Source organism: Thermobia domestica, chromosome 14 (assembly GCF_964235325.1).
Source record: "Thermobia domestica chromosome 14, izTheDome1.hap1.1, whole genome shotgun sequence".
In the NCBI taxonomy this organism is placed as follows: domain Eukaryota; kingdom Metazoa; phylum Arthropoda; class Insecta; order Zygentoma; family Lepismatidae; genus Thermobia; species Thermobia domestica.
In genome coordinates this window covers 62,259,872-62,331,960 of record NC_137467.1, presented here as the reverse complement: position 1 = coordinate 62,331,960, position 72,089 = coordinate 62,259,872, and the positions used below count along the sequence as shown (strand labels likewise).

Here is a 72,089-nt window from a genome sequence, read left to right as displayed (position 1 = left end):
GCCCAGTTTGACAGTGTTACCAACCAACTGTAAAAATGAGAACTGTAAAGCAAGTTTCGTACTATTCGACGTTTATGCACCAAGATTGGTTGAAACATCACACGACATTATAGCAAAAATACGTTGAGTATGACCGTATTTCAACCATTCTAAATTGTCAGTGTTGCTAACCAAATGTAAACATCACAATGTTGCAAATGGGGTACGTGCCATTGAACGAATATAGAATAAATGTGACACAAAAGCATCGGGCAATGGAAAACAGTGTGAGTGTGCCCAAGCACAACAATTTGACAGTGTTGTCAACCATTCAAAAATATATTTTCTCGAAAGGTTGCCTGATCATTGCATGCATAGAGACAAAACTTGGCATAAACATCATTTGACACAAAGCAAACATTCTGTGGTTGTTGTCATTCCTCAAGCACCCCAGTCTGTCAGTATTGCTAAATTTTCAAAATGGGAGTTCTTCAAATAGTAGTATACTACCTTTGTGATATTTGTATATTATCTAATGGTATGAATGGTATTTCGTGTGATGTTTCTGCCAATCTTGGTGCATAAACGTCTCATCGTACGAAAGCTGCTTTACATCTCATGTTTACAGTTGGTAGGTAACACTTACAAACTGGGGTCCTTGGAGGAGGAATACGTCCACAGTATATTTTTTCCTAGTGATGAATGATGTTTATGCCACGTTTCATGGATATACATCCAGTGGTACAGAAACCATCTGCCACATTGTATTTACAATTGGTTGGCAACACTGACCAAATGGGTATGTTGGGTGGAAAGCGATATTATCAAACCCTTGCCCGAGTTACGTTCCAGCAATGAGCCAAAAAGTAACATGATGGACTTAGTTGCTTACGCGTGATGGATCGTAACATTCATTTTTACTTATGTCGAATATGCAATACATAGGGTCACAAACACAAACTGGCGCCTTATAGGGTCAGGTTATGGGTTTGCCCGTGATTTGAAAACGGTTTCGTACTTCTCTTGGCAAGGGCTTTCAGACGATACATAGGTTTTCTCCAGGTACTTGGTCCCGGAATGGAATCATCCCTAGTTAGTAACTAGTCTGGGACCTACTCAAATATTCATGTTTCGGAATCCTGTGGTACTTCCACAGTTTTTATAGAGATAGTTGGTGAGTACTTCAAATTTTATTCCCGTAGCCAAACTCCCTATATAAAAAATGCTGTGTGATTGAGCACCTTTATCTCCTTTACCTTACCTATTTTAAAAAATATATATATATCCTTTTTTATTAATTGCATTCACACGGAAAGGAGATTTGAGTCGAAGTCTCATGTTTCTACATTTATGAACGTGGTCTAAATTTTCACTGAATTGCTTTCATTTCATTTTAAATGTAACCATACTATTGCCCCCTACCCTTCAGTACGTGGAATTTTCGAAAACGCTTAAATACGTGTTTCCCTTTTTAAATTAAGAGTTTATATAATTAGTTTCACAACTTCAACTTAAGCAAAATCTGAATCAGAATAATTGGAAATATTAATATTATATAAATTGCCATCCCTAGAAGCGGAATTTTTCCACACAGAATTACGTATTTAATTTTTAATTAAAGTTTTACGTAGCGATTTTCACACCTCTAGCTTTAGCAATTTTTTCACAATGGGCACTTTCTAAATAATAAGAGGGAAAATTGTTATATATATATATATATATATATATATATATATATATATATACTAGAATAAGATAATGGTTCTTGTCTTAGAATATTACTATTTTTATTAGTGTCAGTGTGGTAGTACAGTGATAGAGTGTGACCTATGATTCGATTCCCCTGTAGGGTATGCTATCTGCAATGCAATAAACCGTATATGCTTCTTCTTCCTAACGAGGCTGGGCGATAAGCCCCTGCAACTCCGTCATAAATAAGGACGTAATTATTTTACAAACTACTTGGTAAACCTTCGCTAATATAATGCTACTATTCTGATATTCACGAAGCTTTGCAGCCTTTGTAAACAATGCAGACTGCAGTGCAGAAATGTTGCCAACTAATTAAACAAATTTGACTATTTCCTTATCTCTAATGAAAGGTCAAACAATGCTCTGAAATACTATAAAGAACTTAATATATTCATTAAGAACAGCTGATACACTTGATTTCTCTTTTTCTTAACCCATTTTCATGAAATGACACAACTGTTTCACAACGATTCTTTGTGAAAAACTGAAAAATAACTAACAATTGATTCTTCCATAAGCAAGTAGTACACAACGAACTCAATATATTAGGGTAATCAATGTATTGCTAAGGCATAGTAAGAATATTTAGGATCCGACTCAAAGTATGTACCTATATGGGATCGAAATCTTGAACCAAAATCAAAATTATAAGAGAAAACTTACAACAAATGAAAAATATGCGAAGTGCGCGCCACAATTTAAAGATGTCGCCCAAGGAAGCCAGCAGGTTACCTGCAGCTCCGTGTTATTCTGTTAACCACAAACAAGGCAAACCCGTAAGTGCGGAAGAACAGCAAATATTTTATTAAACGATATCAACGTTGTTTAATTCACTTGAAGCAAATCAATTCCTTAAGTAACTAATTTTCATGTTCTCATAGAATAGTATTATACATTATTTATTTATTTACTTCGTAGCACTGAAGTTACTATTTGTATGTTCCCATGCTATAGGCCTACACTGTAATGGGGCGTTTACACTTGGTCGATTTAGTCGCACGACTAAATCGATTTAGTCACACGACTAAATCGACTCGCTGCATTTGCCACTAAATCGAAGCAACTAGGCCGAATCAGATCGATGGATGTGTTCAATTATTTCAACCACAGAAAATAGAACGTCTTTTAATTCAGTTGCCAGTCGATTAGTCGCTTTCGATCAACAAGCGATTAAGTTGAATTCCCGTTTACACGGTCGATTAAGTTGAAAGTGACGTCAATTCAACTGAATCGAACGCAAATCGACTAAGTGTAAACGCCCCATAAGAAAGCACATCAACTAAAGAGGGAAACGTAGCATCTGTTTTCATGGATATGCGTAATGGTTTAGGTAATAGATTAAATTTAAATAATATTCCATAATGATAAATATGCTTGCTGTTACATACCTGCGCTCTCTCTTAATCGTTCAGTTGATAATTTGACATGACTCATTACAGTTTCATCTGTAATTACAATTTGGAGAAAAATAACAATGTTCAGTTGCTCTTAAAGGAGGGGAGGATTATAAAGTATTGGGTATTTTCAAGGATGTTATAAATAGAGGATCTGCCCATATGTATCTTCATCTTATTAAATCGGTGAAGCCAAAAAGCAACCGAGCATCGGCACGTCTGATTGGTTACTCTCGTTTCTGCCATCGTCTGATTGACTACTTTCGTTTCCGCCATGATTGTTGGTTCAAAACATTGCGATCCTATTGGGCGGAGTGGGCAGAGTAGGGGTGGCGAAACTGTGACGTATGTCTTCAAGATTTTGTTGTAAGGGCAGATCCTCTATTTTATAAGATTTTATAAGAAAATAACGTATAATATTCAGTCTACAGAGCAATTGTTACTTAAAGAGTGGGATACATTATTTCGAGAATTGAGATAAGACGGGAAATGTTTACGATACTTTTCGCTTCGTCTCGATTCTCATCTCCAAAGCGAAACGATAATTTGAGTTACCCTTATCCTGTCTCGAATGTAAAATGTTGATTCTCATGTTATTTTGTTTGTTTTAGAAACGAGATGAGAAATTCCTCTTCTCATGGGCAACATTAAACAAAAGCGAAATATATTTGCCTAATGTCACGTTTCTGCTTGTAATGGTATAACCTGAGTGATGATAAGTTTCTAATTTTTAATCTTCTACTAGATAATTATTATTATTATTACTCTTATCATTCCTGAAGATTTGATATTTCAAGTTTTGAAACATCCGAGTATGTATTCAAATATCTGAATATAATAAAACGTCTGTCATCGCCGATCAATCGCCATTAAAATTCCTAAAGTAAAAAAATGCCAGACGTGGATTCGATCCAAGAACCTCCAGATTACTATACTAAACGCGACCTTATCTTGATAGCCGAGATACGCAGCTCCAATTCGAGCCACTCCGCGCACGTTACATAGTTCTTAATGTTACACACGAAAAACATTACTTAGGAGATCAATTCAAAGAGCTAATTGAATGTAAATATATGAAAATGCCAATACAGGAACAATATTTAAAATAAAAGATACTAGATTCATTAGTAACGGGTTATGAAAATGACGTCACGATTCAGAACTGGAAAGAGAGAAGGAAAGAAAGGAGTGAAAATGCGGCATCTAAGATGCGAGTCTCCTGTAAGTGTTGCAAAATTATAAACTTGAAAAATCTTATATCAAAAACAGAAGACCGCTACAATTAGTTGATTGATCAATGTTGGAAATCGTCCACAGTGGATAGAAAATGGCTTAATATTTTTATATATAAATTAAGTAGAGTAACTACCCGTAAGAAACTTTTCTGCTGCTGGTAAATGAAACAAAGCAAAGAATGGGAGTCACGTGTAATGTCTGCAATTGTTCTGCAGATGGTAACTCTACTCTGCTAAATATCGTCTGCGCGCGTGCGTTAGTGTGAGTACGTGGGTGTAGTGAAACTGAAACAATGGAGAGTGTTGAGCGCGAAATTGAAAATATGAATGAATCCGAATCACCTTCTCGGTATTATCGCAAACACGAGAAAGGGAAACCTCTTCAAAGTCAAGCAAAGCAAATTGTCATCAATGTGTATGCTCGACTAAGAGAAAAATATGCAGACAAAACAGTTGAGGAAATTGTTGATATGACAGCGTACTTCACTGGTGTTAGTGCCGCAGCAATATTTCGCGTGAAACGTGAGTTCAACAGCGCAGGAGAATTTACAACTCCGGGCAAAAAGCGGCCAAATCGAAGTGATCGTGGGGAAAGTAAGTGCAGAAAATTAGAAAATTTTGGGAGGGGTAGTGTGCGGAAGAAAATTCATGATTTTTATAGAAGAAACGAAGTACCAACGGTAGAAAAAATTACTCGTGCTATTGTTGAAGATGAAGAGTTGCCTATTGTAAGTAATACTACAACCCGAAACGTAATAAAGGAAATTGGTTTTAAATATGGTCGTATAAAACACTCATCATCCATGATCGATAGGGAAGACATAATTAATTGGCGACATAGATATCTTCGCGAAATTAGGCGGTACAGGGAGGAGGGTATACATATTTATTATTTGGATGAAACTTGGATCAACGAGGGGCATACAGTATCTTATGTTTGGACAGACACCACTATAAAAAGTAGTAAACAGGCGATTCTAGAAGGATTAAAAACTGGATTTAAACCACCGTCGGGAAGAGGAGGAAGGTTGTTTGTTGTGCACATTGGAAGTGAAGAGGGATTTGTGACTGGTGCAGAATTAATATTTAGAGCGAAAAGGGACATGGGGATTATCATCAAGAGATGAACAGTAGTAGATTCGAGGCTTGGTTTGCATCTGTTCTTCCAAAACTACGCCCAAATAGTGTAATTGTAATGGACAACGCACCATATCACACTGTTTTCGTTGAAAAGATTCCAAATTTAAAATCAAAAAAAGAGGAATTACACAATGGTTGGACGCCAAGAAAGCAGAGACAATATCTGAAGAAGAAAGGCAACTCCTAACATATACTCCCCAAATGCTGAAATGCGATCTCCTGGACATTGTGAAAAAAGTTAAACATAAATATATACAATATAAAGTGGATAAAATGGCTTGTGAGGCGGGGCACAAAATTCTACGATTGCCACCAAGACATTGCGAGTTAAACCCTATCGAGAGTGTCTGGAGTGAAGTGAAAAGATATGTAGCCGATAAAAATAGCACGTTCAAAATGCCGGATGTTGAAAATGTACAGACAGAGGGACTTCATAAAGTAACAGCAGAAAGGTGGAAATCCTATGTGTCGCATGCCATCGCAGAAGAGGAAAAATTGTGGAGAATGGATGGACTGACAGATGATATAGAACCTGTGATCATCCAAACTGGAAGTGACTCCGATTCCGATGATATGGATGGAATTGAAGAACTCCAGTAAATCGTAAGTTATCTGACATTCTCTCTGTAGTTAATAGGGAACCGGGACAGTGATTCTGCCAGACCCCCCCCCCCCGCTCCTTGTAGGGTGTGTCATCCCAAAATTCTCAAAAAACAATTGTCCCAACTTAAGTTTGTGTGCTCAAAAAGACATAGAAATCGTGCAAAACTATTTACACTCCCAAACTGAAAATCCGGGCTGAATCCCTGACTCGGGAGAAATTTTAACAACGTAACGTAGCGCTCGTTTTGCCGGGTCGCTGCTGCTTTACTCATTGCTAAGGTAGGAGTTGCGGTGCTTTGTTAAAAAAAATAAAGTGTTTTTAATTTAGTGTGTGGGAGGGTAGCTTGCTCGTGTGTTTCTGTTTACGATTGACCTTTTGCAGGTAGACATATGAGTATAACTTCATTTCTTATCCTTTCTTACCTTAATCAATGAAAACGAATAAGCAAAATAGTGTTCATGCTCTCGGGTTTTAATTGTGAGGATTCCAAATAAATCACGTGCAAATTTAAAATACATTTATTCCTCTTGTCGTGTCTTCATGAATTATTAAAAACAAATAGGCCAAGACACATTCTTTTTAGCGGCAGGAAATGAACAATAAACCACCGCTCCCTGTATATCAGCTGAGACCCAGAGCAGCAACAGTCAAAACAATTGGCGATTGAGAACCAACCAGACGATGCAAACCAAAACACACACACACACACGCAAAAGCTTCCCTGTGTAAAGGTTCGCGCGCCAACAATGTAGTAATGCGCTTGTGATCCGGCTGTCAAGTTAACATTGCGTTTAGTATAGTCAAGCGCTTTGACCACTGAACAACGATCACTACGCTGTAAGTGATTCGTCTTTAATGTGGCTACGTTAGGTTTCTTTGCCTCCGCTTGAAAAGATGTATGTTATTTTTCTTCGTTTCAAAGTCTTTCGTATTTCTTTTATGATTATATAAGTTAATAATCTTCGACAAAGTTTATATTAATAACATGAGTTGTTCTTAAAGCTTTGGTTCACACGTTTGTTTCTTCACACGAAACCACAGATATGACAGATTTAATTCTCGTACTCTGCATATGTTTCAAAGCAGTCTCCATTACCTGGTAAAAGACTTATGTCCGCCACGATACAATGAATACAGCATCCAGCTCGTATGTGAAGTTATCAAAAAACTCTTGAAGTTATTTCGTAGGACATGTATTATTATTACATGTGCACACAGATAATTGCGCTTAATATAGTATATAATATGTAGTTTCTTAATTGAGATAATATTATATAATGTGTTATATTCTTTATGAACTTGCGTGTCTGTAAGTTGATAATAGTAGCGCATTCGCCCTGAAATCCACGTGTTCTTAGTTATTTTGAAGAAGAGTGGCAAACAAAAAGAAGCCAATCAGACAGACGAAAATTGCAACAAGAAAGGGATTGCTTTTGTAAAAAATCAAAAATTTTGTGTAACACACTACGCATAAAACAGAACTGACATGAAAACGACAAAAATCGGAAAAACCTTTTAGTTCAAAAAACTGCGGCAAGATAGTGAAACTGCAAAACTTCACCAACTAACATCAATTTACATCCAAATTCCTACAGAATACGGCACAAAGAAACACTTCTATCGCTGGGACTACCGAAGTTTCACAAAATTACCACAATTGCTAAGTCAGTCTGCTGAATCATATGTGGCGGAAAATTGTACACTATTAGAGGATAATTCACCATATTTGGATCGTACTGCTATACAACAGTATGTAGCAAACATCCTGTTTAACGAGGAGCAGTGCGTATTTTGCCAGAAATAGAGCTAAAATGAGATCACGAAAAAACGGAAAGGATATTTCATGGGAAACTCTAGTGCCATGCGTCACTAGAACAGCTGAATGTGCCATTAAAGGAACACCTATTCGATAGGAAGATGAGTCACTACTGTTACAGATTCAAGAAGTGGATCTCATAGCAGTTAAAACGAGGTACCACAACTTGTAGCACATCAGTAAGTGTTATGGTTATTCAAACAGATTTACTGTTACTGCATGGTGTTCTTAATCAGTACCAACAGATGTAAGTTCCCTCGTGGCCACCTACGGCGGGAATGCCACAATCCAAGAGCTCAGATTTACCTCATCTCTCATGCGGTTTATATTTACCGTTTTTGCTGGAAGTGATACGGAAATCCTCGGAAATTATCCCACTAAAAGAGGGAGAACGCAGACGAATCTTTTAAGACTGATGGCTGGAGATCATCACCGCCTTCGACGACACAATCATACATTGTTCTTTCTAATTCAAATATTTGTGAATATGATGAGTGGCCCGTACAGTTGAGCAGAGCTATTAATTATGTACTCCTTGTGAGATATCTGACTGTTATACTTAGGTGCGTCAGTTTTGTCATCGACCATGTTACACCTGAAACAGCTGAACAAACATCTTGCGTTAAACATTTGGCGATACGAGTTTCCCGAAGACTTGAGCCTGTATTACTTGCAACTAAAAGGATAGATATAAACTAAAATGGAAGATGAGGTTAGCCTAAACTCCTGCAGCAATTTTACCGTGGACAGCCACGAAAGACCTGACGCTTGTCGATGGTGATTAATGAAAGCTTGCAGTATCAATAAAGCTGTTTCAGGAACCAAAACACTTACTGACATACCTGCACAGAGTGCACCTTCAACGAATTTATCTTTAGGTATGTTTCTTCCATGAACAATTTCAGTTCGACGATGTGCTACAAGTTGTGGTACCTCGTTTTAACTGCTATGAGATCCACTTCTTGAATCTGTAACAGTAGTGACTCATCTTCCTATCGAATAGGTGTTCCTTTAATGGCACATTCAGCTGTTCTAGTGACGCATGGCACTAGAGTTTCCCATGAAATATCCTTTCCGTTTTTTCGTGATCTCATTTTAGCTCTATTTCTGGCAAAATACGCACTGCTCCTCGTTAAACAGGATATCTGCTACATACTGTTGTATAGCAGTATGCTCCAAATATGGTGAATTATCCTCTAAGAGTGTACAATTTTCCGCCACATATGATTCAGCAGACTGTCTTAGGAATTGTGGTAATTTTGTGAAACTTCGGTAGTCCCAGCGATAGAAGTGTTTGTGTCGTATTCAATGGCAGATTAAGTTTTGTCGGCGCCCTAGGCACAAACATAATGTGTGCCCTTTTCAAAGGAAAAATAGTATTTGCAGTATTTTAAGGCTAATATAAAATTAGTGAACATACTGAAATAAAAAGCGAAGGATAAAAATCAATAATAAAGGTAATAGGCCTAGTATAAACAATTCATTTTATATATGTGCTATACCCAAAATTATGTAATGTATTGAGAAATTAAATTCATCACTCACCAGTCATAAACGAAGCTGCTTCCGCCTCACTTTTGACGCTGCAAACTCGTGTGTAAGTTCTTCAAAGTTGATGTGTCCATCATTCAAGAAGTCTGCTCCGATGTGGATAATAGATAACTCGTTCAGTCTTTTATTATACATGTGTGCCGGTGCTGTGCCAACAGTTGTAGCTCAGAATACGTAATAAATAAATGCAACCAAATGGGGATGGAACTGATGCACAACACGGCACTTAACTGTAAAATTATGGTTGAATTTAAATAAAATTCAAATGTTTCTAATTTTGAAAAATGACTAGTAGGGAAAAGATGAGAGAGAGAGAAATGTTATGATTAAGAGATAAGGGACGAGCACTAGCCTGATAGATCCAACGAAGCTGGCGTCGTCCTAGTCATCTGGAACGATGAATGTTTTCCCCTGGAAGAGCCTGGATAAGCTGGAGACAGTCAACATCTGGATCTTTATCCTGTTGATCTGCAAGGGGCGTCAATAATGCGTCTTTACGATGATGTCCTCCTACACCTTCATTCTACTAGTCCTCTGAAGCTTAATGAGTCTGCGGTGATAAACCAACAGAATGGTACTCTTGACTATGGAGCTGGTAATTCTCCAACGGTGCGATCCGCTTCTCTCGTCGATCCTGCACCTCTCCTAATCGTGTGTCGAATACCCCTTGTTGTCCTGTTCCTCTTGGTTTTGTGTCGCTTTGGAGTTCAATGAATCGGGAAGTATCAGGCTGTGCTTGAAGGTATGCGGAAAGGCAATGAGGAAACTAGTCGTGTTTATTAACAAATATGCGTTTACAAAAGCTGTCTGAGAATGTACAATCTTGATCAAAGTTTCCTTCCGATGAATTTTCAAAAGTTCATGATTTTGTAGTTGATAATGCAATTTAATAAAATAATACAAATTAGCGTATTAAATTCACAGTTGCTTCTAATACACAGTCACTTCACACATGGTTGAACGGAGATAAGGTCCTTTTAGAGTCGAAAATAAACGTTCAGCTGAACACATTGTTACAGCAGTACACAAAAATATTCTTAATGCAAACTCCACATTTGGAGACAAACACTGTAACTTTTCTTTCCATATAAACCAGTGGCGGCCGGTGGATTGTGGTTTCGGGTGTTGCAGTACGATCGATAAGAGACAGAACATATAAAGTTGACTCATTGACTAATCAGCATAACTTTAGATGCAAATGCTATGTGACATGTTAAATTAAATAAAATTCTGTTTTTAAAAAATAAAAAATGCAGAACATTTTATCCGATTAATCACCTTAATTAATTAGTAAGTTCATTATCATCTCCTTGATTGAAGCAAATCTGTATAATACAGACATGAGGCGAAACAACGCTTACCAATGTGATATGGTCTGGAAAGGAAACCTCAAAACTCGCCAAATGAAGGATCAGCATGTAATAGAAGCCAAAAATCAAAGAACATCAAAACAAACAGCAGTTCTACACACAGAAATGTTAACTGGGAGGGGTCCAAAGTATTTGAGGGAGGTCCAATACGTCTACATAATATGGAACCTGTCTTATTCTGCATCCGAAAAGACGATAAGTAACTCTTACTTACTGTCACCTACGCCCCTGAGCATTGCTAACTAGTCCCAAATTCAATGTGGCGTTCCCCATCATACAGTTTTATATGGAAATTATCAAGAGTATAAAATATATTTATTTTATAAAAGAAATATGTTTAAACTAAAATACTATCCACAGAGGGGGGAGCAATTCTACACACTGACTTATTAATATTTGATTCACAAATTACTGTAGAAGAAGCCTTCGTTATCAATATAATTTAAGAATTAACTTATAAATGCGGGTCTACTTTCATTTGTTTTCTCCTCTACTAGATATTTTCTTTCTAATTTTGTAATTCTGCAATCACTTTTTTTAATTGTCATTATATTGATTTGCTTCAGTATGGTCCCGTAATTTAAAAATATAAATGCATAAAAACAAATTCCATTTGTTAATTGTTAGTGAAAGAAAATTCAGAAATCTTATTTAGTCCGAAAAACCTTCTCGTTCACTGCAAATTGTGCTGTGTTGCAGAAGCACTGCAACGACCAGTCCCTTTAACTTCTGAGATAGGGGAAAGGAGACTTAACATTTGCTCCAATTGCCGCGCTGAAGGAATCTGGTCGTTGTATGCTCGCTGCAACACAATATAAATTAGAGACTCTGTGACGAATTATTTTTCGCTTTTTAAAACGGATTAACGGAACAGACAGTTACAGAAGTAAAAAAAAAATATGCTATTTAAAGTGTATATATGCGAGTATTAAAAAGTAATTTTCTGTTCTTTACTACTATTGATAATAATATTTTTTCTTGAAATACTTTGGTCGTTGCGCAACGCTGCAACGATAACATTAGCCGCCACTGATATAAACGCTAACATTTCTGCTGGTGAGTCACAGATTCCTCTGGTTTTCAGAAGTCCCACAAAATGCAAACATTCATTTGGAAATGTTGATTCTAGATCAGTTCTATATGTAGCCTGAAGGTTGGCTAAGCGTTCAGAAATGACACAAGAAGAACTTTGCAAAAACTTACTAAAAGCCATGAAGTTGTCAGACATTATTTTATAGCTTTCCTTTTTTCAAATTAATTCAACGTGCAATTTATCAAGAATAGGAAGAAACACCTCTCCTTTAATTTTTTCTCTTAATATTAGAACAATTTCATTGTCTCTTACTTCATTGGCTGGAATGGTACGTTTTCTAAACCTTTTATAACTACACTCAGGCCCGTGCTGGGATACTAATGAGGGCGGTGGACAAGTCTACTAAAAGGGCACCCATACAAACGGGAATATATATATATATCCATCCTATGTACAGACTTTGAAAGAAATTATGAGTGCCATTTTATGTAAAAATCACCACCAAATTTGTTTTAGTATTAACAAATAGTTAATTTGTGAAAACCTCTAATCGAAATCGTCTTTACTAGAGAAAAACTTTTTAGTTTCTGTAACAACATCTCTGTCAAATAAAAAGAAGCTAAATATATCAACAACTTAATGTAGCTCTATTGACTGTGGACACTGGAGGTTGAGTGACGCGTTTACAAAAGCTTTCCATTGATTTCTGTCCTCAGCCAACTGGACTCAGTTTCTACTTTACCTAGGTATATTCCAATCTCTGCGAGAACCATTTTAATGTTGTCCTCCCATCTGCGACTCTTTCCCCTTAAGGTCGTTTTCCTATTTGCATTTTCAGTTAGAACTTTGAAAACGTTTCTAATATCTTCCATTCTAGCTACTTGACCTGCCCATTTGAGCCTATTAGACTTGATGACCCTAACAATGTTTGGTAAACGTAAAAATTATGCACTTCCTCGTTATGAAGTTTCCGCCATTCCTCATTCCCGTTCCTCTTGGATCATGTGGTTCGGATTCCCCGTTAATCAGTAGGTCCAGGTGTCATATAGCCTCGCTGCTGAACGGGACGTTAAACTCAAAATCAACTCCACTCAACCCATTCCTCTTGGAGTCCGAATCTTGTTTTCAAATATTTTCAGCTGCGAATTCCCCTCAGAGTCAGTGACCATGTTTCGCAACCTTGCAACACAACGGGCATTATTATCGTTTTATATTTTAAGCTGCAAATTCCTCAACAGAATTCGCGACAACATAAGATTTTTAACTGAATAATAACACGAAATCCCTGCTTTCAGTTGACGTCAAATTTCTTAGTGATTATGGTTTGGGTTAATAACGATTAGATATTTGAAACTATCCACTTTGTCAAAAGTAAATATTATCTGGTATTTTAACGCATCCATAAAATGCAGTATTACTATCCCGACAAACTTCCATTGTATTTAGTTTTCTCTGCATTTATTTCTAAGCCCATATCCCTGCAAGCATTAATTAAACTTTCTGCATTCCTTTTTATTGTTCTATCATCCCTTATTAAATTTACATAATCAGCATACGCCATAACCTGGTAAATACAATTCAGCTCTAGGATCTGATTGCTGTCTTTGATTTTCCTTATAGTGCTCTCAAAACAAAGTTAAATAATGGCGACAACGCATCTCCTTGTTTAAGGCCATTCTCAACGTGAAAGCTCGTGAACGAGAATTTCTCTATTCGAAGCTTACTTTGGATTCATTTAAAAGTAGCTTAATTAATCCAACTTTTTCTGCATTCCAAATTGTGTAAGGATGTTGTTCAATGTCTCCCTTCTACCTGAGTCTAAAATCAATAATTGGTGTGTCAGGATATTGTATTCCTATTTCTTTTCAAGTATTAGTCGAATGGTAAATATCTGGTTGATAGTTGATTGATTTTACCTAAATCCGCTCTGATAATCTCCAATAATTTCATCTGCGTATGAAGGCAATCTTTCTAATAGAATGTTTAAGAGGATTTATTGGGTGTTGACGGAAGAGAAATGCCTCAATAATTATAACAATCAGTTTTGTTGCTTTTCTTCTGAACTGGAACAATGATTGATTCTTTTCACTCTTGTGGTAAATCCTCCTTGTTCCAGATAAGGAGAATGTGTTTGTGTATCTTGCTGTACAATTTTTCCCCTCCAGCTAAAATTAAGTCAGCCAGAATTTCGTCTACACCCGGAGAGGTGTGTTTCTTTAGTTTTCTAATAGCGATTTCTATTTCTGTGTGGTTAGGTTCTAGAATATATGGTTATGCTGTGTGTATTTCCCTTTCTCCACGAACATCAGTTTTTGGCTATATGTTAAGTAAATAGTCAAAGAAATCTTTCCATCTATTTAAGATGCTATCCTTATCAGTGAGAAATGTACCGTTGGCTTTCTTTAATATATAAATACGAGGTTGATATGCTTTCTTAAAGTCGTTGATCCCCTTATACATGTCCCAATTGTTTTGTTTTTATTATTATCTTCAAATTAATTAATTTTAGCATTCAAAAATCGCGTTCCTTTGTTCTAAAAATTTTGGAAGTTTTCCGCCAGATGACAATGAAATTTTATGTAGTTATTTCGTTCCAATTTTTTCTAAACCAACACTGTTTCTTTTATTTTCTCTTCTCTGCTAAGTTAGTGCATTCATGGTTGAACCAAGGTTTGTTCCTACGTATCTCTGCGTGCCCCAAGTTTTCTTTTGCTGAAATTTTAATGTTATCTCTAATTTCAACCACATGAACACCAGTGCACTCCGAACCTTCTAAAATCGAGAATCTATTTGGCACTTTAATCTGGCTCCCCTCTCGCCTGACTCTCCTCAAATTTCTTTAAATTAAACCGCTCCGTTTTCAAATATTGAATATTTCCTTTATTTAACGATAGTCTCTCTATCTTATTATAGATGCTACAAGGTCGTAATCAGTATCACAATCAGCTCCTCTGAACGATCGAACATTAGTTGTGCTAGACTGTTTTCTTCTGTATACTAAATCGTGATCAGTTTGATTATGTGCTTTTCCATCTGCTGAAATCCAAGTATATTTATGAATGTCACGATGTGGGAATTTTGCAATCTTCACGATAAGGTTTGGATGTTGCAAAGTTCACGAGTCTAATGCCGTTGTCACAACCTTTCTTATGCAGACATTTATTCCCTATAATCGGTTTGAAAATACCCTCTCGTCCTACTTTCGCATTGAAACGACCTAACAGAATTTTCATATGGTATTGCGGGAGATGATCAAATACGCGTTCTATTTTTTCGTAAAAAAAACTGCCCATTTTATCATCATCCTTATTTTATGTTGGGGCATATGCATTTAAAACAAAATATTACACCACCGACCCTTAAGAGAAGTAAAAGAAAATCTATCATTAACAGATTCAATCCATGTAATTGTTAATATAATTCGTTTATGAACGGATAACCCTGTTCCTAGTTGGTAATGTTTAATTCATTCCCCTTAAAATAACGTAAAATTTCCCGACTTGACTTCTCCATTTCCTTCTCATCTAACTTCCTGATATCCCACTAGGTCCATCGTCTATTTCTAAACTCATTCCTTACAAATTTTAACGCCGCTGCCCTATGTTCCAAATCTAATGTCGATTTTACTTTACTGAGTTCGTGCCAAGTGGTCAATTCTAATCCGACAATTCTGCGAATATATCTGAACGTCGTTTTTTTTTTTTTTTTTTTCAGGATAAGGTTGCTCGCCCCGCACCAAATCCCCAAGCTGGAGGTTCACTCCTTGTCGTCTGTCCGCGACTGCTTATTCAGTATATTTGCAGCTAACCTCTATGTCTAGAGGTCTTATCCTCGATCCACAACCTGAGGACTCACCATGCTGTGGTGACAGGAAGACCACATTTCACAGAAATTAATATAGCTCTATCTTAGAAATACAATAGGTACTGGTTATCCGAACACTGCTTTAAACATACAGGAATAATCAATATGCTCGGGTATATGGTTTGTGAAAGCTTCGATGCCGTAAGAGACTAGTGTCAATGTAGTATTTCACGAATGCATCGTACGTTTGACTATCCGAACTATTATAGATGTATCACATTGTTTCGCTTTATAGCTACATAACTTTATAGTTATTTTTGTAAGTGATTATACTCTTTACCTGATTTCCACCAATAACAACTGTATGAAGTTATATAACACAAAACTGGTATCCAGAAGGATAAATTAAAAAATATGTATATAATGTGATAATGCGCAGGCACCTTTTGTAAAGGGCGCCTTGTATCCTTTAAAGACTCTTTATTGACAGCCACTATTTGAATTTATTATACAAACCTGGTATACAGAACAACTAAAACCACTTATCAATAATGTGATGTTTCGTAGGGCGCCTTATGTAATGGGCGCACTGTATCTTTCACGGGTTCTTTACCAATAGTAACCGTATGCATGTATTGTACAGGACTGTAGCATATAGAAGAGTGAATAAAATCGTCCATCTTTGATATGGTCTTGCAAGGGCGTCTAATGTAAAGGGTGCACTGTGCCTTTCACGGGTTCTTTACTAATAAAACTGGAATAATTTATTACTAAAAACTTGTATCTTTATTTATACTGTGATGTTTCGGAGGGCGCACCGGGACACGTCCCGGTGTCCCGGTGGGCCAGCACGAGCCTGCAATACAGGGAACAAAACCTCACGCAACAGTTGCCACCGCTCTGCACAAACACATATCACCCTCTACAAACCACTGCTATACACAAACTATTCTTATGGAAATCGCTCGTCTCTTGTTTCAGAGTTGCTAAATTTATTTTCTAAAATGTTATTTCTCTTTCTTTGTAGAAAGGAACCAGTATCCAACGCTACAGAGTAGCTACGTTTGTTGCAGAATAGAACCCGAGTCAGTATATCAGGTACCTTTCTGCACTAATGTACAATTTTCTGTGTGGGAGACCGGAGTTCGACTCCCATTAGGAGCTCATATAGTTCAGATCCCATGCTAAGTTGTAGGTCTGCGTCTCATATAGCCTCGCTGCTGAAGGGGGCGCTAAACTCAAAATCAGATCAAAATACAATTTCCACTGTGGATTTTCTTCGATAGAATTCCTCGATAGAATTCGCGACGACAAGAGATTTTGAACTGAATAATAACACGAATTCCCTGCTTTTAGTCGACATTTAATTTCTTCGTGAATATGATTTTCCTCTGTTAATATTGATCCCAGATATTTAAAAGTATCCATTTTATCAAAAGTTTTATTAAATACTTTAACTCTTTCATAATTTTTATCGTATTACGGTACTGACGCACTTCCATGTATTTAGTTTTATCTGCATTTATTTCTAAACCCAAGTTACTGCAAGCGTTTACTGAAACTTCTGCATTTCTTTCTATTGTTCTCCTATCATCCCCTATTAAATTTACATCATCAGCGTACGCATAACCTGGTAAACACCGTTCAGCTCTAGGCCCTGGTTGATATATTTGATTTTCCTTATGGTGTATTCCAGGGCTAACTTAAATAATAATTCTGACAACGTATCTCCTTGTTTCAGGCCATTATCGACGTGAAAGCTCGTGGACAAAAATTTTCCTTTCCGAACTTTAATTTGGGATTCATTTAAACATATCTTAATTAATCTATTTAGCTTTCTCGGTATTCCAAATTCTGTAAAGATGTTGTACAATGTTTCTCACCTAACCGAGTCGTAAGCCTTTCTAAAATCAATAAATAGTTGATGTACCGGGGTATTGTATTTCCACTTCTTTTCGAGTATTTGGCGAATGTTAAATATTTGGTCAATAGTTGATCGATTTCGTCTAAATCCGCACTGATAATCTCCAATTATTTCGTCTACGTATGGGGTCAATCTGTTCATTTGTTCTTCCTTACAGCCTTCTGTTCAGTATTCGGAGCAGATTTTATCTTCGTGAGATATGAGACTAATAGTTCTATAATCCTCACATCTTTTTGGGTTCGATTTCTTAGGCATCGGTATCATGATCATCTTCAGGAAATATTTTGGCCACTCTCCTGTTTCATATATTTCATTGCACAGTCGAGACAATTCATTCTTGCCTTTGTTTCCCATTTTCTTAGTGAATTCGATTGCTATATTATTTATTCCGGTTGCCTTTCTATTCCTAAGCTTGGATATAACTTTCTCAAACTCATCCCGAAAATTACTAAACCCTTTATTATCTTCGCCTACTTCATTTTCCACTTCAACATCCAGAGGAAAATATTACATGGAAATTCGGTGTGACCGTAAATACTGTAAGTTATGAACGCAACAAATTGGATACTCTCAAATAGGACCAGGCAGGTAGCCAGCCCCAAAATGTAGGGGGTCCGATTGAAGTTAGGGAGGGGCGATCCAACCATATTATACATCATCACCATATTATAGTTCATTTGCAAGCCTAACGAGAAAATTTTAGGGGGACCGGCTCGCCCTAGACCCCCCTGGATACGGGCTTGTCTAGCGCCAACATCGGAAACTACATCCACGAAGAAATTAAGTGTCAAAAAACTGTAGAAATTAGAGTTATTATTCAATCCAAACTCTTTGCTTTTACGAATTCTGTCGAATACTCGTAATTTAAAGCTTAAAAGATATAAAACTATAATTATGTCTGATTTGCTGTATGGATACGAAACATGATTGCTTAGTTTGAGGAAAGAACGCAAACTGAAAGTATTCGAAAATAAATTATTGAGATGAATATTCAAACTTAAGAGTGACAGAAATTATGAAATGTAGGCCGTGTCCAAAAGTGCAAAGTGTACACTTCGACCTACACACTTGAAGTATACAAATGGAGTGCACAATAGGAAGTGTACACTTCGTCAAATTGACTTTTGATCCGCACTTTTTTCCAGCGCCTCATCGTGGTAGAATATAGAACATTTATATAAGAAAAGAAAGGAGAATTTCAAATGTGAAAAAAATGAAATAATGCTTTTTTTTTTTTAGATGATTGACTTTCCAGTTATAAAAAAGATAAATATATCGTACATATTGACAATATGGGACAACATGCATGCCAACAGCTTCAGTTTTGCCGTACCTTTACATATTTGTCATTTCAAATCTCTCACGCACATATTAATATGAGTGGAGCGTAAAGACAATAACTATATATATATATATATATATATATATATATATATATATATATATATATATATATATATATATATATATGTTGTTATGTGCACAATAAACTGGTAACAGTATAAAAACCACTAAACTATTGTCGATGTTCTATTTTATCTGACATATTTGAGAGAGGGTATATTTATTAATACACAGGGAGGAGAGTAGCACTGGTGTTTAGGGTGCTGATAACGATGTTGCGGTTGTCACTTAATTTCTTAGTCCCTAAAAGTAGCTTAGGAAATTCATTGCAAGCGAGAGCAAGCAACTTGAAAGAGTGTTAGAACACCAAAAGTACTGAGGGGAGAGCTATTTACAATAATTTGGTGCAAAACTACTTTTGGAAATACATAATGTATCAGATCTTAGAGAGTTCATATTGTGTAAAATTGCTTCCTGTTCGGAAGATTACACAACAATGACACTGCAATTGTGTTAGCTTTACTGTATTGTTTCAATTACTGACACTGATAGTCAGGCATACTGATTGGACTATTTCTAACATATTGAGCTTATAATTAGGTTCCTTATGTGTTACTCTTTCTTTGTGAATCTATAGATTTTACACGTAAATCTTTGAAACAGTGTCTCCATAATCTTAATCTGCACTAAAAATCACCATATTCTTAATCTGATTACAAAGATAACAAGGAAAGAAGTGGTACAGTTCAACAACACGAGAACCAAAATTTACAGGAAAAAGCTATTACCGGTATGTCACTATGAAATACCAATATATAAGGGTCACATATACTCAAGGTGGATAAACCTAATTAAAGTAATGTGGTAAAAATACTACTCAGGTACTTATGTAAGATTATTATCTTATAAGCCTACTTAAATGGAATAACGTCCATTGTATACATTCCGATATTTGCATGCACTTCACTACGCTTTCGGCACCCTGTATCTCTCTTGATATACACCCGCATGCTTCCCATTGCCAAAACGGTTACTCAGTTACGAAACAAATTCGCCCGTCCAAGTATGAACTTAGAAAGCTACTAACAAGTAACACTTCCCAAGTGTAACACTCCAATTTTGATAAAATTTAGCAGGTAGATACTACACATAAAATACACGAATACGTGTATTTTTATTTTCTGCGGAAAAACGGTTTTAGGGGGCAAAAGCCCCCATCCAAAATTTTGAAAGTTGAGGTCCGACCAGAAGAAGTGATCCAAAGTGAATGAAATTGTGCACAGATATAAAACTTGCTTTCCGAAAGAATATTCACACACAAAGATATACTATATACGTAAATTTCAACAATTTTTTGTTTAACTGTTTTCAGTATATTACCTGACCAGCGAACGAGTGCGGGCGGCCGGTTTTGAAACTAAAATGCAAGCAGCAGTGTTTCTAACCGGATTACTTGTAATCAATCTATCATAGTTCTTTTTGTCCTGAAACCACTTCACGCATATACTCAAGTCAGGGGCAGATCCATGGGGCGGGGCGATTGCCCCTCCCCCAGAATGGGATATTTTTTTTATTTTTAAAATAAAACCTAAGAATTTTCACCTTTGTATTATAAATGTAAAATAAAACCTAAAATAGGTAGGCCTTACTTTTTTGTTTTACGTTGCAGAAGTCAAATAAAGCAATAAATTGCAAGAAAGTACTTACATTGGCGTTCTTGCTCAAAAAAATGTCCACCTTTGGAATTGCAGGTGGCCATTTCTGTTCTAGAAATTGCAGACAATAGCTACTTCTCCTTTTCTAAAGTTGCTTTACTTTTTTTTTTTTTTTTTTTTTTGCGCAATACACTCTTACCTTGATTTAACTTCGAAACATTCAGCCAAATCCGCCCCTGGCTCAAGTTAAGACAAACAGTTTCAAAAGTTATTGAAGTTATTTGCAAGTTATTTGCAGAGCATCTTAAGTAACAAGCCAAAAAAAAAAAAACTACAACAAAAATACACCCTCCGTATTAACTTGTGAACAAACTAGCGAGCAGCGTTTTACAGGGTGCTCCTGTTTTATAATGACACCGAATAAAACGTAATCAATTTTTATACAATCTGCTTAATACACGGTAGTAGCTCACTGAATTGTCAATTGTGCTATGTTGTTCTTAAATTGGTAATTTCCATTCATATATCACTATTCACAATACATCTGCATTACTGTAGGAATGGTTCACTACAACCATTTAACTTACGGCGTTCTTTACTAAGCGGAAAGAGATTAGGCTATGCATAACATCCAAACTGCAACTTTTAAAAACCGTTGGATACACTGCAGAGTGAAACTCTCCGCTCCCCTGTCCCGCTGCGCTTGCCAAGAAACTGATGTGAACACAACAGCAGCGCCATCCTCCCAAAACTGCTCTGCTATCCTGGTCAGGTAATACAAAAAATTATTAAACATATTTTATTTTTATTTTTTTCCTGTTTTAGTTTATATTATACCTAATTAAAAATATCGTAATCATTGTTGGTAAAACTAGATTTTCGATTCTTGTGTCCACTGTTGTAGTTACTAAGAGCTGGAAAATTTAGTGCGGTGACAATAGGCAATCTAGTTATACGTATGAGAGAAACGCTCTGAATTTTATGATGGCTGACTACTTTAAGACTTCCTTTATTGCTCTCTACTCAAAGCAGATTAGATTTCCGTTCATCGATAACCCTAGAAATACCATCAGCTGTGACAGGCGCTGCACAGAGTACCAAAGCAAGGATGCGAATGGAAATATAATATATACTTATAAGTATGATGAAGAGGTGGTTACTCGTGTTTTTATATACACCTTGCGTGCTTACTCAATTACATGGTTCTGTGTTAATGACATGTGTGTAAAATGCATGTTGCCATATGTCAGTATCCGCACTGATTTACGATCCTTTGTAATCCCTTGTGATTTACGAGCCTTCCATTGAGTATGTTCCAGAAGATGCTTCCTGCGATCCAAATGCTACTGGAGATGACGAGAGCGAACGGGCCATGTTACTATGCGGCGGTGAAGAACTCGATTTCGTCAACAACATGCCTGAGCATCTAATACATTGCAGCAATTCAGTTACAACAATAGCTTCAGATGATGATAAAAGCGATGTCTCAGACAATGATGCGCTAAGTGACATCCCAGAATCAGAGCTCGATGGAATCATATTCAATTCCTCTCCTGAGAAACAGTGGTTAGATGACATCCCAGAATCAGAAATTGATGCAGTGATACGCAATTCCTTTCCTGAAACTTCAGAACATCCAAGGAAGAAAAGATCGTGGTGGCGGCGCCTACTGTGTTGCTTCACAGGAAATCGATGAACATTAAGAGGCTCTTCAAACAACTACTGAAGCCCTTGCAACTGGGTTGAACTTCAGCTTTTTACACCTTTGTGCTGTCACTGTTTGATGTTTCTTTTTTTTAAAAAAAAACCCTGATTGTGACTAGATGCTTTAACGCACTTTACTCTTATGGAAAACAAAACAAAAGAAAATTTTTAATGTAGCTTCCGTGCTTTGGCACAAATTTTCTTTAAGAGAAGAGAAGAAATCTTGGAAACATTTTGATATATACTGATGATTATTTAATCACAAAAGGAAAAGAAAGCATAAAGAATGATGAACGAGAAAAGTTTCCAACTACGAAGTGGGAGTTATTAGTTTCTTCTGTTTGAAATTATTAAAAAAAAAAAAAAAAAACAATTGAATCTGGTTACTAGGAAATGGATCGAATTTCTTCATGAATATATATATGGTCTACCACATGTGGGAATGTTGTATATTGTATGTTTTCTTGTACTTTGTTTTATTGTACTCTAATTGTGAAGAAACGTTGTTTCTGATTATTTAATGTATTGATGGTTTAATGTAGTACGGATATTTTGTGATACGTCATCACCTGTAAACCCATGTGACTGCCCATATTGAATAGTAGTGAAGCAAGGGAACTTTTGTTTGGAAAAAATGCTTATATTTCGAAGTAATACTAGGACCTAGAGAAGAGGACAAAAAAAGCGGAGAAGAACCTGATATTGTTATGGAGTGTTGATAACTGGATAAAAATTTTCTGGAAATGTTCATTTATCTTTCAAGAATGTTTTGGAAAAGTATTGGATCGAGTTATTCTGTTAGTAGTATTTGGAATATTATTTAGATGAAGAATGAAGAAAGCAAGAAAGAAAAAGAAAGGAAAAAGGAAAAGAAAGAAAGAAAATCAATCGTTACTCTTAACCCCATACTATATTAAATGGAACATCTGCGATAAATTTGTCATAATTTTTGGTGTAAAAAAAAAAATAAACAAAACCGTTGCTAAAATTGGCTTATTATTTATAATGCTTTTGAAACGGTAGACAAGGGCCATGTAAACTTACATGGTAATACTATAAGTTGTTGATAGTTGAAGCTGGATGGCCGTGAATTTATTGGGAATACTGAATCCATCCAGTGACGCAGAACCAGGTCAAGAATATGGTGCTGACATCCTATAAACTGAGGCTCATCGAAACCCATTTGTTTAAAATGTCTCTGGAGTATAACAACAACACTTTTGTTCCCTATATTCAATGCTGTGATGTCAGAAATGATCATTTTAATACTCCTCCATGCATTATATTCATCCAACAAGGCTTTCAGTAAGATATAGATGTTCTCGGCGGATCTGCTTTCACAAACCAAAACTCCAAGGCGAAGACTTCTTTCTCAATTCTGCACTTGATAATCTTTTCTTCCTATTCTTGTCCCATCAAAATGCAAGCAGAATTCCTGTTCACCGAAAATTTCTTTAAGCCGGTTCTTCATTGTTTGAGCTTCCTTGATCACTCGACGCAAAATCCGCGATTGTGGAGGGGGGGTACATTTATATCTTCCTCAGCCAAGTTCTGAAGAACTTTCGCTGCTTTTCTTGTACCTTGGTAGACAGAGACAGTTTTGACACGAGTTTGGCTGCAGAATTTGTTGCTTGATACTTACGTTTCATAGGGGGAGGCTCTTCTGAAAATTCAGTGTCACTGCTGACCTTACCTTCTTCAGTATCACTGATACCCATATGTTGCACTTGGCTTGTACACTCACCAATCGAGCTACTTCGCCTTTTTGAAAGATGGATCGTTGATATAGAGGCAACTTTCTCTGTAGTGTATCCGACTCGGCCTCCAGATTCAAATTGTTTTCTATACAATTCTTTGTCTTCACTGCAAAGCCAGTTTGTTTTTTCTTTTGTAATATCGAAGACACTAGTGAGAGATTTTTCAAATACCTCATTCCTCCTTTTTCTATATTTTACGAACAACTGAATCAGCTTGGCAACTTTTGCTGAAATTTGCTGCATAGTAAGCAAAGGAAAATTCAGCTTCTCCCAAAGTCTACACAGTTCTTAAGAGATTATTTTTATACTATCCGACTGCCCTTTCAGTTCATCGTACAACCCCAAATATCTACCGACTATGTCTCTGTTTGTAAGCATTTTACACATTTCATTCATGTCCGTTTTCATTTCTCGTATGCTGGGACAGCGTTTTCTACATGTTATTAAATTCTGTGTCCACTTTTTCCCAGCTGATTCAACTGCAGATTTTGATATTTTGGTTTTGAATGGCATTTCTCAATATGAAAATAGAAGAGATCGCAATTAGAAAGACAATTGAGGGAAGCACTGTTGCAAATACGTATAAAAGCAAAGAATACTAAAGTTTTGTCACCGGCAAATCAAACTACTAGGCTCGTAACACCAATAAAACTGATTTGCAAAAGCGTTTAATGTGCATAGCATAAAATAAAATTTCGAAAATAACTTGTATCTATATTGCTTACTGATAACATACAACAAAACACAATGTGTTATTTACATAGGAATCTTAGAATTTCTGCGTGCCTGATGGGTTGATGTGCAGACAAAGATCTCTACATTTTGATTGTAAATATACGATAAATAGATTACATTACCACAATTCATATTATACCAATGTCTATTAAACCTTTCCTAGATGCCAGACTTCTTTTCATTATCATGTTTTGCGAATCAAAAATTCTCATCATATACCGTTTTTTTCTCTTACCTCGCATATGACAATAGATTAGATGCGGGACGTTTTTCCAACCCCAAACGAAAATAACACCAGAGAAGTAACGTATAGGCAAAAGTTCATTAAATACATCAGGAAAATTAAAATTTTGTAAAAAGTTAGAAAGTCATATCCCTAATCTGCAGTATATCATTCCAAAAAGTGATCATGAAAGCTGTTTCCAGCCTGTTTAGTTGATTCAAGAGAGAGATAAGGCTTCATTTCGAACTAGAGGTTTCTCAACAGGATCATTGCTTACATGAGAATGGTCTGAATTACACTATTCCAGTTTTCATATATGAATGAACAAGCCTTCTCTCGTGCTGACCAACGTGTCTGTGATAATGATTTTAGTGTTTTCGTTCTCGGATACATGAAAGAAGCAAGAAAGTTCCAGCGTTTTGTTGAACTGGAAAAAAATTGTAAATATTTTGAAGCATAATGAAAAAACATCTTTCCCTACAACTGCTTGCTGCATTACTTCCGACCAAATTCAAGGAATGAGCTGCGCAGTGCACGTGATACGCTTTAGAATTTATTCCTTTAATTCGAACCTGTAAACTTGTATATGCTCCCGACATATTCCTGGCATTACGAATGACCTCTGCAGTTAGTAAGGTCAATGGAATGTCTGTTCAAAATATCTATTACAGCTTCGGCTAGATTTTCAGACTTGTGACCTGGTTTTAACAGAAACAAAAGAAACATTTCAACAGGTTTACCCTCTTCATTCACATATCTTAACACAAAAGCTAACTTATCATTTTGCGAAATATCTGGAGTGGAATCAACTATTATGGAGAAATGTATTTACTTTATGTCATTAATAATTTATTTTCTCATTCTATCAGCAAGCAGTTCAATAACTTCATCACAGATTATAGAAGACAAGTAGCTTGTATGACCTTTCCCTGGATTTCCATACCGTTCAATGTGTTCCGTAAGATATGGATCAAACTCGGCAATAAGCTCTAAAGACATCATGTATTGCCCGTTGCGCAGAGAGTTGAATTTTTCTTCGTACGCATGAAGGGAAGCACGCGACTTGTGAACTTCTTTACGACAGAATAAAATCTTCTTAAGACACTGACCCAGTAGGTATGTTCTGTCTGAGTACGTGATTGAAAATGGTTCTTCAAGGTCCCAGCAGATTTCTGCTTTGTTAAGAGTGCCAACTCTCAGTTTTGTGTTCTTCAGAATTTTCGTGTGATGTTAGAATATTTGAAAAGTTTTTCCAGTCTGAAATGTTGTGAATTGCGATCTTTGTCTTACCTTTGAAAATCAACATGATGCACAATAAACGGCATCAGTGCTACACGAATATACCAAATAATTCCGCAAAATGGATTCGCCATTTACAAGTTTACGGAGAAAAAAGCAGTCTTATTTAAAAATCTTGTCTTAGCTGCTATGAATCTTTGCGATTTTTCAGTATTCTGATTAATTCCACGTTTTAGAAGATTGTCAATTGTAGACCCATTCAGACACCACTTGGCAGGATCGTCACTAACGAAATTTGCACTCTCATTGGCACAAACACTAACTCCTACGAAGTGATTAGACACTACTTTAAATGCACTTTCTTCCTCCACTAAACCCACAATATTGTCAAAATTTTTCGTTTCACAAACTTCACCCGATGTAACCGCTTCCACTTCAGTTACTGAACTGCTTTCGGAAATCATTTGTTTGTTTCGCCTAAAAAAAATGTATCCACTGTACCAAGCTTTTCCTGTAAGGTTGCTTCTCTTTCACGCTTTTTGTTTTCAAGTTTATGATAAGAAAACCTACTTAATTTTGTTCGCTTGATGCAGCTGGATAAAAAAAAAAAAAAAAAAAAAACATACCAAATCGTAAACGCACTAGCAACCAACTGAATGCACCAGAAAATACAGTACTATTTGCTGCTGTTAGGGTAAAAGCAAGTTGAACATAAAACGGGGCACATAAACATTTTATTATTCGCGTTCTTTGTAGTATTGTCACTACATTGACACAATGTCGTACTCGTACTTCCATGAAAATCAATTATTATGAACCCTGTGAAGACTATAAAATACATATTACCTCTGTTACCATTTGAAGGATCAAGACGAAATTTTCAGTTTAAGTTGAACATAAAACAAAACAGATAAATACATTTTATTATTCACCTAGTTTGCAGTGTTGCCACATAATAACTAAACGAATCGCGAGGAGAGACAGTTTGTAGAGACATTTTCTTAAATATCCCTCAATTAATTTTCCTTTATACACATAAATGTCTCGTTCATTACGTAAACTGAAAGGATACAATCTCAATAATCGACCGAGTTATAACTTGTTCTAGTGTTGCACTAACGGTCTGATCTACGGTCATTTAGAGAGTTCCCATTGATGTCTGAAAATTTACATGGATGCTAAAAGGTTAAAGGCCCCAGAACTCAGGTGTTGCACTTACAGTGGCTTACAAAATTGATTGTACACTTGACGCTGTGAGACAAATGAATATTAATAACCTTTTTTACATAGTTTATATTACAAGAAACTGAAATATATTATGTGAAGGGATCTTATGAACAAAATACATTTATTTCATTCCTTTACACAAAATCAGACTTTGAACGTGAAAAAAAAAAAAACACTCTCATACACTAACCTAAGAGTCACAAAATTATTCGTACACTTTGTCCATTAACAAAAGTTGTAACGCTCAGTAGCGAGTTGCAAATTCGTTTCTTCTTATCATCTCGGCTAGTCTGTTTAGCATTGATTGTACCAACTACTTTGTAACATTAGGGGTAATCTTGACCCACTCTTATTTCAGGAACGTCTTCAGTTCTGTCAGATTATTCGATTGGCGCTGCTGCACATTCTTCTCTAATTCCCACCATAGACTTTCTATGGGATTGAGATCTGGTGATTGAGGAGGAGTTGCAAGACTCTTTGGTGTGTTGTACAATAGCCATGAGCGCACAATATAAGCGGTATTCTTGGAGTCGTTGTCCTGCTGAAATCTGTAGAACTGTCCAAGTCCTAAGTTTTCTGCACTAGACTTCAAGTTCGTCTTCAATATGTTGAGATATGCAACTTTATCCATTGTTCCCTCAATAAAGTGTAGATTTCCTACGCCAGAAGCTGCCATGCAACCCCAAACCATGACTGATCCTCCTCCATGTTTCATTGTTGGTCTAGTGTGTTTCTTCTTAAATTCTGTATTAGGTTTGTGCCCATCGGACCCATACAGGTTAAATTTGCTCTCGTCACTAAATATTTCGCTATTCCAAAAAGTCTTCGGAGCATTACTTGTGTTCCAGAGCAAATTGAAGCCCTTTGCGTTGATTAGTCTTGTTAATATAGGGCTCCTTCCTAGCAACTCGGCCATTGAATACACCTTTTCTTAAAGTTCTTCTCACTGTTTCTGTGGAAAGGGGTCTCCCAATGGATGATGCTACTTCTGTTGTCAGTTTGGGTATACTTTGACGAGGATCCTTTTTTACTTTTAAAATGATTCTTCATTCGTCTCTTTCACTCAGCATACGTTTTCTTCCTCGACCAACTTTATTTCTTATCCAACCTTGTACTTGAATCTATTGACAACTGCCTGGATGATTGAATGTGTTCTCCCCGTTACTTTTGTTGTAGTTCTTAAAGATTTGCCCTCCATGGCTAGTTTAATAATTAATTTACATTCAGAGTGTGTAGTTTCACTTTTTGGTGCCACTGTACTGCACTTTGTTCGTGTTGCACTCACCTCAAATATGTAGAAGGACGTGGATGACCTACTAGTACAATGACTCACTCCAGCTTTGTATGTTTCCACCCCTTCCCCTTCAGCACGAGCTAAATGTTAAGTGTACGATCAATTTTGTGACTGTCCTTTGTACATGGATCTCGAAAATCCACCAACAACTGTAGACACGGAGGACAAGAAGGTGCGATACTCATACAAATGGGTCTCATCATAGGCGCCGACTTGAAGAAAATATTGGGGGGTCCAAGCAATGAATAAATATATCATCATCGTATTCAACTGTTTTCAATTAACTGCTTGATGAAGGCCCCCTCCCCCCAAATCTCCATCCGCTACTCCGCTGTAAAATTCACACTGCATTGATCTTCACTTGTCAGGTCAGTGTTGCCAGAGTGTTGGTTAAAGCTTCAGTGCTCTATTCAACACCAGTCTGAAAACCGCCTTTTCTATCGAATAAGAAGGCTGTAGGGATGGCCACGAGCGACTTCGAGCGAGTTTTCTTTGAAATTCGACTCGACTCGAAACAGGCATATTTAAGCTCGACTCAAGAACTCGGCTCGAAAAATTTCCTCCAACTCGACTCGAATTCAGGTCGAGTTTCGAGTCGAGTCGAGCCAGAACGAGCCAAATGGAGCTAAATTTTATGTAGTTTTAAGTACTCTCTTCAACTATCCTACATAGACAGTGTAATTATTATCAATGATACTACTGTTACTACAACATTATTATTATTATTATTATTATTATTATTATTATTATTATTATTATTATTATTATTATTATTATTATTATTATTATTATTATTATTATATCAACACCGTGTATAAACATGAAAGATAGGTGGTTTCTATCTGAATAATAAAAACTAATTGACTGCCGACCTCGGTAGTCGTGAAGTCTAGGAAACATGGCCATCGTTCACGAGATTCTGGATTTGAGTTCCGGAGAAGCAAGGATTTGGCTAAGGCCAAATATTGTTAAAAGTTATAGGGCGCTGGCCAAACATGTTCAAAACTGCTCGGCTCGGGCTTACAGCGTTTGCACACGTCCCCGGCAATGCCGGATCCGGTTCCGACAATGCCGGCGATGGAGTCGGCGGCAATGTAATCAAATGGTAGCTGGCACACGCTTTCCGACCCGGCAAAAAAGCCGGTGGAAGTCCCGGCTCCGGCAAATGCAGCCGGACTAGCCGCCGACATGTCGATGCCGGCTCCGGCTCCGGTTTTGTCGGCGGCAATGTTTTATTATGCGTAGATGCACACGCAGCCGGTAAAGACGGAGCCGGCTTGTTGATAGGTTTCTTCAATCTAGCTACAGTGAGTGAGTAGCAAGGCGTTGTGTATTCTTGTTTCTTTTCTTGTATTTGGATTTTTTGTTTATTTCAGGTTTTTTGTTATTTTCTTTTTTTCACATCATATGAATATATAATGGAGAATGAAATAATCAAAACGGCTGTGGGGTACCACAAATATAGTGGCTTGCTATTTACATAAATTCTCAGGAAGGGAAATTCGGATCTTGTTTGAATTATCCAACTACGGCAACGCGGAAAGTGAGTTTCACACATGTATGTATGTATATTAATTTGTTATCTTCTACAGCTGAAACTTACTTAAACGATTTAAACAAAGGGGTCGTTGAATTCGTTTTGATAGAGAATATGTCTTAGCATATATGAAGTCATAATTTTAAAAAAATCAACATGGCGGAAATGAACAAAATGAAGATACGAAGAAATTATGAATCTAGGATAGTTGTCCAGTGCTTATCCTGTTAATTATGCAACCCAGTATGTATGGTATAAATATCCATCCTAATCGTAGAAGTAGGCATTCCCAAGCACAACAAAGGTTGTAAATAAAATTAAAGTAAATAAAAACTACAACACAACTACAGAAAGAAATGAAAATGTACAAACAGAACAAGAAAATTTCTATTTTTGTGGTTGCATACTGTTTTACCTTATAGATCATAATAAAAATATGTACTCTGGCTTGTCTGGTATTTGTTCCATAGAACGATTGTGTACTGAGTGAATAGGCAGCCGCAATGTTGCCTTTCCAGAACTTATTATTATTATTATTATTATTATTATTATTATTATTATTATTATTATTATTATTTTAAATAGCTTGATCTCAGCCTGTTTCAATTTTGAGAAATTTAAATAGATGTAAAAATTATGGCAACAAAAGTAAAAAAAAAAAAAGAGAGAGAGAAACCAAAAGAAGGCCATATACCTCGTGCGCACACATCCACACACACAAAGAGCAAATAACCTTGTTTTTTTTTTTTTTTTTAATCTTCTGTTTAGTCTCCCCCGAGGGGAAAATATAGAAAAATAATAGTTTGCAAGACTCCTTCCATCAATCATTGATAGGGATTAGGTTTCTCCTAAGCATTTTCCTTCTGTGTGGATCGTCTTTCTTGGCTCCTGCAAGATCATAGAACGTAATTTGGAAGGGAAGGGGGGTGTTTGTAGAAAGAGGGAAAGGAATGCATAAAGAAGAATATCTTGTATAACAGTATGATTTGATTTAATCAACACAACAGGCTACAGCCGAAATTGCCTACGTTTTTGTTTTACAAGATGCAAGATGCATTGCAAAACGTTATCTATGAATGTTATATCGGACATACTACATATGTAGGCCTATCTAGAACAAAATCTCCCCTGGAAAAATCCTCCTATGCTGAAGAAAATTACAATTTTTTAGTTCCGTTTCCTCCGTTCGATTCCAGGAATGTAGGCCTACTCAATTCGTCTATCTGTATGCAACTATGCAAGCCCACAGGGGATCAAGGACAGAAGTAGGTCAATTTGACAGGGGGTGAATTAAACTGACAGGGGGTTTATCATTTATATGAAACTATTCTGGAGTGCCATACGTACGTACTTTCTGCGTGAGTGTCGCTATATGTTACTTATTTCCGCTTGAAGTAGCTTTTTGATTTAGTGGATTGTTTTCTGCAGTGCACTGAAGTCTTGCTTCAGTGACAATTCACTTCATCGTCCATCGAGTGACAATGACTAAAGTGTTTCAGTACAATGGTTTGAATTTCATTGAATTAGTGGAAATGAGACCTTGTCTATGGGACAAGACTACAGACTCATATAAAGACAAGGTCGAAAAGCAGGAAGCCTGGAAAGAAGTATATACAAACCTTGCACAAGACTTCGACACTATGGACAAAAAGAAACGAGAAGCGACAGGTATGTATAGGATAATATGAAACAATAGTGACTCAAACGCTTTCTGTTTACTTACAGTTGACACATAAAATGTAGATTATATGTAAATGAAAATAAAATGTACAGTACAATCGAAGACATAAAAATGGGCCACTTCGATGTTCGGGGTAAGGACAATTTACCAGCTGTCAATTTGCCACCAAAATTCGACAAAGCGGACAATTTGTCACCAGTTTTCGCAAATTCTTGACAATTTGACACTATTGGATTGTGGGTTTAAGTATAGGGTTACTACCTATTGTAACTTGTCAAAATTATTAATTTAGCCATGTTTTTCTGCGAATGCTTTTGATTAGGAGTATATACGGACCAATTTACAATATACCTTTGTGTACTAAAGAAAATATATTTGGGGATTTAGACGTTAATGCTCCTACGTCACTTGATTGACGTAATACAATTAACCTTGTTCTTTGCATTGAGCTATTTCTCAGATATTGAACGACCCTTCCATTTATTCAAGTCAGTCTGTAATATTACACGGCTCTTGCAAAAAAAAAAACAAAAAAAAAATTGAACAGCACTGAATATGATTACTAATTCGTTGTACTAAGAAATCGAACATTTGTTTAGACATGCGAAAGTAATTAATTAAAAAATTTTGAATCATATGTACGCAGCTTTTCATATAATGTATAAAACGGACTCATGTTCTCTCCTTCACGTTCAAACTCAAACTACCTTTCGGCACCGGCATTACCGGGATGTGTGTGCAAAGCAGCGCCGGGACCGACATTGCCGGAGCCGGCTCCGGTTTTGCCGGCTGCGTGTGCAAAGCAGCCCCGGTTCCGGTTCCGGCATTGTCGGTGCCGGATCCGGCATTGCCGGGGACGTGTGCAAATGCTCTTAGGGTTGTCGGCCTGGGTGAGCCGATCTAAGCCGATGGCTCACCCAAACCGAGACGAACAGAGCTGATAGCTCAGTTGGGGTGAATCGATGGCTCATCCCAACCATGCCGGCTCAAGCATTTCGCTCCGTTGAATTGAACCGAGCAAGTTTACATCGGTACCCAGGTTGAGCTTCTGTTTGGGCTCAAAAATTCGACCGTGCAGGTCTCAGCCTTGATGGTAAGAAGTAAAGTATATACTTAAATTGGTGCTAACGACATTTGAAGCGTCGTTATAAAATCCTTTGTCGTCTCGTTATCGAGACGAAACGAGATACAAGCAGTCTCCTCTCGTGAACAATACTAAAAGTATTCCACTTTATCGCTTACATTTCTCATGGCTTTCGCTTTCCAGTCTAATCATGCCATGATTTTAAAACGAGTTAAAACGAGCTGAACGAACGAGCCATTTATCAAACTCGATTCAACTTGAAATTCGACCCAAAAAACAGCGACTCGGTTCGGAACTCGACTGGAGAAAATTACGTTTGACTCGACTCGTACCCATTCCTAGAAGGCTATTCCTAACGTTGAATTAAAGGAATGACGAAGTTTACAACAGAAATTATTGCTCCTCTTTGTTAATTCTTCCTCGGCCGGATTATATTGGAGGGGCAAGGACCCCACCTCTAAATATTGGGGGGACCAAAAGTGTCCTGCCCCCCCAAAGTCGGCGCCTATGGGTCTCATAAATATCAATTCCGCCTCAATAACTGCAAACATGTAGACTTTATGACGAGTAATGAATTTACGCATTAATTTTTAGAAATTAGTAGGGTGTACGATCAATTTTGTGAGTCACTGTATATGTTGACCAACAGCTATTTTTTGATTCTAAGGACACTAAGGAACATTTCTAATATAATGGATACTGTTCTGCAGAAGGGGAGATATCACCCCTTTGGTATTTGGTCTACATGTTTTCCAGTGTTACCATTGTATTTATGTAGAAAAAATGTCCCTGTAGTTAAAAGTAGGGTGGTTTATATTATTAATAACTCGTGTTACTACTAAAATAACTTTAAGATAATTATAGCTTAATACATTTATTTGACTAAGCTTGTTACTTTCGAAAAAAGTTATTAAATTTAAAATGTATTATTAGATTACTTTTATTTCAAGAGGTTTAAGCATTTACATTCTAAAAAAATAAGCGTGAAAGGCAAGAAGTAAAATACTGCTTATTTTGACAGTATAGTGAATTTAGTTCACTAGTTCATGGTCACGCGGTAAAAATATGTAGAAAACGCCCACTAAAACGTAAAACATAATCAAGAACTATAATTTATTTAAAAAATGGATTGACAGTGTAACACAATAACTGTTTAAATATTTTGAATGATATTTATTTCATAATCGTACAGACTGATGATGTAGTGCGAGTTATGTTCCAACTCGGATTTAATTGCGTAACACACTCGAAGAAATTGTGTTTGCAGTCTTGTGTTATTTGGAGTAATTTTAAAACATTTCCTTTGCAACATCATTAATTTGCACTTCTCAGCGTTGATGAACCAAGTATTATCACTGAATATATAATGTGATTTAACAAGTGTAATGGCATTTTGAAAATGGCTTGTTTCAATAATAATAGGCATGAGACAACTGTTGATATACCGGAAGTGCTACCGGTAGAGAATTATATGTCCTACCGAATAATTGTCAAAATTGCTGATGTCTCTTGGTATGTGTTTCACAGATACAGTGACTTTGTTGAGCTTCATGATAAACTAGTTTCAGAGCATAGTGTACCTAAAGATATTCTACCACCAAAGAAGGTTATAGGTAATAAGGATCCTGCATTTCTTGAGAAGCGGAGGAGTGATCTTTGTCAGTATTTGAGGACGGTGTTGAATTTTCTTCAGATGGCGATGCCACTGGAATTGGCAATGTTTTTAGACTTTCATCGATTCGATACACAATTTCTTATTCAACACATGGCTATTCAGTTTTATGAGCAAGCAGATAACTTACTGGAGTTGTCAAGGAGTTTTACGTTTAACCCATTGCAGGTCAGTAGTAGGTCTTGAAAGAATGAGAGTGTACCGCAGTTTCATTACACATTTAAATTCGTGTCTATGAGCGCCGAAAAGGTGTAGTATTTTGCAACATACTATTGTCCCATCTTTACTGGTAATGCATGCTTGGTGCTGTTGTCAACAAGAGCGAAAATCACGCAGTAGTGTTGCGTTCGTAGGGACCAGGCGCGTTAGCGAAGGTTGATCTATACACAAAATAAGATCTATTCATTTTATCATTTTCTAATATACCTCTTCTCACTGATGAGAGTAGTGATTTTCTCCGTCTGTAAAAGGATAACAACTCAGCGGGCAATGTAATATTGACTCTGGTACATGATAAGAATAAAGACCTTCGTACCACAGAGTAGGTTTTGTAATTTCAAGCTGAAAAACTTTTTTATTATTATTTATGAGGAACTACGTTGTTTATCATAAAGTGTTTCTTAAGGATTCCTCTGTGCACATTCACTTGAAGACGACTTTACTGTGTTGCGCGTAAATACTGCGTCCGGAAATATGCCCTAAAAACTACAGTATTAAAAAAAAATGCTGAAAAGCACGAATCATGTTTAACCAATTAAAAGCGGGAATGCAGCAGGAGGGCCTAGCGGTAGCGACAGGGGCTTCCGTAAGGGACAGGGTGTGTCAGCAATGGCGCGTAAACTAAGATGCAGAAACAAGCTTAGGTACCTTATCTGTCGACAACTTTGAGTCATCTAAAAGAAAATAGGGGTTAACTTTACAATGCCCACTCCAACTGGTGTATTCAGTCAGAAACGAGAAAGTACACCCTAAGTTTATGAAAATGGATCAAAACTTCCCTAACCCTAAGCTAACCCGTTACTATCCCTATTTTACTTGCTATACCTTTTAAAGTTGCCCTACTTGACGGTGCGCTGCGGACAAGGGTACCGATCCTGCCCCTCCCCCCCCAAGCTCATGTGGATTCCGCTATTGTATTTATGAATATACAATATTTGGCATAATTTGAATGCAATTTGTCTTAAAATCCTCATATATATGTATATATACCTTCTGCACCTGAAAGTCCCCCCCCCCTCAAATTTACGGAGAAATCGGCGCTCTTAGCAGTGGAGCCTGTATTGCACAGTTTACCCAAAAATAGCTTTCACTGCAAACTGAGCCAAGACATTTCAAACCGCCAATACGATGTTCACATTTGAATACGTACCTGCTCCTCCCTCTCTTTATTTTCAATTCCTTCCTACATTTGCCACACTTTCTGCTCAATTTCAATAATCATGCCGCTCCACATAACGTAATACTTTACTTTTTCGTCGCCAACACAGGTTGTTATACAATCAATCGGAGTGTCACATTCGTTGTATGCGTGCTAGGAATGAATTTCCTCACTACATCGTAATGGCTAACGTTAACATGCCACTACTATGGTAAAAGTGAAGAAAGTTGATGTTTTTGTTGGTTGTTTTTGATGCTGTAAGCGGCACTGTATGTGGAGGTAGAAGAACTATTTCGCGGAGAGGTACATTTCTTATGATATAGTAGCGCGAAAGGCATGGCGTTGGGGAAGAAGGAAAAGCATTTCGAAGGATATTTAGCGGAGTATTTATGTAAGAAGAGGAAACTCTAGGAAATTGTTGTACAGGATTTTCTTCTTGAAATTGGAAAAAGTTTACAAGCCTCAGTTTTGAAGGTGACTTCTAACTGAACGGGAATGTATGTCTGCACAGTGTACAGATGCTGTAATGTATGTTAGCGAGTGAAGCGTTGCAAGTATGAGACCATGACAGGTGCTATTGAAATTTTTATGATCGCCAAAACCCACATGTTTTGACTAACCTTGCTTACGCGTATACCCACCGTCGCTGACACGCCTGCTTTCTTCGGACGCACCCCTTGCTCCGCTCAGGCACCTCCTGCTAGCTCCTTCCCTGACTCGGTTAGGTAGCATTCGTGTTATTGTAGTAGCCACCTACAAAGGTTGGTTTGTGTTCTTGCACTGTGGCTTTTATGTCCCTAACGTAACTTAATGTAATCCAACAAAATATAACCGAATGCAGTACGTTTTGGTGCTTTTCTTAGTTTTCAAACTGGTCCGGCGATACGGCACTAAAGCCCACGTTTCTACTGGGTAGGATAAAGGAGACGGTATGATGAGAAATGAATGAAATGGTGGAATGAAGAAAGTGGGAGGAAACTTGAGAATCCCGAGAAAACCCACACACAGTGTTTGTCCACCACAAAGCCCAGTTGGCGCGACCTGGGATCGAATCAGGGACCCCACGCACCAGAGGTGAACGCTCTACCACTGAGCCACCGCAACCCCTTTTCAAAATAGTACCAGCTTGTAACACTTTAAAAGGAAAAATAACTACATTACACTCTTATTAGCATGAATTGGTAAGATTCTAGAACACTGGTCCGCATCTGTATTGAATTGTAACAAAGAGATAAACCAACCTGGCTTTAACACGTCTTCACTCGTTCTCGCTTGCTGGGCATTACTGTTATTTCAGTATTGAACTTTTATAAAAATATAATCTCGTTAGTTCCGAAGTGGGCCATGTCTAAATTATTCATGCTCTACTGTCCCTTCCGCCCGGTGACAGGCGTTTCTACTTGGCAACCTAGTCGACTACCCTTGGACCCAAAAAATAGAATATCTTTTAACTTACTTGCAAGTCGACTCGTTACTTTCGACTAGCAGGCGATTTGGAAGTTCTGGCATACGGAAGACAGTTGAAAATTTCGTCAGTTCAACTGAATCGACCACAGATTGACTGATGACGCATTTTTGTGGCTAAACAATGCATTAGTTTCAACTGTAGGAATAAGTAGTCATAATAGCAAATGTTGCAAGAAAGAAATTTTCGTTTATGCATATACTCGATTCATCTAACAGGCTGCAGTGGTCCAGTCGTAGAGCGTTCACCTCTGGTGCCTGGGGTCCTTGGTTCGATCACAGCTCGCGCCAAATGGACTTCTTGTTAGACAGACATCGTGTGCGTGGGTTTTCTCGGGTTTCTCCCGTTTCCTTTCACTTTTTCATCCCACCACTGCGTACATTTCTCATCATCAGCGTCTCCTTTACTTTGGCCGGCATAATCGTGGGACCTAAAACTGAAAGATTTCATTTGGACTTCTCTAACGCGTCTTCTCTCTATCCATACATCCTATGTTATCATTTGGGTGCTTGTGCTTCGTCATGCCTTGATGCAGATTAGATGCAATACTGTCTTGTAGTGACTACGTAGCAGAAGTTAGTGGAATTTTTCCCACAATTACATCGAGCATGCTTTATTTGTAATTAACATGGTTGTTAAAATTTTCCCAAACCCAAAATTTCTTAGATAATTACCACTGTAAAAAAGAAAAAAAAAGTTCAAAATTTGTTTGAAATAACAACGTTAATTCGATTATAATTACTTTCTTCAGTCGTGTTTCTTAGTACATGCCTAGTTTCAGAATTGGCTTAAAATATGTATTTGCCACATCCCATGTGAAATTTATTTATTTATTTATGACTTCTTTTACGTGGCGAAGTTGTCTCAGCAGCCTTCTCCGAGCACTTAACCACATACATATATTCTTTTTTTTTTTTTTTTTTTTTTTTTTTAAAAAAAAGCACCAATACATAGAAAATATTAACAAGTACAAAAGAAAAGTATTGAACCACATAAAAAGAATATACTACTTAATAAAAAAAAAAAAAAAAAAGTTAAAGACTTAATTGGTTGTGTGTTCATATATGGATTATTAATAATCTGGTAAAACGAAGATGCCTCATGTGCTATAGTCGAGACGTTCTATTGGTCCCCAACCGGCTTCCTTTGAACTCGAGCGGAAAATTTGCCCTAACCGCCCTCGTAAATAACACTCCAAATAAGCCATAAACGGCACGTGTTCGGTGTCGAAGTAATACGTTGTTGCCATCGCTAAATTTTTATTATTGATGGATACATTATATAATAATAATAATAATAATAATAATAAAACACAACAATCATCAAAGGAATTCAGTATAATAGTATGGACATGGGCGGTCAAGGACGGATTTCTGGGAGCGGCAAATAAAGATTGTATTTTTTTCTCATCAGGCTTTTGCGGCACTGCCTTGCGGGGGGGCGAGGACAGGGGCGAACTACTTAACATGTTTGGTTCGTAAAGCGTTATCGTTATGGAAGTTACATAATATTAACAATATGCTATATTTAAGAGTAATATAAGCCCATATCATGAAACTAATGATTGATTTCTTTTTTCTCTTCATTACAACATATCCAAATTGAATTCAAATTAAATGAAATATTTCAGTTTAACGTCCCACAAGCTAAAGGAGACGGAAGGAGGAGGATGCAATGAAAACAAAAGTAACGAAAAAACTAGATAAATCTGTCTTTCTGCGAAGACTACTGAAGAATCAGTAAGCAAGAGGGTGAAAATTGCAACCTCGCTTTCTTTTTCAGCAGGTCAACTGGCAGGCCACCCTCAACTGGAAAGACATGTTCAATTATCCCTCCCATGTAACAAAGAAACACGCGGTTTCCTTCAATTGTGTTCCGCTTCCTTTGTAGCCGCCTGGGGATGGTTCGAGCGATTTTACTATACCAGTATCCTTACCTTTACTTAAGAGAAGGGAATTTACAGAATTTTTAAATTTGGCAACTGTGGAAATGTGTACAGGATGGATTGATTTAAATCACTTGATTTTTTAAATAAAAATCGTTGATTTAAATCAAATTCCGAAATAATGTAAAGTGAAAATAGTAAAGTTCCGTTTCTGTTCTATTATTTCGATTATGGAAGATGATAATCATAATACAATGAGACTCAAATGTAGAGTATGTACAGCATAGTATGAAAACAAATGTCATACAGAGGATGATTAGGGAAAATCCCGTTCTGAACGGGTAACAGGGCAATCCTGTTTTCTTCTCTTTGTAACGTAGGGTTTATATTGTTAATCGTTAACTGTTCCAACGGGGAAATCACCATCGACATTTAAGACGAAAATTCTTTTATGTGCGCGTCTACATATTTGTTCCCAGATAATAGTACGTATTTAGAAGTGTCCTATTTTCCAGTCCTATTATTCACTGTTATCCTATCTGGGTGGGTATAATTTGCTTTACAAATATTTAAATTTAATGGAAGATTGCAACTTGGTACGCTAAATATATTCGATTTGTTACACGTAATTTACATTATCTTAGATCAGTTACATTTTTTAGTTTTAATGGCCTTATGCAAAGACGTTTTGACGTACGTTTAGCGCGTCATACTAAAGGCCTGATTACTGCAGGAAACATATGTTAGTCGAACTCTTTAGTACGGTACTAATCTCGCGTCAGAACGACTCTGCGTAAGGCCCAATGAGTTTTATCTATTATTAATTTTGTTTTAACGATAGCATAGTTCTAATGGAGTTACTATTCTTTCTGAAGTACACAAACTGTCTCATATACTAACTAATGGCTTACGGAACCCGAAGGTTCAATGCCGCGCTCACAAAAGCTCTCCACTGACTTCTATCCTTAGCCAACTGGATCCAGTTTCTACTTTGTAGTCCTATCTTTGCGAGATCCATGTTAATATTGTCCTCCTATCTGCGCCTAGGTCTTCCTAATGGTTGTTTTCCGATTGGTCTCCCAGTCAAGACTTAGAAAGCATTTCTACTTTCTTTCATTCTAGCTACATGACCTGCCCACCTAAGCCTCCTAGACTTGATGACCCTAACAATGTCTCATATACATCCTGTTGAAATTGTGTGAAGATAAATTACGGTACAAAGTGATAGAAAAGGTCCACGTGTCTTGATATTTAGCATAGTTTCTTTTTGTGTGTGTGTTTGTTTTTCATACAGCACATAATCTTCCAATTTTCATTCGTTTCAGTATTGGTTTGATGTATTAGATTCATTTTCTACAAAGCTAAGAAACTAGTTGACTTCGCATCTTTTTTGTTGGTTGACATTTTACATTGCGTTTAGAAAACGCGAATAAGAACAAAATCATGACAATTTTTTTAAATTTTTTTTTTTCAGTTGACATACTAACTATATAATGGAATTAATATTTTTTAATTAAATAAAAAATTTGAGGTTTTTTACACTACCAGGATTATGCACAGTAGGCTAAATAGACTGATGATTAATGAAACAATGAGAATTTGAAGGAAACGGAATAATTCCGAGGAAACCCACGAACGCTATGTTTTTCTCCACAGTCACATGGCCTGGGATCGAGCCTGGACCTCCCACATCAAAGGTGATCGCTTTACCACTAGACCACCATGCCCGCAATATTTTATTAAGAATTCAGCTATTCAATGAACCTTGAATCCTTTTGAAAACTATTAATGCTTACTGCTTAACTTACTGCTTAGCCTTCCTTGCTGGTCTGTCATTATTACGTACGTGTTTGCAGCACGTTGCCTCCCGATTTGATCCCCGATGACGGATCATAAAGAATTAAACACATTAAGGTGGTTTAGATTCAACTTTAAACTGTAGGTCCGCGTGTCATAGCCTTGGCAGTGAAAAGGAATGATAAATTTCAACAACTAATCAGCCTTAATACGCTTGGTTTTACCTTTGCCTTACTGTAATCTTTCGCCAGTCTATGTACAGACGTTTGTAAACATACATACGGGATGATCTTGAAGCTTTGCTGGCGTCTACTATTAATCCAATATTCTCGGGATTGCTGCCAGAGTAGGTGTTGCTGTGCTGAGCTTTCGTTACCATACAGCGGCAATGGTTTTATAGCTCTGAAGATGTTGCCGCTGTATGGTAACGAAAGCTCAGCACAGCAACACCTACTCTGGCAGCAATCCCGAGAATATTGGATTAATACATACGGGATGTTCGGAAACAGCACTAAGTAACTTTGGGAAATGAATTCTTACATCATCATCATTGTGTTAGTATTGGCAGGTCACTTGCCGCAACTGGGAAGTTTCCATGCTCCACAGTCTCCTCTTTACGTACGATTTTTCTATATTGATATCGTCCATCAGTTGTAGCCTCCTTTGCCCCTCTCCTCTTTCCTGTCCACTCTAGGACGCCCTTCATGATACAGTTCCTTCTTAGTCAATAGGCCAACCAGTTTCTCTTCCTCTTCTCAATAAGATCTAAAATTGTTCTTTTCTCCCCTACAATTTCTAATATCCTCTCATTCGTTTTCCGCTCGAACCAGCTATTTCGCTCCATTCTTCTCCACACCCACATTTCGAAAGCTTCCAGTCGTTTTTCATCATTTCTGCGTAATGTCCATGTTTCTACCACATACAGTACAACACTCCACACAAAGCATTTTATGAGTTTATTTTTTCTCAACTTTTTATTCAAGGTCCCACAGAACAAATTTTTCTTTCTCCTTTCGCTATTCCTATCCTTGCTTTTATTTTACGTTTATACTTCATATCACTAATAATACTACCCGGGCTATCGAGAACTATTACTTGTTCTATTTTCTCCTTTGTATTTCTATATTGGATACCGACCGGTTAGTTCCAATCACTGTGGTTATATATATATATATAAACATTTATTATCAACCCATATTCTTCACAGCCCTTTCTCAAGTTTTCCATCATCTTACTGATTTTCTTTTCAGATTCCTCCACAAGTGTCATATCATCTGCAAACCGTATGTATCTAATCATCGTACCCTCTACTGAAATGCTGTATTGATTATGTAGGCTCTTTTTCATTATCTCTTCTAGATAGATATCAAATAATGTTGGCGAGAGACAGCATTCCTGTCGAACTTCTGTTCCAATCACACTCTCTTCTGTTATTTCCTCCCCTATTCTAACACTTACGTGTTGGTTCATACGTAAGTTTGTTATGAGTATTCGATCTTTCCATTCCAATCCAGCCTTCTTTAGAACTCCGAACAACAATTCCAAATTCATGCGGTCAAAAGACTTTTCTAGATTATTAAATATAAGATAGGCCCTACAATAAATATAAGATAGATACATATAACGAAGAATAGAGATTTAAGCACAGGGAGAACCTAAATGTCCAGCTGTAAGTTACAATATCAGGTATATTGTAATATATGCTAATGTAATGACGACGATATCTTTTTTATATTTATTTCATTACGGTTTTTTTTTTTTTTTTTAACGGAATTAATCCCTACTTTCACGAGACGTTTGTTCTTTGTTTTCCCCTATGTATGAGTTTTAGTGCTAGACTACTATAAAGGAAAAGGGAGGGAAAAATAAACATGACCAGAAACTGAAACCAGTGTTCCTAGTAGTAGTTGTTGTTGTTGTTAATTCTTGTTTAAGATTCTGCCTTTTTAAATTTCCTCCGGTGTACAGGCAAGCAAATTTCAATATATGAATCAAATCAATACGAAGATAACATGATACGTCACTTTTTGGCCATATTCAGTTTTTCGCTCCGGTAATTGGTCACACTGAGATGTGCATGCTGAAAGGAATTGATAATTACTTAATTAAGAGTTCGTATTTAACAGTATATATAATATAAACGTATTCATTTATATGACGTCGCCATCTTTGCAAAAGCATCAGTGTATCTATTACAACTCTGTGTAAATCCAAAAAAAATTTTGTTACTAGTTTCACTTACACCCGTAGTAATTTTCAAGAGATTTCAACAGGATTTGTCCCTGTCAGTGTAGTAAGGAAGATGTCCTTCGCATTATTATTTACTTAATAAGGCAACCAACTTTTTTTATACTCTTATATTTACCGTGTAAAACTTTCCAGTGACTTCCTTTCCCTTTATCGGTCATAATATACGGAGAGAAAGAAAGAAAAAAGTAATAATGCCAAATTGAAGCTCATGTTTCCCTGGTCAAAGTTAAATGCACAGATTTCATAATTTCTTCATACGGAAACAGAATATAAATTGCGTCTGGAAAGCACTCACATAACTAAGTTCTCTAAAACGGCATAAAATTATAAGTATACAACTGAGGAGAAAAAGAGAAATAAGTAAATAAATAAATAAAACGATAAGCATTCTTTAATCAGTAAGCAGTCACATTTGGAAACGTTCACAGGGTAAAATATACAGTAATACTGAAGTGAATTTTATTGTCTTTATCATTGTTTACATATTAATTCTTTTGTTTCGTCATTAATCCCATTGTTCATCCAAATTTCCTTTATCAAAGTTTATTTTCAAACCCTTCATTCTAATGTAAAGTATTATTCAAATACGGATCTTCCTACTTTGCAAGAGGGACAAATATCTGAAATACGTTTTTTGTCTTTAAGCTTATTCATTTCTGTTTTTCTATTTTTGTTGAGATTAACCTGGATTTTTATGGTCTCATTTGACTGATTTTCTCTTCAATGTTCTTTATTTGTGAAAATGTGCCTCTGGCGTGGGAGACCCGGGTTCGATTCCCGGCTGGAGTTCAGGTGGTTCGGATTCCACGTTAATGAGTAGGTCTACGTCTTATATAGCTTTGTTGCTGAAAAGGGACGTTAAACTCCAAATGATCTCATTTATTTGTAAAAATGCATTTGGCATTACATATTAATTTAATAGTATTTAAATTTTATTGATATTTGCAAATATTAAAATTATGTGTCGCAGAATTGCCCAAAGTAATTATCATTTAAGTAGAGTAGAACAAGAAGTATGTAGAAAAAGTTAAAACTGCAGTTGATTTCGTAGACAATGGAAGAATACTTCCCCATCTAACTGAATGGTGGAGGTAATGAACACTCTCTATAAGTGTTTAGAATTACACAAATGCTTAGATAGTCGTGGTATCGGTCAACAGTTTTCTTTAGCGTCCCAAATGTGTTTGTTTGTCGTTGTTTCCGTATTTTCTTTTCCTCGAGCCGATATATGTTAGATTACAATCACATCTAATATCGTATATACCGGAATTCACTAATTCGTCCACGTAGATTTCATCTGTTAGTGGGGGGCCGCGGTGGCTCAGTGGTAGAGCGTTCACCTCTGGTGCTAGGGGTCCCGGGTTCGATCCCAGCCCCCGCCAAGTGAACTTTGTGGTGGACAAACACCGTGTGCGTGGGTTTTCTCGGGGTTCTCCCGTTTCCTCCCACTTTCTTCATTCCACCATTTCATTCATTACTCATCATCACCGTCTCCTTTAGCCTAACCGGCATAACCGTGGGACGTAAAACTCAAAGATTTCATTTTCATTTCATCTGTTAGTGATTTCATTAAGTTCTTAGATGATATTTAATTGCGACCTTGAATCCATATTTAAGTTTTCTTGTTTAGACCTCAAAAATAGACTTTACTATATGGAAAACGAAATTAGTGTTATAGCTTCATTTTTACTAATAATGTTGTTGAGTGCTTTCTCTCTTTCATATATATATATCTGTCTATTATTTGCGAATGTTTCAATTTTGAGCTCTCCATTCGATAGAGCATCAAAAACTATCTCAGAAAGTTAATGGAATTTTTCGCGTCACTCTTGCCGTTTCCGAGATATTGGCCACGGAATATCCGATAATCCGATTTCGGAAGGTTTAAGGAGCCATATCTCGGAAACCATAAGTTATAGAGAGATTATATTGGTGTTGATGAAGCTTACTGCACCAGAGAGATCAGGTCAAGAATTGTCATAGCCAAAGAAGCATTCAGTAAAAAAAAGATCACTTTTAACTAGCAGGCTTAATATTTTACTAGGAAAGAAGTTGGTCAAGGGCCATATATGAAGTATTGGACTGTATGGTTCAGAGACTTTGGTATTACGAAAGTTAAAGAAGAAATATTTAAAAAGCTTTGAAATGTGGTGTTCTAATGGAGAAGATAAAATGGACAGAGAGAGTAACAAATGAAGATGTTTTGAAACGGGTAGGAGAGAAGAGGACGGTTTTAGCCAACATCATTCATAGGAAGGGCAATGGGATTGAACACATCTTGCGAAGAGATTGTCTTCTTCATACTAATATAGAAGGGAGAACAAAATGGAGTTAAAGCGAGGAGTAGGAACGACGATCAATGATTCGAAAAATAAAAAGGGGCGGCGGTGGCTCAGTGGTAGAGCGTTCGCCTCTGGTGCTTGGGGTCCCGGGTTCGATCCCAGCCCCCGCCAAGTGAACTTTGTGGTGGACAAACACCCTGTGCGTGGGTTTTGTCGAGGTTCTCCCGTTTTCTCCCACTTTCTTCATTCCACCATTTCATTCATTACTCATCATCACCGTCTCCTTTAGCCTAACCGGCATATGCGTGGGACCTAAAACTTAAAGATTTCATTTCATTTCATTTCGAAAAATAAAAAACTAAAAAGAAAAGTAGTAGAGGAAGCTGAAGATCGAGAAGTGTGGAAATAACATTTCCGGGCCAAAAAAGAACATGAGAAAAATATTATTAATCCTAGGATCTGCTAGAAGATAGAAAAGTTAATACATACATACAGTTCTATTTAATGACTTAGTGTTGGAAAGTTTCGTTATATCTCAGTTGGACATATTTTGTTTTTATATTTTTATTTTTATTATTTTTATTTTTAAATCAGCATGCGAGAACGGTTCATCTAGCTGTACTGCAGAATAGCCTGTACATTAAGGATCTCCTTCGTGGCTAAGTGGTTAATGTACGCGCCTTTGGCGTGGGAGACCCGGGTTTGATTCCCGGTGGGAGCTCATGTGGTTCGGATTCCATGTTAATCAGTAGGTCCCGTCTCGTATAGCCTCGCTGCTGAAGGGGACATTAAACTCAAAATCAACTCAACTTAGTCTGTACGTTAATGTAATTAATTTTTGGATTACAATTAAATATAACAATACCTTGTAACACAGGAAGAATAAAAAGGAATATTCTGGTAAGATTACTAGTCACCCCCCCCCCACCCCTTCCCCCGCCTTAAAAAGGAACGAGGTTCGTTTATTCGTTTACTTTTTTCTAAACATGCGCAAAAGGTTCATTATTGTCTCGTTTGTCATGCAGTATCCACCCGTCCTAAAGTATTGTTTTTGTCCGGTTTCATACATATCGATAATTTGATCATCTCGTCAATTCTTTATTTCAGAACCGGATCCACTGTCTGAGTTCACCGATTGCGCTGAGTGAATCTGTTCTTTGATTCCGTCAAACTTAAAATCTGGTTCCTTATATGGATTCTATCTTGTTCCACAACTTCCTTCACTAGTATGTACAAATTTACAGTACAAATCATAAACGCCTAAGTAAATTGGCTTCTTATACAGTATTTTATATGAAGTGCATAAACCTATCCCTTCATTGAGAAAATGGGTCTCGAAAGTCTCAATATGTAGATAATTGATTATTGGATAGTAAGTTAAAGTTCACATTTTACGATGCGCGTTAGTGAATAAAAGAATGTATGTATTCATAAATCTGTGTGTAGGTTTCTCATAGGGACAATAATTTCGACCACTTGATTATTCCCATCAGCAGGTGCTTTCTGGCTGCTGGTTAGGATCCAAAATGACAACTTGAAAATAGCTGTCCTTGCCTGTGTAATATTCGGAATGAGACTTGTCCTTACCTGTGTAATTTCTCTTAAAAAATTCTTCACAGTTTTGTACAGAAATGTTTCAGAATAACTCTGGAACGACTGGAATAATTTCAACCGAACTATGTACGCTGATGACCTAAAACATGTAAATGAAATCTAGGTGGACAAGACACTCTACTTACCCAGGGGTGAGGGGCGGGATGAGAAGGAGAGATATGTAAAAATAATCGAAAATAACCGATATTAGTGTCGAATCCATAGTTTTCGAGGTCCTTTAGGTGAATAGGGTCAGCTCATGCCGTTAAGTCTATGGCAGTCCTTCATTGAAATGGGGCAGGCAAAACCCCTAGAGGGAGGGATGAGAAAAGGTGACACGTAAGAATAATCGAAAATCACTGATATTAGTGTCCAGTCAGTAGTTTTTTAAGTTGCTAAGGTAAATAGACACACACCCAATGTCTTGTAAGTAAATGGTCATCCTTGATCGGAATAGTTCGGACAGAACCCTTAGGAGTGGGGTGAGAAGGGATGACATGTAAAAATAATCGAAAATCACCAATATTACAGTGCCCGAGAATTATCCTGGCAGTGACGTAGACTTCGCTCTTGCTCAAATGCTATCCCACTGGTTAAAGCAGACGTTTCGTTCAATTCAACGTCCAATCCCAGGAAAGAGAAAATGCGCGAACACAAATACCAACTTAAAAGCACGCTCCCTTCTCTACAACAGGAAAGCGAAAGGAAATGAACCGAAATGGGAGATTCATTTTTGATAAATACACTTCTCATCTTTGTATAACGATAACTGGAGTTCGAGGAGACATAAATGCTACATTTTTTGCTATTATATTTATATAACTTTCATGAAGAACATGGTTATTTTATATTTGAATTTTATATTATAAGTATGTGGAAAATAATTTTAAATGATAGCCATTTATGTTTATTCTGTTCTAACAACACTCAGATTTCAACATGCTACAAACTTTCGTTCTATTGAAGACAGACACAAACATGCTGTGGACGAAATGGGAAGGGAAGTCCAAAGTTTATTTTAAAGAAACTCCAATGTCTTTACCTATCACGGTCCTTGAGTTAGAGGATGATATGTGAACGTGTTTCCTGGTCGCGGAAACAGAACGTGGGGGTTAGTGAATGTAGCTTCGAAAAATATAACATTTACCAATAGGACATAAGAACAACACTTCCAGGAAAAACACAAAAACAAATTAAAAAAACAAAAGCGAAATGAACTGAACTGAAAAGCACGTGTTTTCTTTGTGTAGGGCTGTTCAGTCTGTGCTGACTGATGAAAGTTGTCAATCCTTTGTTTTATTCTCGTTCTCGAAATTTTGTATATAAGAATGGGTGATAGTATCTTAAAGAAGGACAAGCCGTTGCATTGTGATGCAGGAGACATTGTTTTTAATGTTTACAACTTTTCTTGCAGCAAACAATAATAAATCTTACAGTTTTCATGAAACCTCCCAAGCAACATGTGTCAGTGAGAGATCCGTGTGGCGAATTGTCAAAGAGAAGGAGTAAAGTCTGGACAACCTGTCGTAACACCCTGTAAAGCAAGGCCAAATACACAGAAAAGACAAATAAATTTAGATTCTTTCGATGAAGTAGTAGTTCGTAGAACAATTCACAATCTCTGTGCTGAAGGCATTGTCGCCACCTTAAATAAATTATTTTGCGAACTTAAGAAAAGCATTGACTTCAAAGATTCTGAGTGGGCATTACAACAAATACTGCGCATGTTGGGATTTAGGTTTTAAAAAAAATTCAATTGGAAATAGAAAACTGCTTTTTGAAAGGAAAGATATTGTCGTTTGACGACATAAATATAGGATCTAATCTTATTTTTTCTTTCTTTGTCGTAACAATGCACATATATATGCTGGTATTATTCAAATACATTGTTATCTGAATTCTCTCTACTTCGCTACCAGCATTATTTTAAACTGTAGTTACGACGTGACGTGCGAAGCGTGCAGTGTGCCATCTAAGCACTATTTGTGAATAGCGTAAATTGGTAGCCTTGCAACTGAGAGCGTTGACGTCACTGCCAAGATAGTTCTCGCCGACTGTAGTGTCCAACCAATAATTTTCGAGGTCGCTGAAGTGACTAAGGACACACCGAATGACATGTAAGTCCATGGTCGTCCTTCATCGAAATGTTGCGGAAAGAATCACTAAGGGTGGGGGTAAGAAGACTGCTTGCAAAATCAAAATTGCAAAGTATAACCACATCTCATCTACATCGTTCCAAGTCTACTTCGTTCCTTCAGTACATATTTTTGTGTCTAAATATTTTGTGCATATCTATTCGTTTCAAGCACTAAGAGGTCAACAGTATCGTCTGTAGTAAAAAGTTTCAACAATTCCAGAGTATCACTCTTATCATTTATATTAACTTGAACATCACTATTTTCACAAACACCTCGGAAAACACAGAAGTACGATTGAGTGTCTAGATTGTTCCATCACTACTATTTGGCTGTTCGTTTTCAGAAGTTTCCATATCAGAAGATGATACATCAGAGAATGAACAATCTGAATCACTGTCGCTAGAATTCGTCAGACAAGAGGCAGTATCTTCTTCTAGGTTGCGTTTACTTGCCATTGTTACTTACTTTTGTCACCGTAACAGAATAATCACGAAAACGACCAACTAATTTATCCACAGAAACATGCACAAATATTTCTGCAGTGACACTTTTTCAGTGAATTTTTCTTTCTTCTTCTTCTTCTCGTACTCCAAAATCTACCACAGAATAACTAGTCCAAAACATTAAAATCTTTACCATAAAATAGAAAAAAAAAAAAAAAAAAAAAAAAGACGGATTATTCGTTCAAACACAGGTCCGAATACGCGCACACTTCTCAGAACGTAATATTAACGTCAAACACAGAATGTACAAGTACTCCTGACGGATTATTCCGAAGAACACAAGGAAGGGGTTAATGTATATATATTATTCATTTCGCATCCCGAATTTTAATTATATAAAGTTCCTGTTTATACTGACACATCCATTCACATCCATTAAATTAAAGAAACTGTACAAAAACTGAGTAACTTATTCCCTGAACAAATAATATCCTTCACGGAAATAAGGCCGTTATTTTTTCCCTTTTCTTTAAGCATGAGGAAAATAAAAAATCTTACCTTGTACCCATAACTTCCATTTGTGTTAAAGTGATCCTCACAATATTTCGATCCCATTTGGAATCATCCTCAGACGCAGACATAATGCTAGTTGAAATCTATTTATCGATTACATTATATTACTTTCAAACTTGTAAATAGAAAAATCGGAACCAAGTGTTCCGCGGTATACCTCTGTAAATCCTATTCACCTCTCCTGAGCTTTTGTACAAACAAACTGTTGTATTGACTTCTGTAGCTTCTTAGTGTCCTCCGCTGTTGTTGCTGAAACCTGTTAACGGGCTTGCAAGATAATGGAACAAATGTCATTTACCCTTTGTGCACTCAGTGCGCTGAGAAGTTAATTGAGTAATTTTTGTGAAACAGTGTCTCTGTTGAATTTTCACATTGACACTATTGATTTTTGTTTTAATTTTTGTATTTTAGTTTAATAGTTCTACTTATTGTAGTTCCTTTTCCATTTTTTTCCCTTCGAAAATGTCTTTCCGAACTCCAGCTTCCGTACGGGTTATAGAGATCGAAGTTTTCGCATCAATATTGATATTTGTGATGTTCTGAAGTGATATAATAATGTAATCTAAAATTAGATCCCAGTTGGCATCACGTCTGCGCTTGAGGATGAGTCCAGAGAAAATCGAAATATTGTGAGGGTCAAGACTTAAACAAAGTAAGGTAGGATACAAAGTAAGATTATGAGTTTTCTTAAACACAGTTTAATAACAATGAGAAAAAAATAGTTGGAATTAATGAAATTTATGAACTGGGCTTGGAAAACGGGTTAGATAAATAGAAATAAAACAGTCTGATACATGTTTGAATAATACTAATACAAAGTAAATTTCCCGAAAAATGTATATCGTTACCCTTGTTGCCCACTTCATTGTTTACCTTTCAGATCGCTCATAAATACGGATTCAGGGTTGATTTTAAATAATAAGTGAATAAATAAAAATAAAAAATAAAAAAAGTTAATTGGATATAAAATCTATGCAGATTAATTAGTCGATTTTTGATGCTTAGAGAGCAGGGTTGGCTGGTTTAAACCATGGTTTATGCCAAAAAAAAAAAAAAAAAAAAAAAATGTTTGAAAAAGCGTAAGTGTTCGTAAAATCTTGATGAACACACATTTGTGGGTTATCACGTTTCACTCCCGTATATTATTCGTATTATATTCAGACCTAAATTCCCCATTTATTACTCAAAGAGATTACACTTCAAATGGAACTTCTGTTTGTTTTTAAATTTTATTTTATGAATGTTTCTTTTGTGATTTTTTTATAGTTTATTATTGATATGCAATTGCAATCAAAGAAAAATGCTAAATATGGTTTCGTTTTAATAATGTTTACTATTGATAAAATACATCGAAATGCCGTACCTTTTGGGGGGAGGGTCATACAAACCCCACGAGAGGCATTTATTGAAATCAGAAGTACCTATTTATGTATAAATGGGTCAGAGCCAAAGTGGACTCAAATAATTCGTATCTTTATTCGCTTTACATACTGATATGCAAATTAAGTCGTTGTATTTCTTTAACTTGGACTAATAAAAAATCTTAGTGAACTAACTTGGACTAAATTAGTTCTTCTGTGCTTTGCAGTATTTTGAAAGTGTCCATATGTAATTCTGTATAATGGCTTGAATTGTGCAACTGTTTATCTTTTTGTCCTTCTGAAATGACTCTTGACAATTATATTAACAAGTACGTGAAGATCAGTATAACGTATTTTTTTATCAGGAGTCCTTCGTGAGTGAGTCGGCAGACGTATCGCTTTTGTGGCCACTTAGTCCCGGTTTTGAGTTCAAATGGAGGGCATTTTCTCTCGGATGTAAGCCGAGAAGCGGTTTGGATTCCGCTTTAAGCTTATGTGACCCTTCCAGCATAACCCGATTGTTGCATAATAAGACTAAGGCAAAACCCTTATTTCTGGCCATGTGTAATATAAATATATAGAGCAAGTTATTTAAACCATAAAAAGCTGGTTTAAACAAAAAAAAAAAAAAAAAAAACGTTTAAACAAAAAAAAAATTTTTTTTTTCAATAAAAACCAAGGGTTTTTGCCAACCCTGTTAGAGAATGAGACTTGATTGTATATCGGTATAAGGAAGAGAACTATATAAACTAGAAAGATGACCCGGTTAAGTTTAACCTTAGTATCTTTTACGTTCTTTTTGAGGCGCTTAAACTGGAGTTCCTTGTAGTCTAATTGTAGGTGGCTGGTTTTGTAGAAAATAGTTGTCGGCAGTGACGTAAATAAGGTGGGAAACGGGTCTTGTGCCACAAGCGCCGGTTTGAGAGGGGGGGTATTTATTTTCACTATAAGGCAAGGGAAGGAGTTTTAGCAAACTAAAGATCATAAAAGTTAAAGAAACTTAACAGGACAACGACTCACCAACCTTAGGATCATATCCATAGAGGATAAGTTTGCTTCAAAGCTATCTTTTGAGGACATTGTGAAACTTTTGCAGCCAAAAGAGCATGAAAAGTTAAATTTTAGTTCCAGCTTTTTATATATGCATTTAGCGTACATCGATTTAAGAGATTTCTAAAATATCCGAGTATAATACTCGAGACAACAGCTTGACTGTTTGTCATAATTAAATATCCTATTCTAAAGCAACAAAGTGTTGATTTATCCTACACAACTTCAAGAAAAAATGGAATAGAAGAATTACTTTGTGATGCCAATATCTGTACTCGACGAGCGTTTTAGTTTGGTTCGTCAAGGGGGAAGGGGGCGACTAAGGCGAGTTTTTGGCCCCGGCGATAACTAGCCTAGTCGCGTCGCTGGTTGTTGGTGACCTCTTCAAAACTCTTATTTCCATCATGTTCTTCCAAAATGAAATTAAATGAAATTTTTTAAGTTTTACGTCCCACGATTATGAAGACGAGGCTAAAGGAGACGGCGATAATGATAAATGAATGAAATAGTGGAATGAAGGAAGTAGGTGGAAACAGAAGAACCCCGAGAAAACCTACGCTCACGGTGTTTGTCCACTACAAAGTTCACTTGGCGCGAGCTGGAATCGAAGCAAGGACCCCATGCACCAGAGGTGAATGCTCTACCACTGAGCCACCGCGGCCTCCTACGTTCTTCCAGTTCACGTCTTTTGCATTACTTCCCTCCGATTCTAGAGTTTGTGGAAATCTAAGATCTTTGGAGAATCGCATGAATTGACGAAATCAGTATGCTGCAGTTCCACTACCTCAAAAGGCTGCTTTCTACGAGCCAGCTTGAGCACAGGGACCAGTTGTGAACGCACATAAATATTTGAGGCTTGTTTAAACAACATATTAAAACAAATTACTCATTAAGGTGAGCACATACATACACACAAATAAAACTTTTTTAGATACGACTGTGTGAACGACAGAAACTTACCGTAATTTCCCTTGCAAAGTGTCGTATCTTGAGTTACGTTAGTTCGAGAGAAATTTAATTCTCTATAATTGAGATCCGACGAACATCAAACTGCTCATTCCACAGTTATATTTAGGAATTTAGATACAGCTATTAAAGAGGATTATAGAGCTCCTAAAGGGTTGAATTGAGTTGATTTTAGTTTAGCGTCCCTTTCAGCAGCGAGGCTATATGAGACGTGGACCTACTGATTAACGTGGAATCCGAACCACATGAGCTCCCGCCGGGAATCGAACCCGGGTCTCCCACGTCAGAGGCGCTTACGCTAACCGCTTAGCCACGAGGGAGCTCAGAGCTCCTAAAGGGGAATTCGGGGCTGGTCTTAACTCAAAAATCGATTTTTTAAAGATACGACACTTTGCAAACAAAGGGACGATATATATCTGAATTTAGAAATATTTGATAAACACTCGAGGGCCGCAGTGACTCAGTGATAGAGCGTTCACCTCTGGTGTATGGTGTTCTTGGTTCGATCCCAGCTCGCGCCAGGTGAGCTTTGGGGTGGACAAACAGCGTGTGCGTGGGTGGGTTTTCTCGGTGTTCTCCCGTTTCCTCCCACGTTCTTCATTCTACCATTTCATTCATTTTTCATAATCACCGTCTCCTTTACCCTAACCAGCATAGCCGTAGGACGTAAAACTTAAAGATATCATTTAATTTTCATAAACGCTCGATATTTATAAATCTATCACTTATAAAACTATATTTGCAGGAAATAATATTCTGTGTTAGAATGTGTTGATATAAAGTCTTCAAACAACTGCAGTCTTGAAATCAATATAGAAGGAGTTATTTTTATTCCATAGAAAATAAAGCGTGCTTATACTTTCATAGGAACAAATCACAAGTTAATTTAAAGTTCTACCTTCAAAAATAATAAATATAGTATTATTTTAACCCTCGCACCACCAAAGGGCGGGCAGGGGGTATTTTGTGCCCATCGCAATGTTTTTTTTTTTTTTTTTTTGTAATTACTCTTCTAATAGTTTCGTACATGGGGTCCTTGGTTCGATATCAGCTCGCGCTAAGTGAGGTTTGTGGTGGACAAACACCGTGTACATGGGTTTTTCTCGAGGTTTTCCCGTTTCCTCCGACTTTCTTCATTCCACCTTGTCATTCATTTGTCATCATCACCGTCTCCTTTAGTCTAACTGACATAATCGTGGGACGTAAAACTTAAAAGATTTCATCTCTTCTAATAGTTTCTTTAAAATTGTAAAAAAAAAAAAAGAAAAAAAGAAAAGAAAAAAAAGTTATTGCTCAACATGTTTAGCTAAAGCATATACCTTATGGTGGTGCAAATTGAACGTTAGTGTGTCCCATAGACATAAAATACCCCCGCCCCGTTGGTAGATGTGACTGACATTTATAAGTGTCACTCCTAGATGGCAGTGTAATCTCTATATCCCGCCTTTTCTGAATTTGGCGGAGTCTTATCCTGTGTACTCTTCACTTAAGTCACTGTTTTATTGTGTATCATAAATTTGTTATTTTAAGTTGATGAGAACAAAGTACCGCCCCGTTGGTAAGGAGATATGTCTGTCATTAGCAGTGTCACCCCTAGATGGCAGTGTAATAAATAGCTGTTAGTCTTATTCTGTGTACCGTTCACTTCAGTTATTGTAGATCTCTGTGAGAGTTTGTAATTTGTTTCTTTGTGAGATATATTTAATTTTAACAGATTGGTACAAAATGACCCTTTGTAGTCTGCGTTACAAAAAATACCTAGGGGTAGTACGAGGGTTAGTTAATAGTGTTGAGAAAGCAAAATCATAACCGAATATGAATTATTGTTTGTAAAGGAGAGAATAGTATTGTGGCTGTGATTAGTTTTAACTTCATGTATGAAGTTTTTATAATACACACCGTTTTATAAACGTTCATCCTTGCAGATCTGTACATGTTTCCAGTTATTGCAACATCGATTCCTAGGAGAGTTCTCAACTTGAAAAATAAAATTTCCAGTAGTGGTTCATTTTCCAGCAGTGGGTCCTGTCTCATATAGCCTTGAGGCTGAAAGGCGACGTTATATTCGAATCGCTTAGTCCATCTAAACTTTAAATCACAACTTTCGAACTTTTTATTTTGGTCTTTTTCTTTCGCTTTCTGTTCCGTTGTGTTCTGTTTAATTCTGTTTAAAATTGCAACACAATTCCCTAAACGTTCCTCATTATTCACTAATACATACATAATTTGTACGTATTATGTACAAATACTACACCGTTGTGGTCTCTTAACTAAAATATAATAAAATAGAAATTAAGTATACAAAAAAAAAAAAAAAAAAAAATCTACTGTAAAGATTTAATACTGTTCTGAGCAATTTCATCGATCAGAAAAAATACTCAGTGCTACTCCAGCCTCCTTTCCTTCAGAAGCTTACCGGTTTTGCTCATCACATAGGGTCCATATTCGTATTCTACCTCAAAGCGTAAGTATTTCTCCGATCAGCTCAGTAAGTGATCGCCAATAGAATAGACATGGAACCTTCATGCCCTTATTACTAGAACTATCTCCTTGAGACAAGCCGCACTTCCAGCGAAGAAGTGCTAGCAACCTTCTTTCTCTCCTCAACCATAGGTTGGTGGTCAACATAGAAATTTTAAAACTTTCCTCTCCCTTGGGAGAGCTGTTTTATACTTTAATAAGGTCTCTCTTCCTCGTAATTGCATCTAGATGTTCTATCTTTGGTCTTCTTCTTCCTGGTTTTCTTCTGTCTTTGTATGAACACGGAGGGCCAATCAGAGTGCCGAATAATATGGCCAAGCATCAACAGAAGTAAGACTGTAAAAGATCCCACTACAAAGATAATGCATACTCTCTATCATTCCGTTAGTTACGATTCTTCATTTTCGTACATTCACTCGTGTCCGGCGTTTAATGTTGGAGAAGCCAGACTCTTCTTTTGGTTCGCATAAACTTTTACTCTTGTGGTGCACGAGTTCTCTTTGCATGTTCCAGAAACTTAGCCCACTCCAATAGCACATTTGACCAATTCTTCCATGTAAATATCCATAAACTCTTCTCCCAGACTGGTGCACGTCCCTTAGAAAAAAGACAAAAAGTCACTTCCGTCACTATCTGATCTACGAACCTACCGTTTGATTGTAAGCCTGTTATTGCATCCCGTATCATTACATTCACTCCTTTCACTACTTTTATATTTACATTTTTTTTTATTAAAAAAAAAATATTACTAATTATTTTCCGTACGTTTTATTTTGTATTCTCTCTCACTATTATCAATAATTTTATTGTTATTACTTTAATTTATTTGCTTATGCTCTTACTGATCAATCCATCTCATTAGTTTTATCATCTAACGCAAAAATGTCGGAACTTTCAACTTCATACCACTATCCTGTAGCTATGCATTTAAGTATGATGCCTAGCTAGATGTTTGTTTTCTGTCTTCGTATTATTATTTTTTTTTCTTCCTCTCAGATAAAGATTTAGAGGTTGAACATATAATATTCCTTCTGTAGTGTTGTAAGTGCTATATTTACGCATTGACCAACGGGAATCATGGCCCGAAGCGGCAGTTTTTTCTGGAACCAGATAATGTTTGAGGAAGTATATTATTTCCTATTATTATTTATTTATAATGCTGCGGTATATATCTAGCTATTGTCTATATCTCCTTCGTGGCTAGGTAGGAGTGCATGCGCCTTTGTCGCGGGAGATCCGGGTTCGATTCTCAGCCGGAACTCATGTGATTCGGAACCCACGTTAAGCTGTAGCTCATATAGCCTCGCTGATGAAAGGGATGCTAAACTATTATTGTATTTATTGTGTAAACTGTCACATTTATTCTTGTGGTGCACGAGTTCCCCTTTACATGTTCCAGAATACAGCCCACTCCAGCAGCACATTTGGCCAATTATTCTACGTAAATATCCTTAAACCCTTTTCCCAAACAGGGCACTTCCACGTAAATATTGATTATTCACTTCACTGTTCCAAATCTTCTACATTCGCACTCATCGATATTGAGAGTTGGCAATTTTATAATGGCCCGGGTTGGCAAAAATGTTAAAATATGGCCCTGAGTATTGTGTAATGTAATGTTGTTACTGTTTTTTAGTAAGCGATTTTTGTCCTTGCCGCTTTTGAATTTTTTCTTGCTATATTAATTTTTCCAATATTTATTTGCGAAATATTAATAAAATCGTGAACCATTTTTGAGAAAAGAGCAGTCTTTGGTAAGCTGCTCCTGTTTCTGGATGTAGAACTAAAATTTGAACTCTTGCCTTCTCAAGCTAAAGTTTAAATTTGATATCCAAGTATTGAACTGAGTGTGTGAGAAAAGACAGACGAACATAAAGAAATATTTATTCAACATGTACGAGACCTGATTTGCTTAACAATTCTATGATTTTCTTCATCTATCATTTCTCGAAAGTGAAAAGGCGGATGTAAAAGGAATGTACAATTACGAAGCAATAGCTTAAAAATTTATGCTAACAAAACACATAGAACATATACGAATTGAAACATCTCGAATTTTAAGGTTACTCCTTACTAATTCATGTGTTTTCTTTATAGTTTTCCTCATTTGTTGAATCTTATTTAGTGAACGTAATTGAAAATTAGCTACAATCAGAGAAACACGAAACCTCTGTGTACCAAGTGACTTCCATTTTGATTGCGCTGCCTTCTGCATATTAATAATTAAAGAATATGAAGCTGATACAGATGTAGCGGAGGGCGCTGTTCTGGTCCAGAGAGTGAGTAATCTTACGTTGTTGAGGTTGTTTTCGAACCTTACTGTTAAAAATGTAATTGACGAGCAAAAGCGTAATGAAGTGAAATTTAGTCAGGTGTGAAGGACATGCCGACCCATAAAATCAGAAAGAAAATAGATGGAAAAATGAAATCTTCCAGTTGTGTGACCCGCACTTATGCCTTGTAGGCTAAAGGAGAGGGATGCTTAACGAAATAATTGATCGAATTAGAATGTGGAAGGAAATGGGAGAACCGCGACAATACCCATGAACAAGATATGTTGACCACGAGCATGGCCTGGGATTGAAGCAGAGACCCCTTTCACCAGAGATGAACGCTATACTATTGAACCGTCATGCTTTCACACTATACAGTGACCTACAGTTCCTAGAAACGGAAAAGGAGGTAAAACAGGATGTCCATCGGTCACGAAAGTCATGAAAAAGTCACGAAATTTAGCTTTTGGGTCACGAATTATTATTTTTTTTCTGTGCAAATATAAGTATAAACTGGAAAATTTTGTTGATTAAAACGTCAAAATTCACCACCAAAAATGTCTCTGGTCGGCTTTAGATGCTACCAAATCGTAAACAAACCACACTTCTATCGCATGCATGAAAATTCGGGACCCAAATCCGCACCCAAATTCGCTCTTGAGAATGTTACTAAATGTTATGATTTGGGAAGGAAAAGGTCACGAAAAAGTCACGAAATTTCATTTTGGAATTTTAGTAGACACCCTGTAAAAGCAAAGATGGTTCGAAACTAATGCTTGAGGCACATTGCAGGTATCCCTTAAAAATTAAAAAATAAATAAATAAAATAAAGTTATTACAATAATTACGAGTTGTGTTCAAAAAGTATCGAACCTTTGACTAGCAAAAACACATTTATTGATTTGGAAATTCGAAACACTAATCCGCTTCAAGGCAATCTCCTTGCTAATGCACACATTTCTCCCAGCGCTCCCGCCATTGTTGGAAACACTTCTGGAACGCAGTTTTGGAATGATGATGAGCCGTGTCGTCGCATTCTGCTTGATGTCTTCTCTTGACTAGAATCAGGTCCCTTTAGTGGCATTTTCAACTTGGGAAATAATCAAACGTCGCACTGAGGCATGTCTGGTGAATAGGGAGCCTGACGACATACGGGAATGTTATGTTTGACGGTGAAAGCCTGAATCAAATTTTGCGGACACTCTCCTCACGCTCAAATTCTCGTTCAAAATTGAATGTACCGATCCGATTGAATGGTTTCCGCCTGGCTATCGCCAAGTTTTTGGCAAAATTTGATGCAATATCGCTGCTCAAGTGTTTCTGTTATTTTACAAAAAACCTGAAATCCGACGATTGCTCACTACACGTCTTCACTTGTTGACCGACTACCAGCGTCTGACGCTTTCTGCAGGCGGGAAAAAATTGACGACTGTGCATGAGTGCCCCCTTTACATCTACACTGAAGAAAGTCTCTCGCGTTTCATTGGTTTACGCGAAAAAAAAATAAGGTTCGATACTTTTTGAACACACCTCGTACGTATAGGATGTAAGGAATACATTGTAATATATATACAAAGAAATGACTAACCTTTCGAAATATCGATGTTTAAATGACATTTTCTACACGGAAATAACAATAAGGTTAATAATTTCTTTATATATATATATATATATATATATATATATATTATTACCAGTACAGTTATCTCATAATATGGAGAGAGTAATTTACAATGCTTTTATATCATGTAGGAGGTTCGGAATCGTAAATTCAAGAAAAGAGCATTGCAGTAGTATATAGACTCTCATATATGTTATGTTTATATTCATTAACAACATTTTTCATAAAAAGATACTTGTACTACTAGGCAACCATTTTGTCTCGATTGGGGCTATCATAATTGTTTTGAAGTAGCTTTGTATCGGCTTGATGTATTGGTTGATCATCTCCAGTATATTTGAAACTTTGTTCCTTATTTATAGGTACTTCCTTTTCGTGATTGAAGCGCCAAAGCAAATAAATAAAAGTCACGTTTCCAAATGAATATCTCTGTGTTACAATTCAGCTAGAAGAGCTATGTGTTATTTTTAAAAGATGAATTAAAACACAACAAATTATATCCTGGTGACAAACAGCAGACTAGCAAAAGCAGATTGCTGCTTTTCGTCTCTATTTATTTGAATTCGAAATGTTACAATTTTTACTGTTTACAGATTATTTCTGTTGAGATTCAGTTTTAACGATAACATTTGTTAAGCACTTTTTCTGATGTTATGATACATATTTAATAAAACAGAAACATCTTATCTTACATCCTTAAAATAAATTTACAATACATACTGTTTCAAGGCGTACTCGCCTCTTCCTCAGTGTAACTTTGGCAGCGCTACTGAATGTATAATGTTAACAGAGTTTCTAATTCTGGATAAGTCTGTAACTCGGATGAAATACCTTTTAAAATTAAATCTATTCATGTTCATTTCACACTTTCAACTTAATGTGGATAGAGGTTTCTAAATTACAAGGGAGAAAAGCGTGAAAGCGTTTCACACACGATTGGTGTACTGAAAATAAGATCATATGATAGTAGTAATTATAAATTGTCTTAATTGTAGACAGTTCGTTCTCAGACTTATGTAGTAAGTGTAGAATATGATTATTGTTTTAAGATGTTGATGTAAAAATTATACCACTAATATTCACGTCTTCTAGAAAACATTTCTCAACTTGCAGAACAAATGAAGAACTAATTGTGATGCAGCTTTAAGAACCAGTTTTTACAATGCTATGCGTTTTTCATACCATTCTGAAATTTTCAATGGGAACTCCCACTTTCCTCAGCGACTTTTTCGTAAAATATCTACAGCAAAATATGTCACCTCACATGACATACATTGTTGTGGTATACAGGTGTCAAAACAAATATCTTCCTTCTAGTAATAAAAAATATGTGCAAGTACCTCGATATTATCACTAACAAGACTTTATTTATTTATTTAAACTTCCATAGAATCATTATAAAACTTTTCTTGCCACCTTGAGGCCATAAATAGTGCTAATCTTCTACTTGTGAATGTTGTAATGCCTTCAGTAGATCTTCTACTGCTTTTGCCTTGTTATAAGTATCCACAAGCTAATATTCTCTTCTTCCATTTTCACATGATATAGTCTGTCGGCTCACTCTCACTAGTTATTTTATACAAAGCACTAATTAGAATTCTATGCGTTAATTTCTCCATACTGCTGTCTATGATTCTGTAAAATGAAGAATATCCAAACTAAGTCGTTTGCTGATAAATTGAACATCCTTTTTTAAACAAATTAACTATTTATATCTCTTTCATCGTGCAGATTAAATATTTCATAAGTTGTTGTAAATTAAGTTTTAATAAACTGCTGAACCAAAAGTATATCTGAAATAAAGTTGGTTAAAATAAACCTGTGTTGTGTGTGTGTGCGTAAAAACACCTCAATGCCAGAACCAGTTAGGATTATTATTTTATTATGTTTTCAACTTCCACAGAATTACTATAAAACTTTCCTTGCTTTTACTCAAAGCTTTCCTAAATAGTACAGATGTACTATATTATTGTCACCTTGAGAATATAAATAAACGGTGCTGATCTTCTCCGTATGAATGGTGTGATGCATTCAATAGATTTTCTTCTGCTTCAATTGTATCCACAAACTAACACTACATTCTTTAATTTTTCACTCGATATAATTTGTTGGCTCACTTTCACTAGTTATTTTTATGCAAAGCACAATTGGTCGATCGGTCTATACTTTTTGTCGTAATGTTTCAGGAAGTTTAGAATCAACATTGACAACGTTTTGGAAGTGATTCTTGACAGCAAGATAAGCCAAGATAAGACAAAGAGTATAAACCAACCAGGTGAACAAATGCTTCCTTTCGAAGTTATAGGCTACCGAAAACATGAAAAAAATGAACTTCACAAATCCATAGTTCCAGAAGTATGGGACATACCGTAGTCGGGTCAAAACTTCACTTAGGAGCTAGTATCTGCTCTATCCAAATATCCAACTTTCAGAATCCTGCAGTACTTCCGCAGCAAATTATATAAAGGTAGTTGGTGAGTACTTCAAATTATATGCCCGTAGGCGAAATCCCTCTATAAAAATGTTGCGCGAGTACATTAGGATTCTGATGTATTTTTGGATAGCGCACGTATTAGTTTCTAAGTAAAGTCTTGACCCGACTTCGGTAGATCCCATAGTTTTGGAGCTATGGACCTTTAAAGTTCATTTTTTCATGTTTTCGCCAGACTATAACTCCGAAAGGAACCATTTGTGCACCCAAGTTGGTCTATACTTTTTGTTTTATCTATATATATTACTAGAAGAAACGTTTCTGTTTTGTACGTTTCAGTTGTGGTACTTCTGTACCATAACAATAGATATCGTGTGATGCTGAATTTAAATTGTGTTTGGAGAAAAATCAACTGAAGAAGATCGGAATACCTATTGGAAATTTCGGCAGTTGATAGACGTGTACCAAGATTAGTGCAAGTGAATATTTGTAATTATGCGTCATTTTTGGTTTTTTAAGTTGTTAAATATGTTTTGTAATTTATTGTAAGAATGTAAGAGAAAATGTTTTTAGAACTTAAACATTGTTTTCTCTACTGTCATTATGAGTTCTTTGTTTTCTATGCAAAAGTATAATTTAAAGAGAATGTGCATGTAGTTGGCTGTTCATTTAAGTGGCAGCTAGTAAGATCGTTTTTGTTTTCTATGCAGTATGTTAGAACAAGCGTGGACCTACTCAGTACTTAGCTTTTCACTTAGTCCTTTACTGTGTGCACTTAAAATCAAGTCGATCCGTTGCCTATCTCAAAACTCTTTTCTGTCTACTTGTAATTGAAAAGTTACATTAAAACTAGTTAAAACGGTATATTTCTTAATCCAAGACGCCCTCCAACAGGATTACAGGATATATATTTGTAATCCTGTTGGGGGGCGTCTTGGATTAAGAAATATACCGTTTTAACTAGTTTTAATGTAACTTTTCAATTACAAGTAGATAGAAAAGAGTTTTGAGATAGACGACGGATATATATACAGCATATAGTGCTTATATTTTTAGAATTTACTATAAAACTACACTAACAATCAAACCGGATACAGACCTCCCTTGGCTTCCTTACTAGAAGGATGTACTGAATCTCCGAACGTTCAAGGCTAAAACGGTAGGCAGGAAAAGGATGAAATTAGAGTAGGGTGACCAGGCGTACTGATTTTCGCAGTACAGTACTATTTTTCAAAGAGCTGCGCTGCGTGTTACGAAGACAGCTAGAAAATCGAGAAATATCCTTCTTTTTTAAAATATCCTGAGTTAACTTATTTGCAATATTTTTAGTGTTTCATTCTTTATTCACAACATTTTGAATCACAGGCACTCTTTTCCTGAATGATGAACCGGTGTGCTTTCCAACACTCTTCAAAAGATTATTGTTAGGAAAAGAGAACAATCAACAAACCATTATTTGCAGTCAGTGGCGTATTTAGGGGGGGTCCGGGTCTAAGCCCCTCCCCCCGAAATTATACTTACTATAGTGAAGTATATGAAATATCTTGCAGAATTTTCACATTTTCAGGCAAAGCCCCCCCTCCTCGAAAGTTAGCAAAGCCCCTCCCGAAACAAAATCGTAAATACGCCACTGTTTGCAGTACTTGTTTATACTGAGGAGGCGTTATTGAGATATTGGTAAGGCAGGAAAGTTATATTTTTCAACTTCGACAGTAATGCTAATCAAGTTAAGTAGAAGTTCTCTCGAGTCGGTCTAAATTTTCTCATTCCTTAAAAAAAAAATTCCATGCTCCGAAAATCGATTTTAAAAAATGTCTTTAGCCCTGCACGAAGTTTCGCTGTACGTTCATAAAAATAAACCACAATCGCAAATATTAATTACGTGCCTAATTAATTATAATACGAATGAAATCATTTGATTATAATACAAATTAACTTCATTCGCCCATTTGCGACTTGCGGTGTGGAGTATTTTTGCGTCCTTTAGCAGTGTTACTTGTTTAAGTACATTTGTGTCAACAGACAGAGAGGGCGATACACAACCTGCGAGAATTCTTTATAGTTTAATTGCGACTGTATTTTTGTCTTCGAGATGCCTCCAAGACGAAAATGTATTCTAAATTCAGAAATACAATCTCTCTACACATTTATTAAGAGAGGGAAGACAGATAGTGATGTATATTGTGAAAAATGTTCAGCTCAGTTTACCTTTGCCAATAGTGGAAAATCTGAAATAGAATATCATCTAAAAACGAATAAAATATAAACCAGCGGTCAGTGCAGCTGCTTCCAGTGCAATGGTTTCTACATTTTTTCAAAGTAAGGATTTCGGACAAAAGGAACAAACGCTCGCAGCAGCAGAGACATGTTCTGCGTTTTACATAGTGATGCATAATCAGTCATTTCGTTCAATAGACTATGGTTCTAAGCTCATCAAGAAATGCTTCGAACCCCAATGTTCGTGTGCAAGGACAAAATCTAAAGCTATTGAAGTGAATGTGAGTAGTCCTATTTTAGAAATGCAGAGACTTGAATCAAGTACATTATATTACAATATATGTAGATTCTTCAGATCTTGAAATCTACGAAACTGTTTCTATTGTTGGTTCACTACTTTCGTCCTGCGTGTGGAGTGCAAGTAAAGTTCTCAATTTTCAAAAGCAATGTGATGAAACGTCTGACATTATATCCACGTTCTTCAGGCATTACGAGAGTATAAAATTGAAAGGAAAGTCGCAGGTTTGTGTGCTGATAGTACCAACTGCAACTTTGTAGGTGTATCAAGGAAACGTAAGAAGAATATTTACAGTATTATTCGGAATTCGGTAAATAACCAATTGTGGGTGTTGGTTGTGCTGCACACATGGTGGATAACTGTATACAAAGTGCTCTAACTAGTTTACGTGGATGTGTTGTTCAGAAAATATATTGGTATATATATCGTATGTGAAGTTACATTGCGTGAATCTTGTGACTTCATGGAAGTCGAATACTCGAAACTCCTTTTCTTCAGTAAAATTAGATGGATTCCTTTGATAGCAGCTATAGAATCTATACTTAAACTTTATCCAGCCTTAAAATCATATTTTCTATCACAGGATGTGCCCGGCAATTATTGAAATGTTTTTCAGTGATCTTTGTCTGAATTCTGGCTCTATTTTATCCACAGCAAGGCATCTGTTTTTAGAGATTTTGTTTATTTTCTTGAAGGCCAGTATATTTCGAAGGGTCAGTATTGGTCATGGGGTATTACGTGTATAGAATTCAAGAAATATGTGTGTTCATTTCATGCAACTTAATTAATATATTGAGCAGTGATCCACACTGTTCGCAGACACGAGACTTAACTCAATAATTAAATGGGATAATGTGCAGAGCAGCTAGAAGTACGTTAATTAGTCAGGAAAGAAGCAAATGATTCCTACCTGTTTAATGAAATTACAAATGTAAAGAAGTTTGCTACTTTTGAAGTCAATTATTCAAGTATTTTAAAGAAAATTCTGTTCCACATTCCTAAGTAAGTGATATTGTGATGTTCAGTTTGTGCTTCTGTGCCACAAATGCCCCGATTGAGAAATCGTTTTCTATAATGAATAATTTTTAGACTGATGAAAAATCTTAACTAAAACTCTTTAACACCTAATAATAATAACCAGTGCATTCCATGACATGATTTTGCAGAACAGGAAGTTACTGCTCGCTCTACATTCAAACGAAAAATATGTCACCAAACACTGTACTGATATTTAGTTGGTAAACAGATGTCACATTAATGAAAATAATTTGTTAATATTTTGGAAAAAGTTTGTGGGGTAATGGATAAATAACCGTTAAGACGAATCTCATTCTTGTGTTTCATTAAAATTGTATGCTTGAACTTAAGTTTTCTGTTTCATTAAAGATCTTGTTGATGTTAATCCATCAGATTGTTTTAAATTGTTTCATCACTCTTGTATTTGCCATTCATGAAAGTATTTGGAGTTATGTTGAATTCCTTTCATACTTTTGTTGAGTACTTTAAAAAAAGAAAAAGAAAATGAGTAGTTAAAGTTTACGTTTAATGAAATAAGGACATGGCGACATGACGTATTGCCGATGAAGTAAACTATCATAAAATTAAAATAATAAAAACACACGACTTCCCATTAATCAGTTCCAAGTTTTTGGTTTACCGTACAGGAGCGCTAACCACACACTACTCAGCCTGTCCTTTGACCAGCGAAATACTTGGTCTCTGGAAGGCAGTGCTCTATATGTCATTCAGACCATGGCGTACAAGTTCCAAAAATTATATATATATATATATATATATATATATATATATATATATATATATATACACATGAAAACCTAGAAGTGGAGTTTGCAAATTTTTGATCTACTGTTTAGATATCATTCATGATTTATTTTCAACTTCACTTTTTCTTTCTAAGTGTAGGAGAAAGGAGCTTTACACCTCTAAAATCTTTTTTTAATTATACTTTGGACATCTTTAATAACAAATAAAACTTGCTTACTAGTAGGGTGCATAGTTCTGGGATCATGGTATCAATTATTTGATTTAGAGTCTTTTAGTGTGGAGGTAGAAAAATTATATACCCTAGCTTGCCTTTTTTTTTTTTTTTTTTTTTTTTTTTTTTTTTTTTTTTTTTTTTTTTTACAAATACAGGTTTCTCAAGAGTGCTGAAACTTTTATTTAAGTGTTGTAAGTTTCTGGCTTGCATAGTTCGGGAACAGGATTAATTCCAAAGCATGTTCTAATGCTCGTTGACTGCTCGGTATTGAAAATATCTTAACTACCAAAGATTTAATTTTATACATATTTTCATGCAAATTGTTCGGCAGCCTCGCTTCCGAAAGGGACGTTACACTCAAAATCAACTCAACTGAACTCAAAAATTCTGATGGATCACCATTTGTTTTGGCGAGGATATAGAAATCCAAAAGTTATGAATGGAATTCCTTGATGAAGGTGATCCGTCCACCGAAAGTGCTAGAAATCAACCGTTTACGGTTTTAACGTTGATCATTATAGAGCAAAAATAGTAATGGATAGCAAGAAAGTGTTTCCTGTAGCAGATTAATAAGCGTCCCAACAATACATTTCATCTTTATTCTTCTATTAAAATCGGACATGACAGAAGTGCACAACTCCGGGTTTCAGTATTGATCTACATAAGTGAAAACGGTAAAAAAGAGCGAGTTTTTTTTTTTTAATTTTTTTTTTTGAGTCGATTTAGCGTTCTAAGAGTAGGTAGTATAATCTTTCTTAACCCTCTATTCAAACTGAAAGTGCCAGAAATCAACCACGTCCGGTTTTTAACAAGGGATGGGCAAAACCGTTTTTTTATAAAAACCGGAAACCGGTTTCTAGGAAAACCGAAATCCGAAGGACCGACATTTTGGTTTTCTCCAAAACCAGTTCGATTTTTCTCCAAAACCAGTTCGATTTTTCACCAAAACCGGTTTCGGTTTCCTTCAAAAGCTGCTCCGGTTTTTCCACCGAAACGTTTCGGTTTTCTCCATAACAGGTTCGGTTTTCACCGAAACTGGTTTCGGTTAAAACTATTTCTGTGGAAACGGAATCGGTTTCCGGAGAACACTATTCTGGTCCGAAATGAAACCAATTTTGGAAGAAAACCGGAACCCGTTTTGAAGAAAACGGAAACCGGATCCGGTGAAAAACCCAACCGGTTTTGGTGAAAAAAACGGTCTTGAAAATTTTCTAAAACCGGTTTTTGTGCCGACCACTATTTTTAACATTGGTTGATGAAAGCTGTGATAGATAGCGAGAAGTAGTTTTCTGCAATCATCAACGTCCTAAGAATGTACTTCATCTCCACTCTAATGTCCGTGCTAAAAAAAAAAAAAAAAAAAAAAAAACAAGAAATAGTAGAAATTAGTAGCACTTCCGGTTTCAATATTAATGGAAAACATGTCACACTATTCAAACAAAAGTTCTTTACGATATGCACACATGATACTATTACTGGTTGAAATGTTTTGAGCATATATTGATATACGTATACTTATTTTAACTGTAGCATTAATTAAAATTTCCTTTATTTCGTATTGGTATCAATGGAAGAAATATATATTAGGTTTGTCATAATTGAAGAATATGAAGAATATTTAATATTAATAATAATGAGCTATTAAAATTTGTATCGTAACCTTATTGAATTATAGAACCTATTATTTGTATAATTTATTTTTGTTTGAGATTCTCAACTATAATATGGAATATACAATTCATTTGTTTTTGGATCAAAAGATCCAATTATTTCAATCAGAAATTTTCTTGTAAGAGTCAGGCCGCGGTGGCTCAGTGGTAGAGCGTTCACTTCTGATGCATGGAGTCCCTGGTTCGATCCCAGCTCGCGCCAAGTGATCTTTGTGATGGACAAACACTGTGTGCGTGGGTTTCTTCGACGTTTTCCCATTTCCTCCTATTTCCTCATTTCACCATTTCCACCGTCTCCTTTAGCCTAGCCGGGATAATCGTTGAACTTAAAACTCAAATATTTCATTTCAGTTTTCTTGTAAGCCTTATATCTGGAGAACTACATATAGTGCAGCCAAACCCAAACTACCACTTAACTCAGTATGATGTTCTTTCTCCGTAAAAAATAGAAAAACTCGATTTAGGTCATTTCAAAAATTCTGTAGCCCTGATCCAAAAACTAAATATTGACTAAGAAAGATCGCAATCTTTTGATCTATTTTTTTTGATCATTCCTAAAATTCTTGTTTTTTTTCCCCCTTCGTTTTCTGACTAAGGAAGAAAACCAAAAGGTAGACCTCGAGAACCATAGTTTGAGAAACGCTACCTTAACTTACTAATTAATTAATCAGACCTTCAGAAACGTAACTCTCGTATAAGGAAATCTTTGTTTATCTATTCTAAGTCTACTTCCAGGAATGAAAATTACTGAATATTTTCTTTCTTTCTTTTCAGCTGTTTGCAATCAGTGAAAGATTGAAACAACCGTGTCCACCCGTAGAAATTCTGGACAGACGACAAGACTTCAGTCATGTGCTGGATTTTTGTTCTCAGTTGACGGCATTGTGTGTTCGAGGTAGCAGATCCCCTATAGGTACAAGCACCATAATTCCAAACAATCTGAAAATTGAGTTTTCTGCGTTTAAAGGTGTGGAGAAGTTGGAGCTGATTAACGTTGATGTGGAAAATATCTACAACGCGAAAAGCATCCGGGACTCTGTGAAAACTCTTGAAGTGAAGTCATCTAAAATCAGGAAGATTTCGCATATTTTGCTCTGTGATACGGTGCACAAGGATGATATCAATTTAAACGAGGAGTACATATGGAAAAATGTTACGGAAGCCGATTTCAGCTTCAATGAAATCGGAGAAATAGACGAGTCGGTCAAGTTAATGCCGAACTTGAAACGTTTGACTTTGACCAACAATAAAATCTCTTCCATAAATCATTTGACCTCCCTTCCGCAACTTTCCTACCTCCACCTATCAGCGAATAATTTTACTGTCCTTGAGAACTTACATACCAAATTGGGTAACATTATTGTATTAGATTTATCACAAAATAGTATTACATCATTGCAGGGGTTTTCGAAAGTGTATTCATTAATTAGTCTGGACTTAGGATCGAACAAAATTTCTGATTTGGAAGAAATACAGCATATTTGCACGTTACCGTGTTTGGAGAACGTGATACTGACAGGAAATCCGGTAGCGACGTTGATTGACTACCGTACGAGAGTATTAGAACAGTTCAGCACTCGTGCGAATGAGATTTGTTTAGATAATGAAAAGTCAACGCAGAAGGAGCTTGATACGGTAGCTGTGCTGCAGGCAATAAGGGTTGTGAAAGAAGGTCGAAAGCCTGTTAAACCGTCAGAATATCCAGTATCTTGCACGAAAATCCCTCAATAGTCAACCTCCGTGAAGGGGAAACCGTGGATTGTTCACTTCATGTGATTTAATTTAAATAAATAAGTATAAAACTCGTATGAAACTTTTGTTTTCATAATTGTAACAATAATGTAAATGTATTATACAACATTTATGCAGTTGAATTGTGTGATATATATTTAATGTTATTCTCTCAGTTTCCGTGCTGAAGGGAACTGCAGTTTGTTATTTCTATTGTTGATCCTGTTCGAAACTTGGTGACAGGTACACTAAGAATTAAAATTTTAATTATGTAAAATTTTGCTGATGTTTTTATAAAAGTGTTAAATAATATATACATATATATTTTTGTCTTACCAGTGTTTTAAATGTTATTACCCTTTCGTTGATAATTCGCAGCAATATGTTGGTCTTCTTACATCAAGTGGCAAGCTTTTCCTAACTATCGATTTAGTATCAGTGCCAAATCTGACAGTTGTATTTTCTATGTGATTTTTTAATTTGGTGGCAGTTACATAAGATATACAGAAGGTTGACCCGTCTATGTGTCTCCGATTTTGACACTTTCGCTACGTTGGGAAAAACCAAGGAACTACCATCAGTTGCCTTCGATATGAACACCATGTATCTTGGCAATAGCCGTGCACTGTAACTTCCATTGTAGGAGGTTCCGTTGAAGCACAGGAACGTGAATCTTAGCCACTTCTCCAGGTAGGCTTTCCAGATGGGACGGACAGTGGAGATATATACTGGTGCAAGTGCCCTTTTCAGTAGGACAAACCGGCAAAAGTCCATGGAATTGACATATGGGGACTCCATTGATATGTCCTGGAAGAGAATAGCGTCGATGCCGGTACCTGCCGCTGTCTGTTGTAGAAATCTCTATGTAGAACGGAATGTATGTGATAAGGCCTTATCCATATGCACATGGACTTGATGTATTGCATTTTCATACAAATGGGGCAGATCTTCTGTACAAGTTTGTACGAGGACATGTTGCTTATAAAATGCGGAGTCGATTTTGCAGTTTTTAAGCACCTTTCGAGTCGTTAACTTGCATTCATAGTGGTATCCTGCAACAACCAGAAATCCTTTCCAAAACTTTGCTTTGCACTGACTGATGAAGTTAGGACGGGTTTTTGCGCCTCGTTGGGTGTACGTTATGGCTCAAATTTTGTCACAATTTGGTAGATAAATCCATCCTCAATCATGTGGCAACAAACTTTTACTTTTATCGGGTTACATGGCGTTCGTAGACACACCTACAGTGGGTCTTTCTCTCCCTTCGATGGACCGCAGTTGTATGTCCACGACTTTTAAACACCATCTGGGGCTTTAATTTGACATGTAGGTTGCGGTTCACTATTGACTGTGCCACATGCAATCTTCTTGCCATTACACGTTGTGTAGGAGAGTTTCTCTACAGGGCTATTCCTCGCAACTTTCGAGTTACA

At 36.5% G+C, this 72,089-nt stretch overlaps 2 protein-coding genes across 2 annotated transcripts; both read left to right on the top strand.

Annotated features, from left to right (window-relative positions):
• The first annotated feature begins 4,653 nt into the window (after nucleotides 1–4,653).
• On the top strand, nucleotides 4,654–5,487 carry LOC145669844 (uncharacterized). Its single transcript, XM_081738191.1, has one exon. The coding sequence runs from the start codon at nucleotides 4,654–4,656 to the stop codon at nucleotides 5,485–5,487; it is 834 nt and encodes a 277-aa protein (XP_081594317.1).
• Nucleotides 5,488–34,088: 28,601 nt separating this feature from the next.
• On the top strand, nucleotides 34,089–70,991 carry LOC145669692 (nischarin-like). Its single transcript, XM_081737980.1, has 2 exons — nucleotides 34,089–34,922; nucleotides 69,700–70,991. Exons 1-2 carry the CDS (start codon nucleotides 34,482–34,484, stop codon nucleotides 70,654–70,656), a joined length of 1,398 nt encoding a protein of 465 aa, XP_081594106.1. The 5' UTR covers nucleotides 34,089–34,481; the 3' UTR covers nucleotides 70,657–70,991.
• The last annotated feature ends 1,098 nt before the right edge of the window (nucleotides 70,992–72,089 follow it).

Bases quoted from the DNA above. Each gene is read 5' to 3' on its own strand.
- LOC145669692 (XM_081737980.1), top strand. From the start codon at position 34,482: ATGGCTTGTTTCAATAATAATAGGCATGAGACAACTGTTGATATACCG. The intron at 34,923-69,699 runs GTCAGTAGTAGG...CTTTCTTTTCAG, and splicing joins TTACGTTTAACCCATTGCAG to CTGTTTGCAATCAGTGAAAG.
- LOC145669844 (XM_081738191.1), top strand. From the start codon at position 4,654: ATGGAGAGTGTTGAGCGCGAAATTGAAAATATGAATGAATCCGAATCA.